This window comes from Erinaceus europaeus, chromosome 3, assembly GCF_950295315.1.
Source record: "Erinaceus europaeus chromosome 3, mEriEur2.1, whole genome shotgun sequence".
NCBI lineage: Eukaryota > Metazoa > Chordata > Mammalia > Eulipotyphla > Erinaceidae > Erinaceus > Erinaceus europaeus.
Window position 1 is genome coordinate 67,180,502 of NC_080164.1, and position 72,089 is coordinate 67,252,590.

At 41.1% G+C, this 72,089-nt stretch overlaps 1 protein-coding gene and 1 pseudogene across 1 annotated transcript; one reads left to right on the forward strand and one right to left on the reverse strand.

Moving 5' to 3' along the window:
- The first annotated feature begins 669 nt into the window (after positions 1–669).
- On the forward strand, positions 670–8,514 carry FOXI3 (forkhead box I3). The gene is made up of 2 exons (XM_007533906.2): positions 670–1,435; positions 6,467–8,514. Exons 1-2 carry the CDS (start codon positions 745–747, stop codon positions 7,081–7,083), a joined length of 1,308 nt encoding a protein of 435 aa, XP_007533968.2. The 5' UTR covers positions 670–744; the 3' UTR covers positions 7,084–8,514.
- A 41,014-nt stretch (positions 8,515–49,528) lies between these two features.
- LOC132537883 (U6 spliceosomal RNA) lies at positions 49,529–49,624 on the reverse strand (annotated as a pseudogene).
- Between the last annotated feature and the right edge of the window lie 22,465 nt (positions 49,625–72,089).

Consider the following 72,089-nt stretch of genomic DNA (forward strand, 5'->3'; position numbering starts at 1 on the left):
TATAGATATCTTTTTTTTTTTTTTTTTGCAAATGAGCACTTCTCGCACAGTTTAAGATCAACACTAATGTCGAATCTAGTACTTAAGTGCCTTTGAAAACGTCCACCCTCCTAATTTTGAAAATAACAAATAACACCCAAAGACGCTTGAATTAACAAATAAATCCTTTACGCTTGTAAACGAATATAGAGCTGTAGGTTAGAGACGTGGTTAGAAAATTTTAAAAACGGGTCTCGGCCCCTTGTATCACAGGATCTTCCAAGAGGACGCCCTTAAATTTATCAATCTGCCCTATTTCACGCCCCGATTGAGTCCTGCAGGTTTGAGAGAGGCAGGTGTTTTTTGTCTTTTGGGTTTTTTTTGCAAACGTCCAAGGTTAACATAGGGTGGGTTTTAAAAAGAATTTTTTTAAACAAGCATTTATACTGTTTGGGTTTCCTTTGTATTCAAAGTAGTCGTTCTTTAGCTCATGAGTGCTTCAGGAATACGCAGGTTGGCGGAATGAGGTGATTCCCAATTGAGCCTGGAGGCGCCGGCCTCCCCGGGTCCTGTCCCAGTAGGAGGGGCCGGGTCCTCCGCCACGAGCAGCAGGTGGGGCGGGGCGGGGCGGGGCGGGAGGAGCGGCGCTGGCAGCTATAAGAGCCGGCCCGCCCGGTGTTCCGTGTGCCTCTTCTCCCTCGGCTGCCGGTGCCTCTCGCTCCCCTTGCGCAGACGGGCGGGGCTGCGGGGTCGGCCTCCAAAGGGATGCTCTCGCCGGACCGGCGACACCAACCCCGCTCGCCCCCCGCCGCCGCCGCGCCGCACCCGCCGACGGCCCCCGACATGGCTCTGTACTGCGGCGACAACTTCGGGGTGTACGCGCAGCCCGGCCTCCCGCCGCCCAACGCCGCCGCCACCCCGGGCGCGCCCCCCGCCGCCAGGGCGTCCTACACGCTGGCCGACTACGCGACGCCGCCCGCCGCCGCCAACCCCTACCTGTGGCTCAACGGGCCCGGGGTGGGCGGCTCGCCTACGGCCGCCGCGTACCTGGGCGCCCCGCCGCCGCCGCCCGGGGGCGCCGCGGGCCCCTTCCTGCAGCCGCCCTCGGCCGCCGGTACCTTCGCCTGCGCGCAGCGCTCCTTCGCGCAGCCCGCGCCCGCCGCGCCGGCCTCGCCCGCCGGCCCCGCCGCCTCCGGGGAGCTGGGCTGGCTGTCCATGGCCAGCCGCGAGGACCTGATGAAGATGGTGCGGCCGCCCTACTCGTACTCCGCGCTCATCGCCATGGCCATCCAGAGCGCGCCCGAGCGCAAGCTCACGCTCAGCCACATCTACCAGTTTGTGGCCGACAGCTTCCCGTTCTACCAGCGCAGCAAGGCCGGCTGGCAGAACTCCATCCGCCACAACCTGTCACTCAACGACTGCTTCAAGAAGGTGCCCCGGGACGAGGACGACCCAGGTGAGCGGCGGCCGGGCAGCCGCTCCCCGGCCCGGCGCGGGCACGGTGCTGTCTGTGACCACCTGTGATCACCCGGCTGGTTCCCACCGCGGGTGGGATCTGGTGGAGGGGCCTCAAACCCCCCCCCCCCAACCTCCTCTGATTGGGACCAGGGGACAAAGAGAAGCATCTGGATATACGCAGGGAGGACCAGGGTTTTTTTTATCTATTATTATTATTATTTTAACCGGAGCACTGATCAGCTCAGGCTTATGGTGGTGCAGGGGATTGAACCTGGGACTTCAAAGCCTCAGGTATGAGAGTATCTTTGCATAACCATTATACTGTCTAACCCTGCCCAGACCAGGGGTTTTTAAAGGCCATTTGGGGGTGGGGGTGAGGGCGAAGGGAGGGGCTGATTAGGAATAGCTCAGGGAGCTCAAAAAATGCCTCTGAATTGATTCAGAAGAGCTGAGAATCGCATCACGTTTCACTGAAGAGGTGGGCCAGCCATTCAGCCTGTGTTTTGTTGCACTTGGTCTGTTTCGTTGCACTTGATTCTGCATCAAGTTAATGAGATCCTGTGCTTAACTTGAAGAAGACGATTTGAGGATAGCTGCACAGGCATGAGGCAGATAGGCCGGGGGAAACTTGAGCTGTTTAGTAGTGTTTTTGTTATCCTGGTAACTGTTTTAGATGTGCAAAAAGAAAGACCCTAAATACCTTTCTGATTTAAGCCCTCGACCGAGGAGTGTTGGGTCGCATTGGAGTTTATTGGCGGCGTCCCTCTTACCTGAAAAGTAGAAGTGGACTAAAGCTCAAAAACCAGAGGAACAGACTTCTATTTGAGGTTTTCAGAAGGAACTCAGGACTAGGGAGGTTCATAGCAGAACTATAGTAGGGAAATGGGGAGAAGTAGAACCGTTTTACCTCAGGAGGTGCACTGCAGTAATGTGAGAGGTTCCAGGTTTAATTCTGGCTCTGTTAAGAGCCAGAACTGAGCAGTGCTCTGGTAAAATAAGTAAGAATAAGAAAAAACGGGGGGAAAGTAGCACTGAAGGTGTCTCAGTGGATAAAACCTTGGACTTAGAAACATAAGGTCCCAAGTTCAATCCCTGGCCACCATAGTGAGGCTCTGGTTCTCTGCCCCACCTCCTAATGTTAATAATAAATGTTACTTATTTTTCAGTTACTACAGAGATCCAGGGTTTTGTGTAAATTACCTAATACTCTCAAGTATAGAATGAACTTCTACCTGGAGTCATTCAAGCAGTGCTTGATTGCAGTCACATTTGATTATCAAAGAGACAGGTGAAATTGTTTTGATTATTTTTATTGACCTCAGGTATTGTTTCAATGCAGAACAAATTTAAAACAATTATGTACTGCTCAGGTGGTGGTTAGACCTTGGATTTTCAGGCTTGAAGTTCTGAGTTTGATCCCCCAGCATCACACACTGTAAGAGACAGTCTTTAAAAAATGAAATAACTACGGGGCTGGATGTTGGTGCACCTGGTTGAATGCACATGTTACAGTGCACAAGGACCTGGCCAGGTCCCCACCTGCAGGGGGAAAGCTTTGCAAGTGGTGAAGCAGTGTTGCAGGTGTCTCTGTCTCTCCCCCTTCCCTCTCAATTTCTGACTGTCTTTATGCAAGAAATAAAGGTAATAAAATTAAAAAAGAATAACTGCTAGTGTGATCAGAGGTAGCTTAGTGGGTAGAGTGTAAGACTTACATGCATGAACCCTTGCCCAGTATATGTCAGCACAATGCTGTGACTCTTCTCTTCCCCTTCTCCTTCTCTCCTTTCCTCCCTTCTTTCCTCTCTCTTCTTCCTCCCTCCATCCCTCCATCCTTCCCTCCTAAAATGAAACATAAAGTCATTGTGTTGCTTGGGAAGTGGCACAATGGCTAGAGCAAAGGACTTGGAAGTGTGAAGGCTCTAGTTCAGTTCCCAGCACAGTATGTACCAGAGTGATACTCTGGTTATCTCTTCCACACTTAATAAGTCCCCCCCCCTTTAAGAAGTAGATGTTAATCTGATTTTTTTTTAAATTTATTTTTATTTATTTGTTCCCTTTTGTTGCCCTTGCTGTTTTATTGTTGTAGTTATTATTGTTGTTGTCATTGTTGGATAGGACAGAGAGAAATGGAGAGAGGAGGGGAAGACAGAGAGGAGGAGAGAAAGATAGACACTTGCAGACCTGCTTCACCACCTGTGAAGCGACTCCCCTGCAGGTGGGGAGCCGGGGTTCGAACCGGGATCCTTATGCCGGTCTTTGTGCTTTGCGCCACCTGCGCTTAACCCGCTGCGCTACAGCCCGACTCCCGCTAATCTGATTTTTAAAAACTTAGTGAGGTATATGATTATTTGAAGGAGGAGGATGCACTAAGTCTTCAAAATCTTACCTGTTTTACACCACATCTCAACTTGGACTAGCCACATTCAAATGACCAGCTGTCATGTGACTACTGATTACTGTTTCGGACAGAGTATGCTATTCTAGAAGATGCATTGTTTTTTTTATTTCCTTTTTGTTGCCCTTGTTTTTATTGTTGTTGTAGTTATTATTGTTGTAATTATTGATGTCGTTGTTGGATAGGACAGAGAAGAATGGAGAGAGGAGAGGAAGATAGAGAGGGGGAGAGAAAGACACCTGCAGACCTGCTTCACCGCCTGTGAAGCGACTCCCCTGCAGATGGAGAGCCCGGAGCTTAAACTGGGATCCTCACTCTAGTCCTTGTTCTTTGCGCCGTGCGCTAAACCTGCTGAGCTACTGCCCGTCTCCCAATGCATTGTTCTAAGTCACTTGTGATTAAAAGTCACTTGTGATTAGAAATCAGGTATCTATAATGAGCATTTTGTTGAAATGTGTGGTGTCAAAGTGGCACAATGTAAAATATTTTGATAGGTATATTATTTAATAGTATTGTTACTATTTGCAGACAATGTGTCAGAGGATATGTGTGGGGGGAAGAGCTTGTTAGTTTATAGAGGTATCATAAACCAGTGGTTGGTTGAAAAAATGTGAATATAGAGCAAGTCCGTTTAAATCATGTCTCTGCTATTGGGAATATGGTAGGTTACCAACCAGTCTCCAACTCATTTCCTCCATCTGAAACGGCTACACTATTGTCTGCCTTGAGAGCTGTGAGGAGTAACTAAAGTTAGCTATCAAAAGCACTTAGTAAGTGCTTTATAGTACTTTCAAACATCAAAGATTGCTTTTTACCAGAAGTGGAAAAAAGCCTCTGGGAAGCAAAATCTCCACGAGGATAGACCTTTCCTACTTTAATTATGGTAGAAGCAACAATCTTTTCCCCTAGTAAAGGAAAAACTTGAAAGAAGCTCAGGGTCCCTCTTGCTCAAGGTGAAAGAGCTTCTTTGTTCCCCAAATAGGTACTATCCAAGTTATCATTTAAAACATTGATTGCTCAGTCATATATATATATATATATATATATATATATATATATATATATATATAATGTTTTGCCATTTTGTTCTACAAGTAAGGATTATTTGCCTACTTCCAGTTGGGTGTTTTTTTGTTTGTTTGTTTTTGCCTCCAAGGTTATTGCTGGGACTTAGTGCCTACACTATGATTCCACTGCCCCTTGCAGTCATTCTTTCCCCCCCATTTTATTGTATAGGACAGAGAGAAATTGAGAGAGGAAGGAGAAATAGAGGGAGACAGAAAGACCTGCATAGATCTGTTTTGCTGCTTGTGAAGCCCCTTCCCCTCCCCCCCCCCCCCCCCCGCAGGTGGGGAACCGGAGACTTGAACCAGGATCTTCTCGCAGGTCCTTGTGCTTAGTACTATGTACTTAACTGGCTGTGCCACTGCTCAGCCCCATTTGTTTTTAAGAGGCAAAGTATCAGCCTTTTAGTGGATATTATTATAATAGATAGTATTTTTTAAAAAAAATTTTTTTTTTTTATGGGCAGAGGGTAGATAGCATGTTTATGCAAACAGACTCTCATGCCTGAGGCTCCAAAGTCCCAGGTTCAATTACCACACCACCATAAGCCAGAGCTGAGCAGTGCTCTGGTTAAAAAAATAAAGTAAATTAAAAAAAATCTTTTATTTCTCTATTGGATAGAGAAGCCAGAAATTGAGTGGAAAGGGGGTGATAGAGTGGAAGAGTGACAAGACATTTGCAGCCCTGCTCCACCCCTTGTGAAGCTTTCCCTCTGCAGGTGGGGAACTGGGGGCTTGAACCCGGGTCCTTGTGCATTATAGTGTGTGCACTTAAGCAGGTGTGCTACCACTCAGCCCCGATACTATTTCTTTATTGCTTGGTGTGTGCCAGCTTCTATGCAGACATACAATTGAACCTTTACAGCTAACCTATAACATAGGTATTATTACTAGTTTTCATAATGAAATGGAGACTCAGGCCAGCAAAATAGCTTACTTGGATAGTGTATTGTTTTGCCTCATGTACAATCCCGGCTTGAACCCAGCCCTCACCACAAAATGGAAACTTCAGTGCTATGGTCTCTTTTCACTGCCTGTCTCTATAAAAAAGGAAGGAAGGTAGGTTGGTTCAAGCTGATGTACCTGAATTGCATGATTCTGCAAGAGGACACAATTTAGGGCAGGGGTAGATAGCATAATGGTTATACAAAGAGACTCTCATGCCTGAGGCTCTGAGGTCCCAGGTTCAGTCCCCTGTACCACCATGAGCCAGAGCTGAGTAGTGCTCTGGTAATAAAATAAAATAAATAATTTTAAAAAAAGAGTACACAATTTAGATCTAGAAAGGAAACTGTTGTGTGACTATAAATGTCTTGAGAATAGAGTTAGGTCATAATTTCAAATAACAAGCTTTGTTAGAGATTAGGTGAAAGTAACCAGAACATCTTTGTTGAAGATTTCTTCTTGATGAACAGTAGTATCTTCCCAAGGAGAATATATTTACATAGTAGAGCAGATGATTTTTGTCAGCTTTAATGAGCCTTCCTTCCAATTCTTCCCAGATCTGAAGCTGAATATGGACATAAACTAGGTTCTTTGCCTAATTTGTCTTCCTTACTCTGCTCCATAGGGAAAGGTAATTACTGGACCCTGGATCCCAACTGTGAGAAAATGTTTGACAATGGCAACTTCCGAAGGAAGCGAAAGCGCCGCTCTGAGGCCAGCAGTAGCTCCACGGTTGCTGCAGGAGCACTGAAATCAGAAGAAGGGATGTCATCCTCAGGATTGGGGTCTGGAGTGGTTGGGAAGCCAGAAGGAAACAGCCCCTCTGCTTTGCTAAGGCCTTCTCAGTCACCAGAGCCTCCAGAGGGCACCAAGAGTACTGCCTCCTCCCCTGGAGGAACCATGCTCAGCTCCACTCCATGTCTCAACACCTTCCTCAGCAGCCTCAGCCCCTTAACCAGCGGAAGCACCCAGCGCACTCTTCCTGGCAGCCGCCACCTAGGAATTCAGGGTGCCCAGCTGTCCTCCAGCAGCACATTCTCCCCTAGCTCCATCTCCGAGACCTCACCAGACACATTACAGCTAAATAACAACTCCAACACCAGCAGTAGCCAGAGAGCTTCATATTATAGCCCGTTTCCTCCCAGCACCAGCGGGGGGCAAAGCAACCCTTTCAGCAACCCTTTCTACAATTTCAGCATGGTCAACAGCCTCGTTTATCCCCGGGAAGGCTCAGAGGTATAGAGTTCTGCTTCTCAGACATGAATAATCCCACCTGAGATTGTATTAAAATGCCTGAATCCAAGACTATAGGTCTGGTTGAGGTTAGGGTCTGCATTGCCCTGGAACATTTTCAGGGTGGTCCTGGGATCACACTGCCTGAGTTCTCCACACTGCCTGTGTGCATGGGTATCCTAGATGACTTTACAACCTGGCAGCTGTTTCAAGTTTCTCTCTATAAAAGGGGTCTCCTTGAAGAGAAACCCACCTTACCCTGTTCCTAGGATAATAGCTGTGAGCCCTGTGGGGCCAGGGACCAAATCTGATTTGTTCATTGTGTGTTACATATCAGGTTTTCAGGCTTAACCATGTGTAGGGGCTGGCCCCAAGACTTAAGTGAATGAAGTTTTGGGTAGGAAAAAAGTAGCAAAAACAGGGAGTGGCTGGCTGGTGGGTCAACCAGCTGTTGTGGGCAGCTAGGTGTCTTCTTACTGGCAACTTTGTTTTTCTAGAAAAGTCAGATATCTGGGTTTTTTAATGTTTTTCTTTATTGAGATAATACCAGTTTACACTTATTAAATGTCTGGACTTGTATAGGACACCTCCATTTTTGTTCTTTGCATCTAAAGTTTTAAAAATAAGTAGTCATGTACGTCATGACATTTTAGCCAACTAGTGACGACTGTGTGTGAAGATGGTCCCAAAAATCCAATTGCCTAGTGATGTCATTCTCATACACTTTCTATACCTTTTTTAAAAATTTTATTTATTTTATTTTATCTCATACAGCTCTTTGATAGCTTCATTTCCCCTGGTACTTGATTTAATCTCATGTTTTGCCCATCATATTCCCCTCACTGAACAGAATCTATTGCTGTTACTTTCCACACTGAAATAACCGAAGAATCCGTTTCCCCTCATTAAATGATATATGGCTGTGCTAGGAAACACTACTAGTTGCCAAACTTTATCTGGCTCATGGCTTCCCTCTGTTCAGTGCTTCGTATAGCATTGTTACTAATTACAATAGAACTGTCTAAGCAAGTCCTGTGTACCAGGCATGGTTGTAGATTCTTGATGTGAATGCTTGCTACCCCTGATTTTCTATATGGTGAAAATGAAACTCTTTAAGATGTCAGATTAACTTTCCCAAAACTGTACAAGGAATTATAGAACCAGGGTTGCATCCAGGCAGTTCTTTGTTGTAGTTCTTGAAAATAGTAGTGAAGATGCCATTATCTAGAGATAGATATGGTATCTATGTGGCATGTAAGACACCAGGTCCTCTTTTTTGACCAAATACTGAAATCTCACTTGATGTTCCCTTGCATGGAAGTGAACACCATCTCTGCCTTACTTTTATTTTTATCCAGAGTACTACTTAGCTTTGGCTTATGGTGGTGCAGAGGATTGAACCTGGCATCTTAGAGCCTCAGGCATGAGAGTCTTATTTCCATAACCACTGTGCAAACCCTGCCTTGTGCTTTCACCAGAGCACTGCTCAGCTCTGGTTTATGGTGGTGCAGGGGATTGAACCTGGGACTTTGGAGCCTCAGGCATGGGAGTCTGTTTGCATAAGCATTATGCTATCTACCCCTGCCCTTGTGCCTTATTTCAGTTGCCGTGTTCCTGAGGTCTGAGGGGGCCATATCCCAGTTAGTCTGATGTTTGCTCTTTTAGTATGTATGTGTCCTGAATTTTTCATCTCTTAAATATATATATATATATAATTATATATATGTATATAATTAGATCTTTCTTATAGGTAGTTCTTAGGTGGAATAATCAATTGTGGTAAAATCTTAAAATACTTAATTTATTTTTAGCATTCCTTTGACTTCAGTATATCTTCATTTGAATAATTTTTTCATCCCCACCCCCATTTGAATAATTATTATGGTCCTCCCAGTGCCCCCTGCAAAGTGCCTGGTACATAGTAAACTCAGTCACTGTAAAAAAAAAAAAAAACCTGTTAAAATTTTTGGACAATTGTTGATTTTATTAGAACTATATCCTGATTGTAAAGTGTTTATTAACTGTTCTCTGTGTATTCCTTTTATGACTCTAGAAGCGCTACTGTTAAGGGTTTTTTTTTTTAATTATACATACAGAAACTTATTAACAGCTTTTTGGTATAAACATCACCATTAAAATATGCAGAATGACAACCAAAGACACTACCTACCCCCAATTGTATGTACAAAAAGAAACCAGTTTCTATGAATATTTTTCTATGTGAAAAACCCATGGACTTTTTTTCTTCATATAAATACTGTTTCTAGCACAGTTTTATATTTGTAAATTAATTTATAAAGTGAACCAGGGCAAAACCTTTTTCATAAGAAAGTATACTGCATGCTGAGAATCACATGAAATAAAACTTACATGGAATGACTTCCAACCACTTGTAGTCATTAATATTTTCTTTGTTTAGGTCCTCTTCCCTAAAGGAATAAGATTTAAATATCTTGGTACTGAAGTCTCTACAGGGACTTTGCTCTGATTTGTTTGTTTGTTTGTTTGTTTTGTTTTAGTGTGCACCTGCCCAACATCTGAAAAGGCTTTTAATGAAATAATTATCCTTTCTGGGAAGGGTCTGTAGGTATATTTTGAACAAGAGTAATGGTTCTGACATTTAGATTAAACTGAATTTCAAAGAACCAGACAAACTGTGTTCCAGAAATATGCTGTAAAGCTCTTGGACTCTACTGCTTTGGCTGTTTTTAAAGGACCCAGAGGCAGCCCATTATTTCAGAGGAAGTAGTTGAGAAATGATGGAGTTGGCCTCATCCAGAAGACAATTTAGACAGGATTTCTCAGTTGGTACTCAGGGATGGGTAATTTGGCATAGAGACGATTTGATTGCAGTTCAGGATACTTGACTCAGGTCTTAGGTTCAGTCCCAGCCACCATCATAAGGCAGAGCTGAGCAGTGCCCTGGTCATTCTCTCACTTAAATTATAAAAAATTTAGATAAAATGGTTTCCCTACACAAAAAAGTCTGAGCATCACTCTGATACATGCTGTACAGGGATCTAACCTTGCAAAAAGAAAACTTTTTTCCTTTTTACCAGAGTACTGCTCAGCTCTGGTTTAAGAGTGGTGGGGGGTGGGGACTGAACCTGGGACTTTGGAGCCTCAGGCAAGAGAGTGTTTGCATAACCATTATGCTGTCTATCCCCATCCTAGACATAGACATGTGAATCTTGATTGAGCTCTATCAGCTAAATTACCCCCCCATTACAGGTTTCTACTATCTTTTTTATTTTATTTATAAAAAGGAAACACTGACAAAACTATAGGATAAGAGGGGTACAACTTCACACAATTCCCACCACCAGAACTCCGAATCCCATCCCCTCCCTTGATAACTTTCCTATTCTTTAGCCCTCTGGAAGTATGGACCCAAGGTCATTGTGGGATGCAGAAGGTGGAAGGTCTGGCTTCTGTAATTGTTTCCCCGCTGAACATGGGCATTGACAGGTCGATCCATATTCCTAGTCTGCCTGTCTCCCTAGTGGGGAGGAGTTCTGGGAAATTGGAGCTCCAGGGCATATTGGTGGGGTTGTCTGTCCAGGAAAGTCTGGTTGGCATCCTGCTGGCATCTGGAACCTGGTGGCTGAAAAGAGAGTTAACATACAAAGCCAAACAAATTGTTGATTAATCATGAACCTAAAGGCTGTAATAGTGCCAATGAAGAGTGTGTGTGTGGGGTGTCTCTGTTTTGTAGATAATAGGCATATTTTAGTTATATTCCAAAGGGCCTGTAACTATACTAGTCTTTTTTTTTTTTTTCCCTGAACCTGAAATCTGATATGCAGGTAGATCCAAGTTATTGTCTGGAGAGATGTCATGGCTAGAAAAAGGACCAGAAAGCTGGATCAGGGAAGAGAGTAGCTCCCAAATATGGAAAAGGTGTACAAATATTGTTGACTGTAAACCCCCCTCAATTTGATGTGATAGGTTTCTACTTTATATATACCAGAAATCCCACCTCCTGGACTTCTACCCAGTGCCATGATTTGCCAATGAAGGAAACTCCTAGGATCCTATACAAGGTCCTAGGTCCTGGTTCCCTCAATGGATTAGACTGTTATAGGACAGTTTCAGTCCTATGAGATGTCCTTTCTCCTGAAGAAAAAAAGCTGTGAGCAATTCCATAATTGAGGGATGTCTAGAACTGAAGTCTAGCTTGTCCTGTCACCTGGAGGATTGTGGTATATTCAGTGGTAGAGAGCCTGCTCTGCTTCTGAGATCATGGACCTGATCACCTTGGGATTCTACCCCCCCAAAGTTAACTTGTATTTGGAAATATTTAGATCTGGGTAGCAGGAATATGCCATTTATGAGAATGAAAGGGAAGAGAAGCTACTGGCCTGAAGAGTAGTAGACTGGCTCAAGCCTTTCTTCCAGGGTAGGGGAAGTTGAATTACAGGCAAATTTCTATTGGGACTGAGTCCTGGGCATCAGATTAAAGGCAAAGGGACAAACGTTCCTGTGCCTGCGATATTTCCAGGTTAAAGTCTGCACCAACACTCTAATTAGTACTGATTTCCTACATTTGGAATATTATCTGTCTAGGAACCAAGCCAGACATCCTGGATCTGAGCAAGATTTAAATTTCTTTCTTTCTCTCTTTCTTCTTTCCTTCCTTCCTTCCTTCCTTCCTTCCTTCCTTCCTTCCTTTCTTTCTTTCCTTCTTTCCTTCTTTCTTTAATTTATTTCCTTTTGTTGCCCTTGTTTTATTGTTGTAGTTATTGTTGTCATTGTTGGGTGGGACAGAGAGGAATGAAGAGAGGTGAGGAAGACAGAGAGGGGGAGAGAAAGATAGACACCTGCAGACCTGCTTCACCACTTGTGAATCGACTCCCCTGCAGGTGGGGAGCCAGGGGCTCAAACCAGGATCCTTATGCCGGTCCTTGCACTTTGTGCCACGTGCGCTTACCCTGCTGCGCTACCGCCTGACTGGCAAGATTTAAATTTCTTTTGCTTGTAACAGTAAGAAAAAGGTTCAGACTTCCCTACATCACATAGTTAGACGCTCTTTCTCTTTGGTTCCCAGGGGACTAGAGATCTTTGTCAAGTTGTTGCCCAGGATAAGACCAAGTGAGCACAGGTACAATTTTTAAAAGCTTAATCAGTCCTAATTTACGTTCAGAATAATAAAGAAGACTTTGAAAAATTATTAAGTAGATTTGGGATTTCCTTCTTGAACTTTCCAGTTCAAGACTTTTTTCCAGCTTCCAGACTATCCAGTCTTGAACTTCCTGGGAGGAAAATAAAACCCAATTGGGGAACACAGAGGCTGGTTAAAAAAAAAAAAAAAATGTGCTCCTTTGGGCAGTGAAATAGCTCACATAGCAAAGCAGCACAGGATCCAAGTTTAAGCCTGGCCGTCCGTCATTGCACTGAAGAAAGTTTTGGTACTATGGAGTCCAACCCTTCCCCACCACCACTCTCTCTCCCCTCTCCTTCCTCTTCTCTCCCCTCCCCCCTCTTCTCTCTCTCCCCTCTCCTTTTTCTCTCTTCTCTTTCCTGGCAGGCAGGGGGTGATGTGTGCCTTTTCACCCCTGCTGCCTCCAAGGCAAATCTAGGCTGAGTTCTGAGCACTGGGAATTGTCACTGAAATTCAGAGGAAAACCTAAATTGTGATTTCCATAAAAGTCTCAGAACTTGGAAAGAGCCTAAATCTTCATGGTCTAGCTGATTTTTATTTTCTCCTTCTCCTTTTTCCTCTGTTATCAAAACAACATTTATGCTTCTTCCTTCAAGGGGAAGGATGCAAGAGGCCAGCCAGACTCAAACCTGAGTTGCATGCATGGCAAAATAAGTATACTAGCCCAGTGAGATATTTGCCAGCCTGGTTTTTACTTCCTTTAGCTGCTCTAGTAGCTAAAACCTTGAGATTTTTAATGAAAAAAGAACCCCCTGGAGATTTTTTGAGGCTTGAATTTGCTGGGTTCTGGGTAGAGACCTGGCAGACTACTCAGCCTGGCCTTTTATCATGGAGAACAGTCAGTGGAAGCATAGGGGTAGTTGGCTAGTGCTGAAGAAATAAAGGAATTCCTCTCGGCTTTTTTATTCATATTGTCTGGGGATCGTCACCAAAACCTTGGGTGACCTGGAGTGCATTGTTTCTCATTAAAAAAAAAAAAGTGCTTTACATTACAACACTAATAACTCACTGAGTGCCAGGCACTCCCCAAAATCACATTAAATTTAAAATATGGTTAACCGGGAGTCGGGCTGTAGCGCAGCGGGTTAAGCGCAGGTGGCGCTAAGCTCAAGGACCGGCGTCAGGATGCCGGTTCGAGGCCCCGGCTCCCCACCTGCAGGCAGGTCCCTTCACAGGCGGTGAAGCAGGTCTGCAGGTGTCTGTCTTTCTCTCCCCCTCTCTGTCTTCCCCTCCTCTCTTCATTTCTCTCTGTCCTATCCAACAACAATGACATCAATAATAACTACAACAATAAAACAACAAGGGCAACAAAAGGGAATAAATAAATAAAATTAAAAAAATATATATATATATATATATTAAAATAATATAAAAAAAATATGGTTAACCTTCCTAAAAATTCTAGGAAATTATTATTCATTGACCATTAAGAATACTGAAACTTGGGAGTTTGTACAAGGGGATCATGGACACAAATAATCTGTGGCTACTGCAGTCAGGTGTAGACCTGAGATTGCAGATCAGCTCATCTGATGTCAGAGCCCACCAGCACTTAACCCACTATATTGCCTTTTCAATTCTGATGATGAGAAAAGAAAAGTCAAGTGATTTGCCCAAGACCACACAGGCTTGTTGGTTGCAGGTTTGGACCTAGAATTCAAGTTCTTGGGCCTCTGTGCCACCTTTAGTGATGTTTCCTTCAGACATTTCCTTGGAATGCTTCCTGGAGCTGATTTTTATATCCAATTTACTTTGGAGTCAAGACAGGAAAGTAAATAGTGGGAAGAGAATACATTGTTCTGGGTAGGGGGTAGATAGCATAATGGTTATGCAAAGAGACTCTCATTCCTAAGGCTACAAAGTCCCAAATTCAACCCCCCTGTACCACCATAAATTAAAGCAGAGCAATGCTCTGGTAAAAAAAAAAAAAAAAAATTGTTCCTTGACAGGTTCTTCTTTGCATGATCAATCAGCATTCAGGTCCAAGGTACAAGTCTATGGCTCTGTGGCTGCAGAGAGAAGCCAGAGGCTGGTTGGAACCTTGGTCTCATAGAAAATGTATTTACTGAATTCAGCATCTCCCCCTTGGGACTCAGGGCTAATGTTGAGCGTTAAGGATACTAAAATGATTAAGACACATGTAAAACCAAACAAGCATGGCTAAATTCAAAATCAGGTAACAACAGATAGAGAGGATCCATGTGATTAGACTGAACTTCTCCCACTCTAGCTGCCAGTCTTGGGTGAGAAAGATAGAATGATTTAATCTGATAAAGCAGGGAGTAGCTCCCCTGCCCTGGGCAGGGGCGGCTGCAGCTCCAGCTGCAAATTCCTTCACTCTATCCCTGACCTCAGGTCAAGTGGAGCTCATTTTAAGGCCTTAGACCTTCAGGTAAGACAAAATCAGCTTCCTCACACCCTTCTTGCCTGGGGTACATTCCAGCCACTCTGATTTGCCACTCCTGACTGAGCTCCTAGTACCTATCCCAGGCCAATCAGGGGACTGACTTATTTGCATTGCCCTTCAAACCAGTTTGAGATTACAAGTGTTTTAGCGTTTTCCTCTCCCCAAATTACCCTCTTGAAGTGTGTTAAACAAACCTGCTCTGAATCATTGGGATTAGAAAACCAGGTACTAAAAAGCATAAGCACAAGTAGGGAAGAGAACATAGTGGTTATGCAAAAGGTTTTCATGCCAGAGGCTACAGATCTCAGGTTCAGTCTTGACACCACCATAAACCAGAGTTGAGAAGGGCTTTGTTGTGAAGAAAAAAAGAAAGAAAAAGATGACAACTGATCGCACTGTAAATTCTCACATCCAATTCCATATACCTGGGTTTACCTGTGAGGGAGCCTTTTGGTAACATTTGTTATTAGCGAACTTCCATGATTTTTGTGGCTCCACATAAACTATCTTGGGTCCACTTGGTTCTAGCCCCCCCCCCAAAGTAAATCCTTTTACAATTTTAACTCATTTACAGTCTTTCTTCCAGGGAAGCTCAATTCCCAGAATCTCCTAGACTTCTGCTTTCCAGATTCTATCCATCAATCTTCCTAAATCACCTTTTTTCTTAGCTTGATGGCTTTCTCCTCCTTCAATATATATTTTTATTATTAATGATAGTGGTTTACAAAATTATAAGATTTTAGGGCTGTGGTTTTATATCCATATGTTTGTGTGTGCAAGTAACCCTCAGATCACTTTTTTTTAAAAAATTTATTTCTTTATTGGGGAATTAATGTTTTATATTCAATAGTACTCAGATCACTTCTTAAAAATTCTTCCTGGTGGAGGTTAGGGGAAGCTTTCAGGTCCTGGTGCATGATGGTAGAGGAGGATCTAGGCTGGGGATGAGAGAGTTTTGCAGAATATTGAGAAATTTTAACTGCTCAGTTCTGGTTTATGGTGGTACAGGGACCTGAACCTGGGACTTTGGAACTTCAGGCATGAGAGTCTCTTTGCATAACCATTATGCTATTTACCCTCCAGAGAAATTTTATGCATGTATCAACAGCTGTATTTCCTATAAACCATTAATCCCTTCAATAAAAAAATGACCAAAAAATTTCTCCTTCCCATTTTAACTGTAGATTTGATTTAAAAGTAAAACAAAAACTTCATTTTTTAGACATTTGTTTTTTTATTTACTACATCAGAGAGAGAGAGTGAGAGACAAGCCAGAGCAATATTCTGATACATGCAGCACCAAGGATCAAACCAGGAAACTCAAGCATGCTTTAAAAAAAAAATTATTAATAAGAAAGATAGGAGGAAAGAGAGAAAAAACCAGACATCACTCTGGTACATGTGCTGCTGGGGATCGAACTCAGGGCTTTTCATATTTGAGAATTCAATGCTTTACCCACTGCGCCATGACATGCTTTATTTGCCAATTAAAATATTTCCCCCAGCAGAAAACACATACAGACACACAAAACCAGTACACATATTTAAATGGGCTAATGTCTGGGGGTGAGGGTGAATGTGATGTGTTCCACTCAGTGTACTCTCCAGTGACCCCATGCCATCTCCTTTTTTTTTTTTAATGTTTATTTATTCCCTTTTATTGTCCTTGTTTTATTGTTGTAGTTATTATTGTCATTGTAATTGATGTCGTCGTTGTTGGATAGGTCAGAGAGAAAATGGAGAGAGGAAGGGAAGACAGAGAGGGGGAAAGAAAGACACCTGCAGAACTGTTTTCACCGCTTGTGAAAAGCAACGCCCTTACAGGTGGGGAGCCGAGGGCTTGAACCATGATCCTTAAGCCGGTTCTTGTGCTTTGCACCACCTGCGCTTAACCTGCTGCGCTACCGCCCGAATCCCTATTTTATTGTTTTTATTATTATTATGTATTTTATTATTATTATTAATTATTTTCCCTTTTGTTGCCCTTGTTGTTTTATTGTTGTAGTTATTGTTGTTGTTGTCATTGTTGGATGGGACAGAGAGAAATGAAGAGAGGTGGGGAAGACAGAGGGGAAGAGAGAGACACCTGCAGACCTGCTTCACCGCTTGTGAAGCGACTCCCCTACACGTGGGGAGCCAGGGACTGGAAACAGGATCCTTAAGCCAGTCCTTGCGCTTAACCCGCTGCGCTACCGCCCGACCCCCTTATTTATTGTTTTTTTTTCCCCCCCTTTAATTGTAAGAAAGCCTAGGTCCAGGTGAAATAATTATCTTACTAATTTTAAGAGAAGGGTTCCTTATTCTCCTTGTTTAGGAAAACTGAGGTACAGAGCACCTACTTCCTCAAGACTTCTATTTATATATTTCACTTTCTCAATTGTGTCAACACTTGCTATATACAGAAGAGAAAAGCCTCTCTCATTCTCTCTCTCCCCCTCTCTCTTTCTCTCTCTTCTCTGTTTTAAACAAGCAAACCCCCAAGAATTTTTGCTATGTTTAGCCTGGATTTAGAACTCAGTTGTCCCCACCTCCCCATATGCCACTTCCCCCTTCCCACTTTTATATCCCCCCCACCCCCCTGCATTCTCAGCCAAACACCTGGAGCCTTTGATCACCGACCCATCAGTTGCCCCCCAGCACTCCTTTTAGTGAGAAGACTTTTAGTGAGAAGACTTTCAAGTCTTTCTCTAGTACTGGGTTTGAAAAAGGCAGAAAACACCCATAGCAGCTGTTGCAATACACCTTTTTTTTTTTTTTTTTTTTTTTGCATATTAATGGTAACAATCAGAGAACTGCTACTTGAGCAAAGACTTTTAAATCCTCTTCCCTGGGATTAACTGCCCAACAGCCAGAGGTGCCTGCCTCACATCATAGCAGTATCAGCCATAGAACCCTCTTTATTCTCTCTCATTCTCTTTCTCTCTCACTCACTTCCCTCTCAATTTCTCTCTGTCCTAGCAAATAAAATAAAGAAAAGATGAAAAAAAAAAAAAAAAAAGATGAACCTACCCCCTTTTCACTGCCCGCTCAGAATGCATGCCAGATGTCTGGCTTTCACCACATTGCTTGATTCAGGAGCTGTATGACAATAATCCTCCTTATATGTTATGATTTCACTAGAGGGACTGTATCACAATTTTTTAAAATTGTCTTTATTTATTATTGGATAGAGACAGCCAGAAATTGAAAGGAAGGGGGAGATAGAGAAGGAGAAAGGCAGAGAGGTACCTGCAGCCCTGCTTCAACACTCATGAAGCTTTCCCCCTGCAGGTAGGGACTGGGGGCTTGAACCCGGGTCCTTGAGCACGGTAACATGTGTGCTCAACCAGGTATGCCACCAACCAGCCCCCCATCAAAATTCATTCGAATGCTTCCAAATTTAGTGTCTTTTCATTTAAAATATTTATTTGATGCAAGCATGGGGGCAGAGATAGCATAATGGTTATATAAAGAGACTCTTAGATCCTCTGCTGCAAAGTTCCAGGTTCAATACTCTGTATGACCATAAATAACCCAGAGATGAACAGTTCCTTGGTAAAAATAAATAAGTAAATAAATATTGTTCATATATATATATATTTATAGGGCAGCAAAGTAGCTCACCTGTACATTGTTGCTGCATTACAACCCAGGTTCAAACCCAGCCCCCACAATAAGGTGAAAACTGGAGAAAAATATCTCTAATCAGAGGAAATGGAAATAACCATTTGAATTTTTATTTATTAATTTTAGAGAAATATTTTTATTATTTATTTATTATTGTATAGAGGCAAGAGAGAAATTGACAGGGGAGGGGGAGACGCAGAGAGACACCTGCAGGTCTGCTTCACCACTCATGAAGCTTTCCCCTTACAGGTGGGGACCAGGGGCTTGAGCACTTTAATGTGTGCACTTAACCAGGTATGCCACTGCCTGGTCCCTATTTATTCATTTTAATGAGAAGTAGAGAAAGGAAAAAAGATTAGAGGGTTGCTCAACTCTGGTTTATTGTGCTATTGGGTATTGAACATGGGAACCCTGGAGCATTATGCAGGCATGTAAGTCCTGTTCTTTAGCAAGTTGCACTATCATTCTCCAGCTAGAGCTTGGCATAAGCTCTGCAAGTACTCTAGGCTTCTGATACGTCAAGCACAATGTATATATTGAAGCAGGGTTGCAGAAATATTCATTGTACACTCTGGGCTTTACTAAAGGGGCCTCTTCCTGCATCTCACCCAAAGATGTCAGACTGTAAGACAAATGCATGCATTATATTGACCCATCAAGTGCAGTGCAGGATGAGCGGTGGGGGATTCAGATACCTGGAATTTGTTATTTTAGAAGGGATTTCTTTTCTTTTTTCTTTTTTTTTTTTTTTTGTAAGAGAAGGGTCATCAACTAATTTTTTTAGAAAGAAACAGAGAGCTTCCTTTAGTGTAGGTTCAAACTTGGTTCCTTTGTATGGCAAAGCAAGCACACAATTGGTAAACGATTTTGATGACTCTGGAAGGGATAGTTATCATGTTCCAGATTATATGACTCTCATAGTATAACAGCCCTATGTTTTTGAAGATGTGTTTCTTCTCCCTGCCTCCCCTCCCCTCTCTCATCCGCACTGCACTGCTCTGGACTATGCTGGGGGGGGGGGGGAACCTCGGACACTCAGGCATGAGAGTCTCTTTGCATAACCATTATGCTATCTCCCTCACCCTCTACCTTTTCATATAAATACAAGGATAGGTAAATAGTTTGTTTTTTTTTCTTTTTCTTTTCATTATTATTATGTCATGAATGGCCAGTACTAGTATGATGTCCTGTGGGATGGTAAAATGATTATGTTACCAGCAGATATAACCCTTTTTTTTTTTTTTAAGAATTTATTTATTTATTTATTCATGAGAAAGATAGGAGGAGAGAAAGAGCCAGCCATCACTCTGGTATATGTGCTGCCGGGGATTGAACTTGGGACCTCATGCTTAAGATCTACTGCCTTAGCCACTGTGCCACCTCCCGGACCACCAGATACAACCTTTATCAGGTTTAACATCTCCAGGTAGGGTTGTAGATATCTATCCCTGCCAGATGAAGCAAGTCACTTCTAACTTTCTGTTAATTGAATGAAAATAACTAATGTCCAAAAAATAGTATCATATCAGATACCAAAGTTTATTTTGTTTCTCTCTAAAAAATAGACCATATTTATAATACTAACTGCTATTAGATTTGTTGCCAGATTCCCTTTATAATAACATACCACTATTATTCAGGCCTTTTCCTTGATTGTGATGATGGTAATAATAATAGTAATAATAATGATGATGATGATGATCACTATTTTTAATCAGAGCACTGCTCAACTCTGACTTATGGTAGTTCAGGAGATTGAACCAGGTTCACTGAGCCTCAAGCATGAATGTCTTTTGCACAACCATTTTGTTATCTGGCTGGGCCTGCCTATTGTCATACTTGCCTAGCGGGAAAATTGAATATGGATATGAGAAACATGATCGCTTTTGTATCTTCCATGTACCAAGGGTTTCTCACATCTCACCATTATTTGTGTGAGTTAGAATGAATCCAATTTTGCATGAGTTTACCTAGTAAGTTATTATAACCTCAACCAGATGCTCAAACACAACTGAATGTAAATTATGTTCTACTCAGAAAAGCCTACAAAACTCCCCATTAAAAGACAGCACCAGTTAGTAAATTTTTACAGACTGAATGCTACTAAGTAATAATAGTTAGATTTAGATGACATGGAAAGACTTCTAGAAACATACCAATTAATTAAACTGATATAGAAGAAATAAACTCTGGGGTGGAGGAGATATCATAAAGATTATCTAAAAGAACTTTCATGCCTGAGGTACCAAAGTTCTTAGGTTCAGTCTCCAGCACTTCCATAAGCCAAAGTTGAGTAGTACTCTGGGAGAAAAAAAAATCATGAACAGATAGTCATAGGGTAAGACAGATATGAGAAACCTCTACCAATGTCTACATAATATATTATCCCAATGTTACTTTTAAACATATACAAGTGTAAGAACATATTAATTTGAAGGTCCTGGGTACTGGAAGACCTGGTAAAGCACACACATTTACCATGCACAAGGATCAGTATTCAAGCCCCAGATTTCCACCTACAGAGGGGAAGTTTCTTAAGTGGTGAAGCAGAATCAGATGTCTGCTTTCTTTCTTTCTTTCTTTCTTTCTTTCTTTCTTTCTTTCTTTCTTTCTTTCTTTCTCCTTTTCTTTCAATTTCTGTCTCTACAAAACAAACAAAACCCAAAACTCACTTATTAATTTGTTCTATGAAGTCAGAAAACAACAAAACGAAAAGCTGGATGACTTAAGAAAACCAAAAAGCTGAAGGTGGTAGAGGTCAGACGGTAGCACAGTGGGTTAAGCTCATGTGGCGCAAAGCCCAAGGACTGGTTCCAGCTGTCCCCCCCCCCCCCCCCCCCCCGTTCCCCACCTGCAAGGGAGTTGCTTCACAGGTGGTGAAGCAGGTCTGCAGGTATTTTTCTCTCCCCCTCTCTGTCTTCCCCTCCTCTCTCCATTTCTTTCTGTCCCATCCAACAACAATGACACCAATAACAACAATAACAATAAGGGCAACAAAAGGGAAAATAAATTAAAAAAAAAAAAAACGTAGGCAACTCTCACTTACAAATGTATGCTAATAGATACAAAAGTGTGTTGAAAGACAGTCTCTTTGGGTCTTGCCTGTGTTTCTGCTTATATTGTGAATAGAAATTATTTTTTTAATTTTTAATTTTATTTATAAAAAGAAAACATTGACAAAGCCATAGGAAAAGAGAGGTACAACTCCACACAATTCCCACCACCAGAACTCTGTATCCCATCCCCTCTCCTGATAACTTTCCTATTCTTTATCCCTCTAGGAGTATCGACCCAAGGTCATTGTAGGATGCAGAAGGTGGAAGGTCTGGCTTCTATAATTGCTTCCCCACTAAACATGGGCATTGACAGGTGGATCCATACTCCCAGCCTGCCTCTCTCTTTCCCTAGTGGGGTGGAGTTCTGGGAAATCAGAGCTCCAGGGCACATTGGTGGGGTTGTCTGTCCAGGGAAGTCTGGTTGGCATCATGCTGACATCTGGAACCTGGTGGCTGAAAAGAGTTAACATACAAAGCCAAACAAATTGTTGATTAATCATGAACCTAAAGGCTGGAACTGCCAATGAAGAGTGTGTGTGTGGGGTGTCTCTGTTTTGTAGATAGCTAGTAGGCATATTTTAGTTATATTCAAAGGGCCTGTGGCTATACTAGTCTTTTTTTTTTTTTTTTTCCCTGAGTCTGAAATCTGATATGCAGGTGGATCCAAGTTATTGTCTGGGGAGATGATGTCGTGGCTGCATAAAGGACCAGATAGCTGGATCAGGGAAGAGCGTAGTTCTCTAATATGGGAAAGGTGTATAAATATTGTTGACTGTACACACCATCGATTTGATGTGATCTGGGGCCCATATTCAGCTTAGGAGCCTATGAGACCTTTGCATCCCTGTAGATCTGAACTCACATTCTGTGGTCATGAGTAGGAACATTCCAAGCTGCCCCAATATCAGGACCCATCTTCCTCAGGTGTAGCATAGAGTATGTTGTCCATCCTCCCTTCGGGAGATGGAATATTCTCTACCGTTGTTGATCCAAGTTGAGGGCAAGGTCCTATAAGGGACCCACAAAGGGGTCTGTTTTGTTGTTCCTGATAGAGATGACCAGTAACAATGGAGAAGAGAATTTATGAATAGAAATTCTAACTGTGAAGAGCTTCTGCACAGCAAAAGAAACCATCACTCAGACAAAGAGACCCTTCACATAATGGGAGAAGATCTTCACATGCCATACATCACACAAGAGACTAAAAACCAAAATATACAAAGAGCTCAGCAAACTTAGCAACAAAAAAAGCAAATGACTCCATCCAAAAATGGGCAGAGGATATGAACAGAACATTTACTATAGAAGATATCCAAAAGGCTAACAAACATGAAAAATTGCTCCAGGTCACTGATTGTCAGAGAAATGCAAATAAATACAACACTGAGATACCACCTCACCCCTGTGAAAATGGCATACATTAAAAAGGACAGCAGCAACAAATGCTGGAGAGAAATGTGGGGACAAAAAAAACCCTTTTGCACTGCTAGTGGGAATGTAAATTGATCCAACCTCTGTGGAGAGCAGTCTGGAAAACTCTCACAAGGCTAGCCATGGACCTTCCATATAACCCAGTAATTCCTCTCCTGGGGAGATACCCCAAGGACTCCATAACACCCAACCAAAACGATATGTGTACACCTATGTTAATAGCAGCACAATTCGTAATAGCTAGAACCTGAAACAACCCAGGTGCCCAACAACAGATGAGTGGCTGAGAAAGCTGTGGTATATATATACAATGGAATACTACACAGCTATTAAGAACAATGAACCCATCTTCTTTGACCCATCTTGGGTGGAGCTAAAAGGAATTATGTTAGGTGAGCTAAGTCAGAAAGACAAAGACTAGTATGGGATGATCCCACTCATGAACAGAAGTTGAAGGGAGTCAGGCAGTGGCTCAGCAGGTTAAGCCCAGGTGGCACAAAGTGCAAACACTGGCTTAAGGATCCCAGTTCAAGCCCCCAGCTCCCCACCTGCAGGGCAGTCGCTTCACAGGTGGTGAAGCAGGTCTGTAGATGTTTATCTTTCTCTCTCCCTCTCTGTCTTCCCCTCCTCTCTCCATTTCTCTCTGTCCTATCCAATAACAACGACATCAATAACTACAACAATAAAAAAGGGGGGAACAGAAAAAAGGGAATAAATAAATATTAAAAAAATAAAAATAAATAAACAGAAGTTGAGAAAGAAAAACAGAAAGGGAAACTCAAAGCAGGATCTGACTGAGATTGGAGTAGGGCACCAAACTAAAAATCTCTGGGTCGAGAGAGGGTGAGGGTGGATGCTCATCTTCACTACAGGTGGGTGGGGGGAGGGGGGAAAGGATGGGATGGGACACAGTCTTTTGGTGGTGGGGATGGTGTTTATGTACACTCCTATTCACTTGTAGTCATATAAATCACTATTTAATTAATATGAGAGGGGAAAAACTGACTGAATGTCTCAAACTTTTCTTTTTTATTTATTTATTTATTTATTCCCTTTTGTTGCCCTTGTTGTTTTATTGTTGTAGTTATTATTGTTGTTGTCGTCATTGTTGGATAGGACAGAGAGAAATGGAGAGAGGAGGGGAAGACAGAGAGGAGGAGAGAAAGATAGACACCTGCAGACCTGCTTCACCGCCTGTGAAGCGACTCCCCTGCAGGTGGGGAGCTGGGGTTCGAACCGGGATCCTTATGCTGGTCCTTGTGCTTTGCGCCACCTGCGCTTAACCCGCTGCGCTACAGCCCAACTCCCTTTCAATGCATAGACCATAGGCAGAGTCTTTGAAATGCTGACTCTCTTAAAAGCTTAGACCAGGAGAACAGAACCAACTAGTGGCGTTACTTTATAAGATACAGATATATATATATAATAACATCAAAGAACAAATTTTGGTGAGATCATGTATGATACAGCAAAACCTAACAATGGGATTTTCAAAGTCAACCCAATTGTCAAATAATTTGATTATAGCAATAACTATCTATTGCCTTCTTAAACCCTAAGACAGCAGGAACCTCCTGCTTCCTCTATAGAGCCCATATTTCCTCCCGTCCTGAAATCTCTAGGGTGAGGCTCACTTTCCTGCATGTTTCTCTCGGTTCATACCAACTGATACTGAATCTGCTGAGCTCTGTTCAATGCAATGAGTACCACCTAGGCATGCTTCACTTTGGAATGTGTCCAGAGACATCAGGCGTGTAATGTCAACCCTTCAGCGTCATTACTCGGGTGAGACCTTTTTCATAGGACTCCTTAATTCCATTTCGGGTGGTCCACTTCCTAACAAAGCCTCAAATCCTAGATATAGACCAGGTCCCATGAGATAGGGCATATGTTCACATGTATCCATAAATGAGGGCAAAATATATACCTTAAAGCAAAAGTGCACAATAGTTTGCAGTGAGTTAATAAATGAAGCAAGCAAGTATAAAGACCTAAAAAGACACCTTAAAGTACCTAATAAAATAGTTCCTACTTAGATCTAGATACCCTCCTCACCTACTTCCCTCAGTCACTCCAAAGCTAACCTTATCAAAGTAAGGACTACAAAAGCTGAATAGGGAAAAGAGACCGGCATACTTTAATAATGACTCTTTAGTCACTAACAGGCCACCCCCATCAACTGGGGCCCTAGTCGGGGAGTCCTGGGATTCCCACACAAACACAATGAGCCTAAACTTTGAATAGATCCCTCTCTCCATTATCACTGGTCATCTCCATCAGGAACAACATAATGGACCCCTTTGGAGGCCCTGATAGGACCTTGCCCTTAATGTGGATCAACAATGGTAGAGAATGTTCCATCCTCTGAAGGGGGGTTGGATAACATACTCTATCTACCACCTGAAGAAGATGGGTCCTGAAATTGGTGCAAATTGGAATGTTCCTACTGATGACCACAGAATGCAAGTTTGGACCTACAGGGATGTAGAGGTTACATAGACTCCTACGCTGAATTTGGGCCCCAGATCAAATCGATGGTGTTTACAGTCAACAATATTTATATACCTTTCCCATATTTGGGAGCTACTCTCTTCCCTGATCCAGCTTTCTAGCCCTTTTTTCAGCCATGACAGCATCTCCCCAGACAATAACCTGGGTCCACCTGCATATCAGACTTCAGACTCAGGCAAAAACTAATAAAGTTCTGGGCCTTTTGCAATATACCTAAAATAGACCTACTATCTATTTCCAAAACAGAGACCCCAAACCTTCACCTGCAATATTTCAGCCTTTAGGTTCATGATTAGCCAACAATTTGTATGGCTTTATATGTTAACTCTTTCTTCAGCCACCAGGTTCTAGATGCTACCATGATGCCAACTGGACTTCCATGGACAGACAACCCCACCAATGTGTCCTAGATCTCTGCTTACTCAGATCCCTGCCCCACTAGGGAAAGAGAGAGACAGGCTGGGAGTATGAATCAACCTGTCAAGGCCCATGTTCAGTGGGGAAACAATTACTGAAGCCAGACCTTCCACCTTCTGTACCCCATAATGACCCTAGGTCCACACTCCCAAAGGGTTAAAGAATAGGAAAGCTATCATGGGAGGGGATGGGATACGGAGCTCTGGTGGTGGGAATTGTAACCTTCTTATCCTATGGTTTTATCGGTGTTTCCATTTTATAAATTAAAAAAAAAAATCTAACTGTTCTTTTGTTCCAGACTGTATTTTCAAAGCTGTTTTTATAGTGAACACCTTTAGAAGACCATGATATAACCTCTGTCTGGAATGGAGTGCAGGTTTGTTTACTGTCTAGTCTAATAAAAAGTATATCTTCCTATAGTAGCTTTACTCTATAAAATATTCAGTTTCCCTTAGCTTGCATCTGTGATGCAAGCCTGTGCATGTATAGCATCTACCCAAGTTTTCCCTGTGGGGTTGGTGATGTAAAAGAAACTAATAGGAACATGATGTTGATGCTGCTACCTATGATGTGAGAAATAAAGTCTTTGTTTCTGATCTGGGAATTTCATATGTTCTGTCACCATATGTGACACTATGGCAGGCTAACTTTTAGATTTCAAGTAAGGAAAAATATCTCAAATCTTTTATAGTTTTCTTTTTTTATTTTATTAGTGATTCAATAGTAATTTACAAAATTACATGTCAGCAGAGGTACGATTCCACACCATTCCCACTACCAGAGTTCTGAATTCCTGATCCCTTCATTGTAGTCCACTGTGGTTCTCCCAAGGTTGCAGACATGGGGTAACCATCATCTTTACAGCTATCTATCTATATTCATACATAATTGCTCCCTTTTTCTTCCAGATCCATTCTTCTCTTTCCCTCCAAGCCACACCTGACCCTATTAATTCATCCAAACACCTCTCCCCTTTCCCTCCTTTCTCTCTGGGACCTGGTGGAGCTGGAGTTCAGAGCCCTCTTATCCCCTTCCTCCTATCATTTCTACCCCACTGGGAGTATGGATCACAGTTGTTTTGGGGAAACAGAAGGTGGAAGGTCTGGCTGCTGTAATTGCTTCTCTGCTGGACATGGGCGTTGGAAGGTTGATCCATACCCCCAGCCTGTTTCTATCTTTCCCTAGTGGGGTAGAGCTCTGGAAAGGTCAGGTTCCAGGACTCATCGGTAAAGTTGTCTGACCAGAGAAGTCAGGATGGAATCATGGTAACATCTGCAATTTGGTGTGTGGAAGGTAGCAGGGCATAAACTGAGACAAAATGGCTAATAAACAGGAACCAAAAAGTAGGAACAGAGCAGATGAGATCAGGAATCCTAGGGTGAAAGAAAGCTAGGATGTCTGCCCTAAGCATGTTTCTAGGGGCCCATGTCTATGGTAGTCCCTGCCTGAGCTGGATAGCTAGCATGAATTTGGATAAAAGCATTGTCTGAGAAAATGGTGTCAGAGTAGAGAAAAGGGCTAGGAAGTTGAATTAGGGCAGAGAGTAGCTCCCATTCTTGAAAATATTCTGTGGGTATAATTAACTATTTACAACAGTGTCTTTAGAAAACTGTTATCACATTGAATTCAGTAATATATTAAGAGATCATATACAATGGCAAAATAAAGTTTTTAAAAATAATATTTCCAGTCAGTAACATAGGCAGAGCTGTGTAGAAAGGTGAAAGATGGGAGATAGCATAATGGTTATGCAAAGACACTCTCATGCCTGAGGATCCCAAATCCCAGGTTCAATCCCCACACCTATAAAAGACAGAGCTGCATGGGAGTCAGGTGGTAGCACAGCGGGTTAAGCGCAGGTGGCACAAAGCACAAGGACCCCCGTAAAAGACAGAGCTGATCAGTGCTGAAGAAGAAGGAGGAGGAGGAGGAGGAGGAGGAGGAGGAGGAGGAGGAGGAGGAGGAGGAGGAGGAGGAGGAGGAGGAGAAGGAGAAGAAGAAGAAGAAGAAGAAGAAGAAGAAGAAGAAGAAGAAGAAGAAGAAGAAGAAGAAGAAGAAGAAGAAGAAGAAGAAGGAGAAAGGAGATGACAGACTAGAAAGAAGAAGATCTTAGACCTACCCAAGAACATTCAGTCTAGGTGAAGTTTCAGGGAGGCAATGAAACCAGTGGAATCCTGAAGGGGAACCACCTTCTCTTTGTGTTTGATGACATCATCAAATACATGAACCAACCTAGGACCTGTACATTACAAACCACAGAGGATACGGCACATCTGAGGCTGGAGGTATGCAGGGTCACCTTGATTATGCTCACCTGCCTATAGTGTGTCATGGAGGCCATGTTCAACCACTTTGCCCAACAGTAGTATACCTGCTCACACACAGGGCCTGAGATACTGTACTCAGGATACAGAGTTGCCTGTTAACAATGGGATACATCAAATTTTTGTTTTCTTTTTTTTTTTTAATAAATATTTTTTTTTTTTTGCGTTTCTACTTCTTCTTCTTCTTTTTTTTTTTTACATGCATAACATTCCCCAGATTCCCATTTAACAATACAACCCCCACTATGTCATTCATCATTTTTCATGGACCTGTATTCTCAGAGTCTTTTACTTTGGTGTAATACTCCAATTCCATTTCAGGTTCGACTTGTGTTTTCTTTTCTAATCTTGTTTTTCAACTTTGGCCTGAGAGTGAGATCATCCCGTATTCATCCTTCTGTTTCTGACTTATTTCACTCAACATGATTTTTTCAAGGTCCATCCAAGATAGGCTGAAAACGGTGAAGTCACCATTTTTTACAGCTGAGTAGTATTCCATTGTGTATATATACCACAACTTGCTCAGCCACTCATCTGTTGTTGGACACCTGGGTTGCTTCCAGGTTTTGGCTATTACAAATTGTGCTGCCAAGAACATATGTGTACACAGATCTTTTTGGATGGATGTGTTGGGTTCCTTAGGATATATCCCCAGGAGAGGAATTGCAGGGTCATAGGGTAGGTCCATTTCTAGCCTTCTGAGAGTTCTCCAGACTGTTCTCCACAGAGGTTGGACCAATTGACATTCCCAGCAGCAGTGCAGGAGGGTTCCTTTGACCCCACACCCTCTCCAGCATTTGCTGCTGAGTAAATTCCAAGTGGATCAAGGACTTGGATGTTAGACCAGAAACTATCAGATACTTAGAGGAAAATATTGGCAGAACTTTTTTCCGCATAAATTTTAAAGACATTTTCAATGAAACGAATCCAATTACAAGGAAGACTAAGGCAAGTATAAACCTATGGGACTACATCAAATTAAAAAGCTTCTTCACAGCAAAAGAAACCACTACCCAAATCAAGAGACCCCTCACAGAATGGGAGAAGATCTTTACATGCCATACATCAGATAAGAGTTTAATAACCAACATATATAAAGAGCTTGCCAGACTCAACAACAAGACAACAAATAACCCCATCCAAAAATGGGGGGAGGACTTGCACAGAATATTCACCACAGAAGAGATCCAAAAGGCTGAGAAACACATGAAAAAATGCTCCAAGTCTCTGATTGTCAGAGAAATGCAAATCAAGACAACAATGAGATATCACTTCACTCCTGTGAGAATGTCACACATCAGAAAAGGTAACAGCAGCAAATGCTGGAAATTTTTGTTTTCTTAATGAAGTTGTAAGCTTAGAAAAAATAACCTATAGTCATGCTGAATGTCTCTTTATCTCTCTCTCTCTCACACACACACACACACTATGGTCTTGAGATTGGGAAGGACATTATGTAAAGATGTCATAGCTTACTCCCAATAATTAATAAACAACTGTAATACCAATTAAGGTTTAAAATTTTTTTTCTTTATTTATTTATTGGATAGAGACAGCCAGAAATTGAGAGGGAAGGGGGTGGTAGAGAAGGGAAAGAGACAGAGGGACACCTGCAGCCCTGTTTCACCACTTGCAAAGCTCTCCCCCTGCAGGTGGGGACCGGGGGCTCAAACCTGGGTCCTCGAGCATTGTAACATGTGCGCTCAACCAGATGTACCACTGCTCAGCCCCACCAATTAAAGTTTTAAAGGAACTTTTTTTTAGTGTAACAATGAATTCCATTGTTTCCTAGAGAAGGAAATATATGAGACAATTTGAAAAAAGAGCTACTGTCTATCTATCTCATCATCTTCATCTCTTTAACTTTATTATTATTTTTTAAAATTTATTTATTTTTTTTTTATTAGATAGAGACAGAGAGAAATTGAAGGAAAGGGGCGATAGAGATGGAGAGAGACTGAGAGACACCTGCAGCCCTGCTTAACCACACGTGAAGCTTTCCCCCTGCAGGTGGGGACCAGTGGCTTGAACCCGGTTCCTTGCGCACTGTAGTGTGTGCGCTTAACCAGGTGCACCACCACCTGGCCCCCTATTATTTGTTTGTTATCACCAAGGTTATCACTGGACCTTGGTGCCAGCACAAAGAACTCTCCCCCCAAGAAGCCATTCTCCTTCTCCTCCTCCTTCTTTTTGGATAGAGACAGAGAAATAGAGAGGGGATGGAGAATAGAAACAGCTTTATTGTTTGTAAACTTCTTCCCTGCAGGTGGGAGACCAGTGGCTTAAACCCAGGTATTTATGTATGGTGGTGTCCCTATTGGGTGTGCCACCTCCTAGCCTCCTTCTCTTTTACACATTATGTATCATACTGGAGAGATAACAGAATGGTTATGCAAAAAAGACTAATGCCTGAGGCACCAAAGTTCCCAGATACAGTCCCCAGCACCACCATAAGCCTGAGCTGAGCAGTACTCTGGTTAAAAAAAAAGGAATAACAAAATAGACCCCTTTGTGGGCCCTCCATAGGACCTTGCCCTCAACTTGGATCAACAACAGTAGAGAATGTTCCATCCGCTGAAGGGAGGATGGAAAACATACTCTATGCTACACCTGAAGAAGATGGGTCCTGATTGGAACGTTCCTACTCATGACCACAGAATGTGAGCTCAGATCTACAGGGATGCAGCGGTCATATAGGCTCCTAAGCTGAATATGGGCCCCAGATCATATCAAATCGATGGGGTGTACAGTCAACAATATTTATATACCTTTCCCATATTAGGGAGCTACTCTCTTCCCTGATCCAACTATCTGGTCCTTTATGCAGCCACAACATCATCTCCCCAGATAATAACTTGGATCCACCTGCATATCAGATTTCAGGCTCAGGGAAAAAAAAAAAAGAAAAAAGAAAAAGACTAGTATAACCACAGGCCCTTTGGAATATAACCAAAATATGCCTACTAGCTATCTACAAAATGGAGACACCCCCACCCACTCTTCATTGGCACTATTCCAGCCTTTAGGTTCATGATTAATCAACAATTTGTTTGGCTTTGTATGTTAACTCTTTTCAGCCACCAGGTTCCAGATACTAGCATGATGCCAACCAGACTTCCCTGGACAGACAACCCCACCAATGTGCCCTGGAAATCTGATTTCCCAGAAGTCCACCCCACTAGGGAAAGAGAGAGGCAGACTGGGAGTATGGATCCACTTGTCAATGCCCATGTTCAGTGGGGAAGCAATTACAGAAGCCAGACCTTCCACCTTCTGCATCCCACAATGACCTTGGGTCCATCCATACTCCCATAGGGTTAAAGAATAGGAAAGCTCTCAGGGGAGGGGATGGGATACGGAGTTCTGGTAGTGGAAATTGTGTGGAGTTGCACCCTCTCTTATCCTATGGTTTTGTCAGTGTTTCCTTTTTATAAATAAATTTTAAAAAAGTTTTTTCCTAAAAAAAATTTTTTTTTTAAAAAGAGGTAAGGGAGGGGAGGGGAGGTAGAACACTATGTGTCAATGCAGGAAAATACCAGTACTGATGGAGATACCACAAAGGAGTACATTTACATATTGAAATTTAGAATATCATCTAAAATGTTATTTTAAATCAGTGAGGGAAACACTCAAAACAAAGAACATAATTGGAATCCATAAAGAAAACAAAAATTTAGTTCCCTCACACCACCAAAAGCCAGAGCTGATTAGTATACTGGAAAAAAAAAAAAAAAGAAAGAAAGAAAGGAAGAAAGGAAAGAAAGAAAGAAAAGGAAGCAAATTTAGAGGGCCAGGTAGTGGAGTACCATGTTAAGCTTACCTGTTACCCTGCACAAGGATCCAGGTTCAAGCTCCAGGTCCCCACCTGCAGGGGCCAGAAGGAGTGCTTCACAAGCAGTGAAACAGGGCTGTAGGTGTCTCTCTTTCTCCCTTTTTACTTCTCTCTTCCCTCTCAATTTCTCTGTACTATCAAATAAGAAAGAAAAACTGTTACCGGGGCCAGTGGATTTGTTGTTCAGGCAGAGCCCCAGCAATAACCTTGGTAGGAGTAAAATAAAATAAAATCAGATAAAATAAAATAATAAGATAAAAATGGAAACTCCTATGACACATATAAAAAATAGAACAGATAAACCTGAACTACAAACACAAAACTATTCATTTGTTGTAAGAATATGTATATATTTCTGCATACGACAGGTAAATGTTTACTCTGTGTTTTCTGCTATAAATAAATGTAGAACTGTCTATTCACAGAAGAAATGCAACACAATCTTTTTTTGTCTCTGGGGTTATCACTGGGATTCGAGGCCTGCACTACTGGAGGCTATTCTTTCCCTTTTGTTGCCCTTGTTGTTTATCGTTGTTGTTATTATTGTTGTTGTTGTTATTGCTGTTGTTGCTGGATAGAAGAGAGAAACTGAGAGAGGAGGGGAAGACAGAGAGGGGGAGAGAAAGACACCTGCAGACCTGCTTCACTGCTTGTGACGCGACCTCCCTCTCCCTGAAGGTGGGGAGCTGGATTCTTATGCCAGTTCGTGCACTTTGTGCCATGTGTGCTTAACCCACTGCGCTACCGCCTGGCCCCCAACACAATCCTTTTTTTAATGTATTTACTATTGGGTACAGAAAGAGAGAAATTGAGAGGGGAAGGAGAGATAGAGAGGAAGAGAGACAGAGCAGCTCTACTTCACTCATGAAGCGTTCCCCCTGAAGGTGGGGATCTGGGGTTTGAACCTGGGTCCTTGTGCACTTTAGTATGTCCACTTAACCAGGTGTGCCACCACCTGCCTCCCACAGAAGAAATACAATAAGACAACATCTGCATGAAATTACTCAGTCCTATTAGTAGTCAGGGAAGCACAAGGGAAAAATGATTTTTCACTCTTATGTTAACAAACTTGAAAAGTTAATTTTCAAGGCGGGCAGTGATGCATTTTTTAAGTCATTTCTTTTTTAGTTGTGACTATAGTGATTTACAAGACTGCAAGATTACAGGCTTATAGTTCCATACTGCATGCACCACAGTGGTGCATCCTTATATATTATTGGTACAAGTGTGAATTATTTCAATAGTTTAGCAGTTCCGATACCTTTTATATCAATTTTTTAATGTAGTTATTTAATTTATTTATTTATTTATTTTTTTAGACTTAAAAAAAAATTATTTATTTTCCCTTTTGTTGCCCTTGTCGTTTTTTTTATATTTATTTTATTTATTTATTCCCTTTTGTTGCCCTTGTTGTGCCCTTGTCATTTTATTGTTATAGTTATTATTGTTGTTGTTATTGTTGTTGGATAGGACAGAGAGAAATGGAGAGAGGAGGGGAAGACAAAGACACCTGCAGACATGCTTCACCGCCTGTGAAACGACTCCCCTGCAGGTGGGGAGCCAGGGGCTCGAACCGGGATCCTTACTCCCATCCTTGCACTTTGTGCCACCTGCGCTTAACCCACTGCGCTACCTACGGACTCCCTTAAATGTAGTTATTTTTATCCATATAGATTTTAACTTAAATTTTTTTTATTATCTTTATTTATTTATTAGATAGAGACAGTCAGAAATTAAGAGGGAAGGGAGAGATAGAGAGAAAGAGAGATACCTGCAGCCCTGCTTCACCACTTGCAAAGCTTCCCCCATGCAGTTGGGGAATGGGGGCTTGAACCTGGGTCCTTGTCCATTATAACATGTGTGTTCAACCAGGTGTGTCACCACTGGGCCCCTATATCAAATTTTAAATCACAATTATTTTTGGTCCAGGAATTTCACTTCTAGAAAACTGAGTCAATCTAAAATATGCAAAAATATCTCCTGCCATTCCTATACAACTGTATTAGCACGGTATGTGTTTACCTGTCTTCTAAAGTATAATCTATTTTTCTCTCCCTTTTGGAGGGGCGGGGGGCTGTTGGGCTTACACATGCACAATATCACTGCTCCAGGTCACTTTTTCATTCAGAGAGACACAGAGAAGGAGAGACACCACATCATTAGAACTTCCTCTAATGCCATGTGTTGCAAGTGTTCAAACTTGGACAGTTCACATGGCAAGGCAAGGCACACACCCTATCTGGTGAGTTAGCTCTCTGACCCTAAAGTGTAATTACTTAAAGTCAGTTGCTTTTAGTTGTGTTCCACACAGCATATTGTTGGATTCTGGATTTGAGGCATTCTGCAAATATTGCTTTTCATGGGTAAATTTATCACACCCAGATATATTTCCACATGCATAGGTTTACTGTAACTTCTGTAATGTATTAAATTATTTTTCTTAATTTTATTTTTTAAATTATTGGACAGAGGCAGAGAGAAATTGAGAGAGAAAGGAAAGATAGGGAGGGAGAGAAACAGAGAGACACCTGTAGCCCTACTTCACCTGTGAAGCTTTCCCTCTGCAGGTGAGGACCAGGGGCTTGAACCCAAGCCCTTGCATACTGTAATGTGTGCACTAAACCAGGTGTGCCACCACCTGGCCCCTTAAATTATTTTTCTTCTTTTCTTTTTGTTTAATTTTTACGTTTTACTACAGGGATCATACTCCCATTCCTTCTTTCCTTCTCTTATAGATGGTAGTTCAGTCCTGCTATTTGAATTCTAGGTCCTAGCTTCATCTCCTGCAAAATAAAAAGCATTCTTATTAGCTAGTCCATGTTGCTTCATCTTTGTTTCCTGAAAATGTTTTAGAAACCATATGAGGCTAGATAGATTCTTTCTCAGCTCCAGTTCCTCCAGTCTTCTAGGGAGAGAGGACCCTTTTTCCACTAGGATTCTGCCTGCTGTTGGTAGTTGGTAGTTACTATAGTGAACTCCTACCCATGATTTGTTGTCAGATTTTTCCAAGGATAAAGGACTTACTTTTGAGAATCTTAGCATTTTCTGCTATTGAACCAACTAGACAACACCCAATCAACCAGTCAAACAAAATGCCCTAATTTCTGGCCAAAAACGAGAAGAAGGACTGGTAAACTCAACACAGGAACCTGGGTTTTGCTTCTTAACTCTTAAGTCTTACCCCCCTGGGCCAATAATTCAATTCATTCTATGAAGTATAGGACCTTCTCTTGTATTTCTGCTGCCACTCTTTTTTTTTTTTTAATTTTATTTATTTATTTATTTTCCCTTTTGTTGCCCTTGCTTTTTTATTGTTGTTGTTACTGTTGTTGTTGTTGTTGTTGTTGATGTCATTGTTAGATAGAACAGAGAGAAATGGAGAAAGAAGAGGAAGACAGAGGGGGAGAGAAAGACAGACACCTGCAGACCTGTTTCACTGCCTGTTTAGCGACTCCCTTGCAGGTGGGGAGCCGGGGGCTCTGCTGCCACTCTTATCCAGTCTAGACTAGAGTCACAAGTGTCCTGGTCTGCAGATAAACAGGGATCATAGCTGTGGCTGCATATTAAGAGCAGGTATTTTGAAAATTTGGAAGTGACTCCCAATAAATTCGTTCTCCTTTTGGTTAGGAGAATGGGAGACTGCCAAAATAGATATTGACCTATTACTCCCAAAGAAACCTAAAGCAAGCTTTGATACCACCTATGAGAAATTCCAGATAAACCAGGCAAAGGGCCTTCTTTCCTCAATTCTCTTGGTTAAGAGAAAAAAGCTCTTTTTTACTCTGACCTACTCTCTCTGAGCCCTTTTTCCAGCAAGCATGTCCTAAGCCTGTGTGAAGTGCAGATGGCAATGCTACATGTAGAGCTGTCAGTGACCTGTTGTGAGGCCTGAAAGTCATTTCAACATCACTATTTAATTTTTATTTAAATTTTCTAAACATCTGGATTTTAAAATTTTGATTTATTTGTATATTTATTTTGGATAGAGACAGAGAGAAATTGAGAGGGAAGAATGAGACAAAGAGAGAGAGAGAGAGAGAGAGAGAGAGAGCTTCATCATTGCTTTACCACTTGGGAAGATTCTCCCACGCAGGTGGGAGACCAAGGGCTTAAACCTCAGTACTTCTGTACTTTAATGTGTCCACTCTACCAGGTGTGCCGCTGCCTGGCCCTCAAATATCTCGATTTTAAAGGTGCTCAATAAGCTACCCTCATAAGTGTGTGTCCTACTATGTTTTATCTGTGCTTAAGAGCACTAATCATTAGTGGAAGGAGAATCTTATCAAAAGGGTTCAAGTGACATTGGAAAGGGGTATCTGATTGTCAGAGGATCTGGGTTCCAGCACAAATCACCACACAGGGCCCCTCTCCCAAACCTAGGGAGCCCCCATCTTCCTCAATATAAAAGGGTCTCTTTAGAAGAAATTTAAGAGGACAGGGTAGATCTAGATCGACTGTGAGCAAATTAAGACCACCAGATCAAAAGGATTATTGCTTTTTTTTTTTTCAGTTGTTGACAAAAGTCATAAAAACATTCTTTCATGATACATGAAATTTGTATGGAGTTCAAATTTCAGTGCAAATTAAATTTTATTGGAACACAACCTCTTCTCTCATTTGCAGGCTACCTATAGCTGCCTTGGAGTCTGCTGCAGAGCTGACTGCTGGACTCAGACTATGTCACCTACCAAGCCTAAAAATGTTCACTCTGTCTGCCAATTTCCAGGACAAGTATGCTGACTGACATTAATCATTATTATAGATGAAACGAAGTCCTTGATTTGGCAGTCCTGAAGCTAAATAAGTTTTGCAAATTCAATATTTTTACTGTTATTTTGGAGATGATACTTGTAAGATGACTGAAACAGCCAACCATGATTAAGGATAGTCTTTGCTTTTGCACATTTAAAATTTTTCTTTCTTTTTTTTTTTTTTTTACCAGAGCACTGCTCATCTCTGGTTTGTGGTGGAACAGGGGATTGAACCTGGGATTTTGGAGCCTTAGGCATGGGAGTCTTTGCATAACCATTATGCTATCTACCCCTGCCCAAATTTTTCTTTTTTTAATTAAAAAATGTTTTGTTATTTTTTTCTTTATTGGTAGGAGATTAATGGTTTATATTGATAGTAAAATACAGTGGTTGGTACATGTGTAACATTTCTCAGTTTTCCATATAGCAATCTCCACCCCCCCCTAACCCCGGTCCTCTTCTGCCATCATGTTCCAGGACTTGAACACTGCCCCCTACTCCAGAGTCTTTTTTTTTTTTTTTTTTTAAACCAGAGCACTGTTCAGCTCTGGCTTGTGGTGGTGCAGGGGATTGAACCTGGGTCTTTGGAGCCTCAGACATGAGAGTCTGTTTGCATAACCATTATGCCATCTACCCTCTGCCCTTAAATAGCTTTGTTTTATTTATTTAATTAATTTAAGTTTTTATTTTTGCCTCCAGGGTTGTTGTTGGGGCTTGGTGCCAGCACTACAAATCCAGTGCTCCTGGAGGCTATTTTTCCCACTTTATTGGATAGGACAGAGAGAAATGGAGAGAGGAGGGGAAGACAGAGATGGAGAGAGAAAGACAGACACCTGCAGACCTGCTTCACTGCTTGTGAAGTGACCTCCCTGCAGGTGGGGAGCCGGGGGCTCGAACCAGGATCCTTACGCTGGTCCTTGTGCTTAGTACTATGAACATTTAACCTGCTGCGCTACCGCCAGGCCCCCTCAGAGTCTTTTAATTTGGTGCAATACAGCAAAAATTCTCTCTTATATGTTTTTATTTTTATATTTTATTTATTTATTCATTCATTTTTCATTCATTCATTTTATTTATTTATACATTCATTTTACCAGAGTACTGCTCAGCTCTGGCTTATGATGCTGTCTGTGAGTGATTGAACCTGGGACCTTGGGGCCCTCAGGCATGAGAGTCTCTTTGCATAAACATTCTGCTCTCTGCCCTGCACTCTCTTATGTGTTTTAAGTATGTTCTTAGTTAGTTTTAAAAGAAAATGTGAAACTCATAAAACACTGGCATTAGGCAGCATTCAGGGACTCAGTTTCTCTTGCAGCCACCAGTGCCATCTAATTGCTCACTCCATACAAAAGGTGGATCAGAGAAAAATTGTGTCTTTATTCTTCCCCTTTACATCATCTCCCCCACACCTGGGGAGTCTGGGTACACGGAGACCAAGTACAACATGCATCTGATGATGGGTTACACCAAAGCACACCAAGACCTAAATCCTACCCAGATTTATGAAGATTTTCTGTAGCTTAACTAGATTTCTAATTGTCCTGCCACCTGTACTGAAATGTACAATATGTGTTAATCTCAAATTCTTTTCTGTTTCCATAATCTTGGTAAAGTTTCCTGCTCTCAAAGACTAAATCCAATTTGGTTCGGGGGTTATTCAGATACAGCTGAATTCATACTTACTCTTACCAGTAGAAAGTCTACTTTAGCAAGTATAAGGCCAGCATAATTTCTCTTTCCTGTGATCCCTGTGCTATGCCTTCCAAACTGAAAGCATGACTTCATGTGTCTGTTGTTTCACTACAAGATTTCTTTTCTTTTTCTATATCTTTTAGTTTCACTTTTTAAATATAATTTTTATTTGTAAAATGGAAACATTGACAAGACCATAGGATAAGAGGGGTACAATTCTGTATCCTCTCCCCTCCCCTGATAGCTTTCCTATTCTTTAACCCTTTGGGAGTATGGACCCAGGATCATTATGGAGTATAGAAGGTGGGAGGTCTGGCTTAGTTTCTTTTTAAAAATTACCCTTATTTATTTGATAGAGGCAGACAGAAGTTGAGAATAAGGGAAATACAGAGAGGGAGAGAGACAGAGAGACTCCTGCAGCCCTGCTTCACCACTCGTGAAACTTTCCTCCGGCAGGTGGGAACTAGGGACTTGAACCTGGATCCTTGCGCATTGTAACATAAGCACTCAACCAGGTGCATCACCACCCAGCCCCCTCACTACAAGATTTCTACTGTTTTATAGAAGTTTAGAAAGAAACAGGTAAGAGCTCTCATATGTTCAGCACTCCAGCAATTCTATTCTTCCCTAAACTGTTCATTTACAAATGGCAACTTACTAGTTTCCTTGTTTATATCCTGGTGACACTGAGATCACAGAAGGAAAAAAATTAGATTCGGTACCTTTTTACATAATAATTTCTCTGGATATGTTTAAGGCAACTGTTTGAGCTTACCATATGAATTTAGAAAAATAGGTTTGAAAATAGTTTAAACAGGCTGAGATTATGGACTGGCCTGACAATGCCCATGTCCGGTACAGAAGCCAGACCTCCCACCTTCTGCACCCTATAATCATCCTAGGTCTCCCAGATGGATAAGGAATAGGAAATCTTCCAATGGAGGGGATGAAATACAGAACTCTGGTGGGGATTGTACCACCCCTCTTTTTTTTTTTTTCCTAGTAAATACAGTAGTTTGTACATGCATAATATTTCTCAGTTTTCCACACAACAATACAACCCCCACTAGGTCCTCTGCCATCCTGTTCCAAGACCTGAACTCTCCCCCACCCACCCCAGAGTCTTTTACTTAGTGCAATACACCAGCTCTAGTCCAGGTTCTGCTTAGTGTTTCCTCTTCTTCTTTTTTTTTAAATTTCCTTATTGAGGGATTAATATTTTATAGTCGACAGTAAATACAATGGTTTGTACATGCAGAATATTTCTTAGTTTTCCACATAACAATAAAATCCCCACTAGGTCCTCTGTCATCCTTTTCCAGGACCTGTACTCTCCCCACCACCCACCCCAGAGTCTTTTACTTTGGTGTAATATACCAACTCCAGTTCAGGTTCTACTTGTGTTTTCTCTTCTGATTTTGTTTTTCAACTTCTGCCTGAGAGTGAGATCATCCCATATTCATCCTTCTGTTTCTGACTTATTTCACTTAATATGATTTTTTCAAGCTCCATCCAAGATGGGCTGAAAACAGTGAAGTCACCATTTTTAATAGCTGAGTAGTATTCCATTGTATATGTATATACCACAACTTGCTCAGCCATTCATCTGCTGTTGGACACCTGGGTTGCTTCCAGGTTTTGGGTATTACAAATTGTGTTGCTAAGAACATAGGTATACCCAAATCTTTTTGGATGGGTGTGTTGTGTTCCTGGATATATCCCGAGGAGAGGAATTGCAGGATCATAGGGTAGGTCCATTTCTAGCCTTCTGAGAGTTCTCCAGACTGTTCTCCATAGTGGCTGGACCAATTGACATTCCCACCAGCAGTGCAGGAGGGTTCTTTTGACCCCACAACCTCTCCAGCATTTGTTACTGTTACCTTTTCTGACATATGACATTTTCACAGGAGTGAAGTGGTATCTCATTGTTGTCTTTATTTGCATTTCTCTGACAATCAGAGACTTGGAGCATTTTTTCATGTGTTTCTCGGCCTTTTGGATCTCTTCTGTGGTGAATATTCTGTCCATGTCCTCTCCCCATATTTGGATGGTGTAATTTGTTTTCTTGTTGTTGAGTTTGACAAGCTCTTTATATATTTTGGTTATTAAACTCTTATCTGATGTATGGCATGTAAAGATCTTCTTCCATTCTGTGAGGGGTCTCTTTGGGTGTTGGTTTCTTTTGCTGTGCAGAAACTTTTTAATTTGATGTAGTCTCATAGGTTTATACTTGCCTTAGTCTTCTTTGTAATTGGACTTGTTTCATTGAAGATGTCTTTAAAATTTAGGCAAAAAAGAGTTCTGCCAATATTTTCCTCTAAGTATCTGATAGTTTCTGGTCTAAAATCCAAGTCCTTGACCACTGGAGTATGGACCCAGGATCATTATGGGTTACAGAAGGTAGAAGGTATAATATATTTTAGAAGCTCAAACACATCAGGTTTAAGATTAATGATAGGTGAGCGTCAGCCGGTAGCTCAGCGGGTTAAGCGCACATGGCGCCAAGAGCAAGTACCAGTGGAAGGATCTGGGTTGGAGCCCCTGGCTCCCTACCTGCAGGGGAGTAGCTTCACAGGCGGTGAAGCAGGTCTGCAGGTATCTGTCTTTCTCTCCCCCTCTCTATCTTCCTCTCCTCTCTCCATTTCTCTCTGTCCTATCCAACAGTGACGATATAAATAACTACAACAGTAAAACCACAAGGGCAACAAAAGAGAATAAACAAATATTAAAAAAAAGAAATAAAAAAAAAGATTAACGATAGGTAAAAGTTCTTTTGTACTATAGCCATTATATAAATTTGGGCTTTTCAGTTATTATTTGGTACTATCATGTAGCACCATAACAAATAACAATAGGGACCTGGCCCAGGAGGTGTTGCAATGCATAAAGAGTTAGACCCTTCAACATGAGGTCTTGACCTAGATCCCAAGCATCTCATGTGCTAGTGTGTTGCTCTGACTCTTTCTCTCTTCCTCCTCCTCCTTCTCTCTCTCTCATAAGTAAATAGATAAATATTTAAAAATAAATGATACTTTTAATATGAACTTTAAAAAAATTATATTTTATTTTCCCTTTTGTTGCCTTTGTTGTTTCTTATTGTTGTTGTAGTTATTATTGTTGTTGTTATTGATGTCATCGTGGTTGGATAGGACAGAGAGAAATGGAGAGAGGAGGGGAAGACAGAGAGGGGGAGAGAAAGACACCTGCAGACCTGCTTCACTGCTTGTGAAGCAACCCACCTACAGGTGGGGAGCCGGGCCTTGAACAGGGATCCTTAAGTCAATCTAGCACCCTTAACCACTGCGCTACTGCCTGACCCCCTTGAATATGAACTCTTACTAGACCACTATTTTCACTTATTTTATTTTTCTTTTTATACTTTACAATTATGATTTTTTTTTTTTTTTTAACCAGAACACTGCTCAGCTCTGGCTGATGGTGGTGCAGGGGATTGAACCTGGGACTTTGGAGCCTCAGGCATGAGAGTCTGTTTGCATAACCATTATGCTATATACCCCTGCCCCTTTTTATACTTTACATGGGGTTAATGATTTACCATTAAGTCTTTGACACATGGGCATAATTTCATTATGTGTCGGGACTCCAAGGTTCTCTACAATTCCTCCCTCTCCAGACACTATTTTTTAAAAACTCTTTCTCAAGTTCATGTCATTTAATTATTATTATTATTTTCTTACCAGAGCACTATTCAGCTCTTGCTTATGGTGGTGCAGGGGATTGAACCTGGGACTTTAAAGCCTCACGCATGAGAATCTGTTTGCATAACCATTATGCTATCTACCCTCCACCTTCATTTAATTTTCTTAACAAACCAGTGAGGTAGATGTTGTTCTTCAGATCTCATTGGTGAAAGGAATACAAGTTCAATAAGTGTGTTGCTCAAGGTCTCACAGAAAGTTGTTAGCTAGCCTAGTAAGTGAACAGAGACCTTATGATTTGGTGCCCACTGTTAGAAGATTGCCCCTGGAAAAGTACCAAGCTGTGACAGACAGTCTTGGTATCCCCACAGGAAGCTTCTTTGGTACTGGGAAGGCAGGTTATGTAGTATTAAGTATGAGTGGTCAGACATTTAACAGCTCTAAATTATGTGCCAGTCTGTACGGGAGAGGAATGCATGATACCGCCACTTTTAACTGCTGTAAACACCTTGAGACTGAACACGAAAGTTCAGTCGTGCATTGCTTACTGAGCTAGGTGATTTTGTGGTTGTGCAAACATCATAGAACTAAATGCACTAACCTAGGTTACAGCCTACTCTATACCTACAGTGTATATAAGGACCATTCTCACATAGGCAATCTATTGTTGTCGGAAATGCTGATGGCACATGATTATTTTGTTTCTGACAGTATCCTTGGGTGGTAGTTGCATTTTTTTCCCTTTTTTTTTTTCCTTTTTTGTAACAAGTGTGCTCAACCAGGTTCGCCACCAGCCAGCCCCTCTTCTTTTCCTTTTTTGCCTCCAGGGTTATCACTGGGGCTCAGTGCCAGCACCACAAATCCATTGCTCCTGGCAGCCATCTCTCCCCCCCATTGTTGTTGTTGGATAGGACAGAGAGAAATTGAGAGAGGGGGAGACAAGACAAAGAGGGGGAGAGAAAGACCCCTGCAGACCTGCTTCACCACTTGTGAAGCGACCCCCTTACAGGTGGGGGGGCCAGGTGATTCCAGCCAGGATCATTGTGCTGCTCTCCACGCTTTGCATTATGTGCTTTTAGCCTAGTGCGCCTGGCCCTCCCATAGTTGTAATTTTTATCCTTATTTTACATATAGGAAAGCTGAGATGCTGAAAAGGTAGGTAGTTTGTCCAAATTCACAAAATGTAGAAGTTGAAATGCTAGGATGTAAACGCAAGTAATCCAGTTCTATAACTCCTACTCAGATAAAAGATCTTTATTTGCTACTTTGTGGAGCTTTAGTCAAATCGAGCCTTAGGGTGGGAAACCTGCAGTCCTGTGCTTTCATCTTCCCCCTTTATTGCTGGAGTGTTCCCTAGAGGAGTGTAGTTGGCAGAACTTGGGAAATATTTAAAGATTGCCTTACCCCTCCTTAATAACTTAACTCTCCCAATGCTCAGGCTGGTAGAAATCTCACTAGTGGTACTTCTGGGATTATGATGGTTGTTCACAAATGAGGATTTCTAGTTTTAAAAAAAAAAATTCAGCTTCTCTATTTTGAAGACTCATTCTGTGCTCTGGACTGGGGTCCCAGAAACTTATGATTGGAAAGGTCTATAGATAACTTCTTTTCATTACTTAAACTTACAAAACAATGACTGCAGATTGTGTTTTGCCAGAAGTGCTTTAAGCATATATTACTGGTGGTGGAATAAGCATCTCATAGAAAGACAGAAGAAGAATGGATTTGAAAGCAAACAGTCTTTGTTTCTAATTCTGTATTTTCGAGTTTTGAATTTAGAGGCCTTTAGTGTCAATTTTCTCATTATTAAATATGAGGGAATAATAAGGATGGGATGTGAAGATCACAGATCAGTATTAATGTTATAGAAAGTATAGTTAGTACTTTGTACATTGTTAATGTATCATCTAATGCAACATAGACAGGATCAAATAATTAACCAAGTGACCACTTGGGGTGGTGGTGAGTCAGGTCTTGGAGGATTTCAGTGATATGACCAATTTTGATTAAATGGAGGAAAAATTCCAGACATGGGGAGACAGGGTGGAAAATTAGGGGCAGGTGGAAATTCATCCCATGGGAAAGCAGTCCTAACAAGAATTGCCTATTAAAAAGTTACTTCTTTGTGCAATGCCAGAGATCAAAATCAGGGTCTCATAAATGTGCTCTCCTGTTGAATCACCTCCTTGGCCCAGTGTTTAATTTAGTTTAAATTTCTTTTTTTTTTTTTTTATGAGTGAGTATGAGATAGAGATATAATAGATATGGGGTGGTGTGGGGAGAAAGAGAGAGAGGGAGAGGGTTCCTTTCAAGTACTGCCTCACCATCTGTGGAACTCTATTCCTTTTCTTTATAATTCTCATGTGGTTCCAGGGATCCAACCCAGCACCTCATCCATGGCTGAGCCACCTCCCTGACCCAACTTGCCTCATTAAAAGCCAACAGTGGTCAGCTGAAGAGTTAATGATAAATAACCACTAATTTACTGCCACCATGACAATATATACTTGAACAGAGTAATTTTGGAAGTAATACAATATTTGCCCTCAAAGATGCACCTTTTTGCAAGCCTGCTATTGACAGATATAATTCTATTTCTTTTCAGAATAGAGAGACCTAATCTCTTGCCTCCAGTGCTGAGGTTCTATTCTTTTAGGTCTTGATAAGATACAGCAACAAAATTTCAAGGTTTTAGGGTAGCAATTAAACAGAGAATAATTTCCTCATGCATCCCTCTTAGTCATATCTGATTCTACACAAATATAGCAGAGATCTCTATGTAGATCTAGGAAGCAGAATTTATGGAAATAAGCAAGTCAGTACTTTCATAGAGGCAATTTAGATCTTTACTGTTGTTGACTTTTGCCTCAGGTAAGCATAACAGAGGTTCTATACTAGTTGGAACTATTTATATTTTTTATTTGCTTTTTCCCCCTTTTGTTGCCTTTCTTGTTTTATTGTTGTTGTAGTTATTATTGTTGTTGTTATTGATGTTGTCATTGTTGGATAGAACAGAGAGAAATGGAGAGAGGAGAGGAAGACGGAGAGGAAGAGAGGAAAGATAGACACCTGCAGACCTGCCTCACTGCCTGTGAAGCGACTCCCCTGCAGGTGGGGGGCCGGGGACTTGAACAGGGATCGTTACACCTGTCCTTGCGCTTCACGCCACATGCGCTTACCTGCTGCCCTACCGCCCAACCCCCTATTTCTATTTTTTAACTTGTATGTTATTATTTAAAGCAAAATTAATAAGGACTGGGTTAGGGAAAATTGTGAGTCCCCAAGTTTTGAAGTATCTATGTGTTATACTTAAGGAGGTACCATTCATTTGGAATATGAAATGAATGATTTTATTCATTTGTTTCTTTCTTTCTTTATTTTTGCCTCCATGGTTGTCATTGGGGCTTGGTGCCTGCATTAAGAATCCACTGCTCCTGTGGCCATTTTTTCTTTATTTCTTTTTTTTTTTTTTTGGGTAGGACAGAGAGAAGTTGAGAGAAAAGGGGAAGATAGAGAGGGGGAGAGAACTGCAGACATGCTTAGCTGCTTGTGAGGTACCCTCCACTGCAGGTGGGGATCTGGGGGCTCCAACAAGGATTCTTCCCCAGGTCTTTGCACTTGTACTATGTGCGCTTAACCTGGCGCACCACCACCCAGCCCCCTATTTGTTTATTTATTATTATTATTTTAGATTATTAGATATATAATTTTCAGGACGTTACAATTTTTAAGTAATTTAATACATTTGAAATTCATGCTCTAGGATTTGGAAAAGAAAGTAGTTGAGAATTTGGAATCTTAATAATTTAGTTTTAATATTTGATTGGTGACCATCTAAAATTATAGAATTAACCAGCATTTCCTTGGAGGAGTTTTTTTGTTTGTTTGTTTTGTCTTTTACTTTATGGAATACCCCAGCAAAAGGACTGTTGAAATTATATTTGCTAACAAACCAGACCTTTACTTTTCGGGTGAATGCCACGAATTCTGAAAAGCAGGATAGATAACTTATTGTCGCTTTAACAGTTTGCACTGACAATTAAAACAGAGGGAAAATCTATTCAAGGAAGCTACCATGTGATTTTAAAGAACATTTAGAATTACCTTTTGTGCGTGAGTACAGTTTTAGAGGAACCAGAATAAAGCACAAGCTGAAAACTGAAATGTACCTTCAGAAAACTCTCATTTTTTGTTTCGTGGGTTCCTCTGATGTTACAGATGTCTCCAGCGCTAGCCGTCCTGGCACTCCCGTTTTCTCCCGTCCTCATATTATAGTTTCACTCTCGGCGCTTTGGGGCAGGTCGTCGGGCAGATGGAGCCAGGTGTTTTCAAGAACAGTCAAATGATGACAGAACCCCATAAAACAGTAGTGCTAGTTCTTTGGTGAAAGCACACTAGGTTTGTCTGCGAAAAATAACTTGGTGCGCTTTAGACAATTGATAGAAGACTGTGGTTTTCTCATCGCTTATGACCAAGTGAGATCGAAGCAAGTTTCCCTGTCATGGAAGCAGCTGTGCTGAGTGCTCTCAGTTCCCCATGTCTTCTGGGTAATGATTATCTGCTGTGTGTTCCCTGGGTTTTTGTCCAGGCGATTTGTACTCAGCAAGGTCAAGATAAGTTTTATCTCTTTACATTACTTCTGAAACTTTGAGTAGAAGAGCAGCCATATTTGTTGATCCAGAGTTTTCAGCAAAGGTTTATTTGGTTTTATTTTTTCCCCCATAATCTTGGAATTTCTTTCTTTTTTTTTTTTACCAGAGCACTGATCAGCTCTGGTTTATGGTGGTGTGGGGGGATTGAATCCTATTTATTATTTTTTAACCAGAGCACTGCTCAGCTCTAGTTTATGGTGTGGGGGATTGTACCTGGGACTTTGGAACCCCAGTCATGAGAGTCTCTTTGCCTAACCATTATACTATACCCCCCTATGAAATGAATAATTGTCACATCTGGCAGCTGGGGAATGGGATAAAGCCTGAACGTTCACCAAGTACCAACCTTTCAACAGAATGCTTTTGGAAGTAGACTTGCCTGAGAACTTAATATGTGATGGAAAGTTCTGAGCAGGAAGTCTTTAGATTTAGCATTTACTTTTTTATTTTAAACTATTTAATAATTTATTTATGGATAGAGACAGAAATTGAGAGGTTGATAGATAGGCAGAGAGACACCTGCAGCACTACTTCACAACTCACAAAGCTTTTTCCCTGCAATCCAGGACCAGGAGTTTGAACCCTGGTCTTTGTGCATTATAATATGCATGCTCAACTGGGTGAGCCACTGCCCAGCACTTAGATTTAGCATTAAAAAAAAAAAAAACCCAAACAAACAAAAAAAAAACTTCCCCCAGTGATTTTGATGCAGAATGGAATTTAGAGGATCATTATTCTAGTGGATTTCATTACTTTGTGCAAAAGATATTGGGAGCACCAGGACCTATAGCTGGGTCAGCTTCTTCTAAATCTCCACCTTCTTTAAATTCTATGCTAGATCATATTACAAATTACCCACTCTCTATTACAAATCCTGTCCATCCTCAGGTAGCTAGCTCCTTTGCTGGGCCAGATTCCATGCTTGGCAGATGAGCCAACCTTTTTTCCTAAAGTCCCTGCCTCACTAGAAGTTTTACCTGAACTGTGATGTTGAGTTTGTGTGTGACTGATGATGATCATGATGATAATGATGGTACAAGAGTACTGCTCAGCTCTGGCTAATGGTGGTGCAAGGAATTGAACCAGGGATCTGAGAGCCTCAAACATGAATGTCTTTTTGCATAATCACCATTTTATTTCCCAAGGTTTCCTTTAAGTTTTTTTAAAGATTTTATTTATTTATTAATGAAAAAGATAGGAGGAGAGAGAGAGAAAGAACCAGACATCACTCTGGCACATGTGCTGCCGAGGATAGAATTCAGGACCTCATGCTTGAGAGTCCAAAGTCTTATCACTACGCCACCTACCGGACCACTGAGGTTTTTTTGTTTGTTTGTTTTAAGATTTTTAAATATTTATTTATTTATTCCTTTTTGTTGCCCTTGTTGTCCTTCGAGTTTTATCACTGCATATGGGAGTCCTAATAGGCACCCAGCAAAGTCCCCACATTCCCGATAGTGCTTCTGACCTCCAGTATGTAGACATAGTATGATTTTCTCTTTGAGAGTTTGTATCAATTACTCTCAACAATACAGAGACCCCTTAATTTGTTAATTTGGTAGAGTAAGGAATCAAAGTGGCCAGGTAGTAATCTGGAATCCCTTCTCCATCCCCTGTGGGAGTGTCCTTCATCCTAAAATCTCTCAGCTAGTAGGACCTAAAGTTGTGGACTTGGAAAGTAAAATGCTGACTGTGGCTTTCCATAATAGTGAGAGGAATACTCCCATCTCCACACACCTGATTCCCTGCTATGAGTCCTGGCTATGGAGAAACCTCAGCACACATGGGTAACACATTATCCCAACTCTGATGAGTGTTGTTGACCTCCAAAAAGTCATCAACTGTTCTAGTCATCCCTGTTTAGGATAATAAGGAACATGAGGGGCCAAGTGGTGGCGTCCTTTGTTAAGCACACACACTGCAGTGCTCAAGGATGAAGGTTGAAGTCCCTGGTCCCCACCTGCAGGGAGAAAGCTTCACAAGCAGTGAAGCAGGGCTGCAGGTATCTCTCTCTCTCTCTTTATTTCCCCCTCCCCTCTCAATTTCTGTCAGTCTCTATCCAATAATAAATACATGAATAAATAATAGGGAACACGATAGGATGTGAAGTCTAGGATTAGAAACCCATAAACTCCTTTGCTGTAAAATAAGTTCCTTGGTTAAAAGCAATGCTAACCTGCAGGGGGAAAGCTTTTTGAGTGGTGAAACAGTGCTGCAGGTGTCTCTCTGTCTCTCTCTATTTATCTCCCCATTCCTCTTAATTTCTGACTGTCTCTATTCAATAAATTTTTTTTTTTGTCTCCAGGGTTATCACTGTGACTTAGCGCCTGCACCATGAATCCACTGCTCCTGGATGCAGTGGATTTTTCCATTTTTTTGTTGTTATTGTTGTTGTTGGATAACAACAAAATAGAAATAGAGAGAAAAGGGGAAGACAGAGGGGGGGAGAGAAAGATAGACACCTGCAGACACTTTTCGCTGCTTGTGAAGTGATCCCCTTGCAGGTGGGGAGCCCAGGGCTCCAACTGGGATCCTTATATGACTCTTGTGCTTCGAGCCATGTACACTTATCCTGCTGCGCTACTGCCCAGCCCCCAATAATTTCTTTTTAAAGCAATGCTGTGTGAATAAAGGGGGATAAAGATAAAGCATTTATTAAAGTCCACAGATAATGATTTATAGGCCAAGGCTCTTTTTTTCATCTATGAATATCCAATTATCTCAATACTAATTATTATAAAGACTATCCTTTCTCCATCAAATTGCTTTTGCAGCTCTGTCAGAAGTCATCTGGCAAATCTTTGTGAGGCTTTGTTTTTAAATTTTCTATTTTATTCTGTGATTTAATGTCTACTTGTTTCCCAGCACTTCACTATCTTAAATACATTAGATAAATATAAGTCTCAAAATCAGGCTATGTGATTTTATCATTTTATTTATTATTTTGTAGAGGTGAAAAATATGAGACGCAAGTCTGCATGTCATCCTTGCACAGAGATCATGCTGGTCTTCTCTGTATCATCACAATTTTAGTCTAGTGCTGTCAAAGCGAAGACTTCCATTTTTATTAGTTTCTGAAATTGTTTTGGTTCTTCTAGCTATTTTTGTTTCTTGTATAAATTCCAAAATCAATTTGCTACAAAAAATCCTGAGGGGCCAGGCAGTGGTACACCTGTTAAAGTATACATATTGCCATGCATGAGGACGTAGGCCCCCACCTTCAGAAGGAAAGCTACATAAGCAGTGTAGCAGTGCTTAAGAGGTCTCTCTTTCTCTTCCCCTTTTTATCTATCACCTGCTTCTCAATTTCTCTCTGTCACTATCCAAAAAAGAAAGAAAGTCATTGGGTAGTGGCACACCTGGTTGAGCGTACTGGTTACCATGTTCAAGGCTCTGGGTTCGAGTCTCTGCTCCCTACCTGCAAGGGTTAACGTTCACAATTGGTGAAGCAGGTAGGCAGGTGTCTTGTCTTTCTCTGTCTCTCCCAATATCACACACCTCTATCAGCTTCTTGGTCCTATCAAATAAAAACAAAAAAAAAAAAAAAGGAAAAAGGTGGTTGCTGGGAGTGGTGAATTCAAAATGCTACCACTGAGCCACATGGATAACACTAATGGAAAAGAAAGAGGGAAAGAGAAAGAGAGGCCACTGGGAGTGGTGAATCTGTTGTGCAGGCACCCAGACTTAGCACTAACTCTAGTATCACTTAAAAAAGTATTCTGGGGAGTCGGGCTGTAGTGCAGCGGGTTAAGCTCAGGTGGCGCAAAGCACAAGGACCGGCATAAGGATCCCGGTTTGAACCCCGGCTCCCCACCTGCAGGGGAGTCGCTTCACAGGCGGTGAAGCAGGTCTGCAGGTGTCTATCTTTCTCTCCTCCTGTCTTCCCCTCCTCTCTCCATTTCTCTCTGTCCTATCCAACAACGACAACAACAATAATAACTACAATAATAAAACAACAAGGGCTACAAAAGGGAATAAAAAAAAAGTATTCTGCTGGGATTTTGATAAATAATTGATTAGTTTAGAAATAACTGATATCTTTGCTATATTGGTCTCAATGAACATGGTATGCCTCTTCACTTAGTCTTTATCTTCACATTTTTATTAGCATTTTGTAGATTTTAGCATTTAGATCCTGTATGTAAACATGCTATATTAATATATAGTATTTCCTCCTTTTTTGAACAATTATAAATAGTACTGTTCCTTTAGTTTATGTTTCTGATTGTTCATTAAGGCATTAGTAATGAACATGATTGCTTTTCGTGTGTTGGCTTTAAATCTTGAGAATTTGCTAAATTCACTTATTAGTTCTGAAAATTTTCTAGCATTTGTTGTTTTGGCAGATTCTGAGAAATTTTCTAGACAATTTGTGTCCTCTGCAAATTAGGAAATAAGTTGTTTCCTTCTTTCTGTATGCCTTTAATTTCCCTTTCATTCATTTCAGTATACCCCAACCTACTAATCTGTTCTCTTTTTGATGGAGAAGTAGTTCTTATTTCATACCAAACACCTCTTCAGCACAAATTCAAACTCTGTCCAGAGCTCCAGGGAATAGTGTTTTGGAATTTTGAATTGTAGAAAGGAAATTCATTGTACTTACGACTTCATACCAGTCCCACTGGGATAAGGAACAACAGATTCATTAATCACATACACTACTTTTTTGCAGATAAATAAATGAATATTTCACACTGGGTGAGATAAATAATGGAGAAAATAGCATAATGGTTATGCAAAGAGACTTTCATGCTTGAGGGTCCAAGCCCCCACACCACAAGCCAGAGCTGAGCAGTACTGGGGGGGGGAGTAGTCTCATATAAGTTGTGGTCAGGTTTTATTGCAGGTGAATTTGTATCAAATTCAAAAAAGAAATAGTTTTCAGAAATGCTTAGAATTGTAAATTATAGATAGGAGAACATGAATATATTTTGATGTGGAGTCGTTTTGTTGTTTTTGTTGTTGTTTTTAGATTTGTTATTCCTCAACTATAAGTTTGTCTGAGTGTGTTTAGAGCTTCTCCTTCCAATCATCTGTTTCTTTCTTTCTTTCTGTTTTATGAGAATTTGTCATAATTTCTGGTCTACTCAGAGCACCTGTTCCATTTGCTGTGATGAACTTACTCTTGAGTCACTTTTCTGTCATTTTCAAGGATTTGGGGGTATAGAGTTTAAATGTGTGTTTTCATCTGCTAACTTCTTCAGTCTTCTTCCTTTCCATATTCATGACACAAGTACATGCACACACACATTTTATTTATTTTGGTCTTCACTGCTCCAGGTTTACTTATTCAGATAGAAAGAGTGGAAGATAGACAGAAATAGAGGGAAAGACAGCAAATACAGAAGCATTTCAGCACAGTGGAGGTGAGGCTCAAACCTGACTTGTGCACCTGACGTAGCAAGTGAATTATTCCTCTGGCCCCACACTTTTGTTTTATGTTATTAATAATAACCATATGCTACTGCTATAGTCAGTAAATAAACATAGTCTTGAACCAGGTATAATCAAGATTCCCCTCTCTTCCAAAAGAAAAAATGGTTAGTACAACCTTTTTGGCCACTTAACTTTGAAAAGAACCAGGTAACAGAGTAAATGACCTTATTCAACAAAGCTGGGACTTTTTTCTGTTGCTTTTTTAAAAAATATTTTATTTATTTATTAATGAGAAAGTTAGGAGGAGAGAAAGAAAGAACCAGATATCACTCTGGTAGATGTGTTGCCAGGGATTGAACTCAGGACCTCATGCTTGAGAGTCTAGTGCCTTAGCCACTGTGCCACCTCCCGGACCACTTTTTTCTGTTTCTTTTCTTTTTTTTTTTTTACTGTTGTTATTATTTTTTTAATTAGATTTACAAAATTATAAGACAACAAGTATAATTCCTCATCTTTCCCACCACCAGAATTCCATGTCCCCATTCCCTCCATTGGAAACTATAGTAGTTCTCCCAAGGTCACAAATATAGGTTGACTATTACTTCTATAACTATACGTGTGTGTGTATGTGTGTGTGTGTATATCCCATTTTTTTTAAATTTATTTCTTTATTGGGGAATTAATGTTTTACACTCAACAGTAAATACAATAGTTTGTACATGCATAACATTTCCCAGTTTCCCATTTAACAATACAACCCCCACTAGGTCATTTATCATCCTTCATGGACCTGTATTCTCCCCACCCACCCACCTCAGAGTCTTTTACTTGGGTGCAATATGCCAATTCCATTTCAGGTTCTACTTGTGTTTTCTTTTCTGATCTTGTTTTTCAACTTCTGCCTGAGAGTGAGATCATCCATATTCATCCTTCTGTTTCTGACTTATTTCACTCAACATGATTTTTTCAAGGTCCATCCAAGATCGGCTGAAAACGGTGAAGTCACCATTTTTTACAGCTCAGTAGTATTCCATTGTGTATATATACCACAACTTGCTCAGCCACTCATCTGTTGTTGGACACCTGGGTTATTTCCAGGTTTTGGCTATTACAAATTGTGCTTCCAAGAACATATGTGTACACAAATCTTTTTGGATGGATGTGTTGAGTTCCTTAGGATATATCCCCAGGAGAGGAATTGCAGGGTCATAGGGTAGGTCCATTTCTAGCCTTCTGAGAGTTCTCCAGACTGTTCTCCACAGAGGCTGGACTAATTGACATTCCCACCAGCAGTGCAGGAGGGTTCCTTAGACCCCACAGCCTCTCCAGCATTTGCTGCTGTTACCTTTTCTGATGTATGACATTCTCACAGGAGTGAAGTGATATCTCATTGTTGTCTTTATTTGCATTTCTCTGACAATCAGAGACTTGGAGCATTTTTTCATGTGTTTCTCAGCCTTTTGGATCTCTTCTGTGGTGAATATTCTGTCCAAGTCCTTCCCCCATTTTTGGATGGGGTTATTTGTTTTCTTGTTGTTGAGTCTGGCAAGCTCTTTATATATTTTGGTTATTAAACTCTTATCTGATGTATGACATGTAAAGATCTTCTCCCATTCTGTGAGGGGTTTGGGTAGTGGTTTCTTTTGCTGTGAGGAAGCTTTTTAATTTGATATAGTCCCATAGGTTTATACTTGCCTTAGTCTTCTTTGTAATTGGATTCGTTTCATTGAAAATGTCTTTAAAATTTATGCAGAAAAGAGTTCTGCCAATATTTTCCTCTAAGTATTTGATAGTTTCTGGTCTAACATCCAAGTCCTTGATCCACTTGGAATTTACTTTTGTATTTGGTGAAATACAGTGATTCAGTTTCATTCTTCTGCATGTTTCAAACCATTGTTTCCAACACCATTTGTTGAAGAGACTCTGCTTTCCCCATGTAATAGTCTGGGCCCCTTACTCAAAGATTAGATGTCCATAAGTGTGGGGCCTCGCCTTCTTTTCCTTTCTAAGTCACTCTTACATCTCTTACTACTTCCAAGTGTTCTTCCTTTTATTCCCTGCCTTTTCCTTAAGGTCCTCATGGAATTGGAGTTCAAAGCCCTCTAGTCATCTCTAACATTCTCTGCCCCCACTCCTGACCCAAGTATGGACCAAAATTATTTTCAGGGTGCAGAAGGTGGAAGGTTTGGTTTCTGTAATTGCTTCTCCACTGGACATGAACATTGGCAGGTCGATCCATACCCCCCAACCTGGAGAGGTGAGTTTCTAGACACATTAGCTAGGTTGTTTGCCCAGGGAGTTCAGGATGGAATCATAGTAGCATCTACAAGTTCATGGCTGAAAGGCAGTAAGGTATAAAGCAGGACAAAATATTCAATAAAAAAGAACCAAAAAGTAAGAATGAGAATATGGATCTTAGGGTGGAAAGAAGCTAGGAAGTCTATTTTATGTATGTCTCAAGGGGTCCATGACTTTTGTAATTTTTGCAGGAGCTTGATAGCTAGCATGAGGGTGAACTAAACATTTTGTCTGGGAAGATGGTGCCAGAGTTGAGAATGGAACTTGAAAACTAGATAAGGGCAGAGAGTCACTCCTAAACTTGAAGAAAATATATAAGTACAGTTATTGTTTACCACATCAGTCTACCCATATCTATTCATTTTTAGCACAGGAGCCTGTGCAACCTCTGAGTCCCTGTCAGTCTGAGCTTGTAGTCCCCAATCACAGGGAAACATTCTAGGCTGCACTCATTTCAGGACTTGTCTTTCTCGAGTGGCAGGGTAGGAGTTTTCTAAACTCTTAGCATTTTACAAGAATGTGGAACTCCAGGAATCAGAAAACAGACTAGATGGAAATGTGCAAGATGTGTGCAGTGAGGTTGAAGAGACAACACAGTGGTTCTACAAAAGACTTTCCTGCTTGAGATTCTGATTGATTCCCAAATTTAATCCCCAGTACCACCGTAAGCCAGAGCTGAGCAGTACTCTGGTCTTTCTCTTTGTGTACCTTTCTCTCTGTCTCTCTTTCATTAAATCTAAAACAAACAAACATTGAAAGCATTTCTAAAGATTTTATTTATTAATGAAAAAGATAGGAGGAAAGAGAAAAATAACTAGACATTACTCAGGTACATGTATGTGCTGGGGGGATTGAACTCAGCACCTCATGCTTGAGGATCCAATGCTTTATCCACTGTGCCACCTCCCAGAATACAAAAGCACAAAAGTACCTATATTTCCCAGAACCTCATCTCTCCAGAGTCCTACCCCACTAGGGAAAGAAATAGGCTGGGGGTATGGATTGACCTGCCAAAATCCATGTCCAGCAGAGAAACAATTACCTTCTACCTTCTGCACCTCATAAAGAATTTTGGCTCATACTCCCAGAAAAGGATAAAGAATAGGGAAGTTTCCAATGAAGGAAATGGGACACTGAACTTTGGTAGTGAAAACTGTGGAAATGTACCCCTGTTGTCTTACAGTCTTGTTAATCAGTATTAAATCATAAATTAAAAAAATGTATGTAAAGTGGTTATTTATGGTTGCTCAGATTATGAGAAGTATTTACTGTTTTCTTCTTTTCCAAATTTTCTGCAGTGACTATGTAAACTTTTAATTTTCTAAAATTATTTATTTATTTACCCTTTTATTTATTGTTGTAGTTATTGATGTCATCGTTGTTGGATAGGACAGAGAGAAATGGAGAGAGGAGGGGAAGACAGAGTGGGGGAGAGAAAGACAGACACCTGCAGACCTGCTTCACCACTTGTGAAGTGACTCCCCTGCAGGTGGAGAGCTCGAACAGGGATCTTTAGGCTGGTCCATGCATTTTGCACCACCTGCGCTTAACCTGCTGAACTACCGCCCGACTCCCTGACTTTTAATTTTTTATATTAAAAAAAATTTATCTGGTGACCTGGGAGGTGGTATAGTGGGTAGACATCTGACCTACGAATATGAGGTGACAAATTCATTCCCTGGCATCACATGCACTAGAGTGATGCTCTCATTCTCTCACTCATTTAATAAACATTTTAAAAATCTTTATGATCTGCTCAAGAATATTCTTTCATCTATTTTTGCATCTGATGTTGTACTTTATTTTATTCCTGAATTAAATAAAAACTTTTTCATCACTTTTTGTAACTATATAGTTTTGAACTTTTCTAACTATATAGTTCGAAAGGAAGGGTCTTCTAGACATCACAGAAAGAAGGTGTACCTTTCATACTTACAACATAGTGACCATACAGACTTCTACAATAAAATACACTTGTGTTTTCTTTTTCCAAAAAAGGAGATATTGATAAGTAGTTGTAGATTATAATTTTGTATCTTTTGCAAAGATGAAGTCACTTTGTCTTTATCAATATAATGGGAATAACCATTATCTGAAATTCTCTGACAATCACAATAGGTCTGCGCTTAGCAACTACCATGAACAGAATTCTTTCACAGAAGCTCTTTGAACCTGAAATTGAGTAGTACTCGGTGACCATGGGTCCTCAGACTTAGGAAGTCTTAATCAGCCTTGGTCAGGAAGGCAGAACCGATACAGGAGTTTGTAGGGTCTGCCCCTAGCCCTCAATTAAGGAGCAGTTTATGCAACATACCTCCTTTTTGAGTCAAACCCAGGGTCATTGTTGGGCTGAGGTAACATTAATTATTTTTCCGCTTGTCGGATTTCATGAAAAAGATGCGAAAATGGCCTGTGTGTGAAAGAGTGCAGGCAGAGGCTGTGAGCTGATTATGTCAAAGCTAGTCAAAGCATCCTTGGTGTGGGAGATTGTAATCAACAAAGCATGGAGACATCTGTGCCCATTACAGGGGGAGCCCATCCAGCATGGCTCCCCAGCAGAGACAAGAAACCAGCTTTAACCCCTGCTGGACTAGATTGCATTGGCTGTATGAGGCAGAGAAATTTGACCATCACTCATATAGGAAGCCAAATGGCAAAGGAAGTAATTGTTCTTATCTTGAGAGGTAGGGTGCAGGGAAGGCATTGATTTGTCCCTTTGACACAGCAGCATCTATTCTTCCTGTGATTTGGCAGCCACAGAGCTAGGTCAAGGCTCAGATCTGCAAAGCTTGGAGAGATGAAAAAATAAAAGAGAAAAGTGTCAGTAATCATTAGTCAGGTGCTCAGCAAACGCTAGAAGAAGAAGTCAGGTGCTCTAGACATTCTACACAGAGGGGGATTTGAAACTGTGTTCTGACTGAAGATGTGTCCCAAATTGACAACAGATTTGATGCCAGGTTGAGAACTCTTCAATTTGGCCTTATCTCTTTTCAAGAGAACTGCTTGAGGTAGTTGATGCTGTGGGCCCTGCACCCAACACAGCTCTGATCTTGACCTTGGAAATCATTTGATCCAATGGACAGCAAACCTAATTTTTTAAAGTCCAAAACATTATGCTTCCTTTCATTTTCTCAAATGAAAAACTTCAATTATAAACCCCACTTACATACATGACAATGAAGTAATCATATAATCATGGCTGAAGAGTTGAGTCAGTGATAGAATACAAGACTTCCACGAATGTGCATATGCCAGAGTGCTACTCTGCTTCTCTCTCTCTCTTTATTTCTATTTATTTTTTGGACAGAGACAGCCAGAAATCAAGAGGGAAGGGGAAGGGAGATAGGGAGAAACAGAGTTACCTGCAGCACTGCTTCACCACTTTCAAAGCTTTCCCTCTGCAGGTGGGGACCAGGGGCTCAAACCTGGGTCCTTACACATTGTATCATGTGCACTCAACTAGGTGTGCCACCACCAGCCCCTCCTCTTCCACTTTCTCCTTCTCTTCCTCTTCCTCCATTTTCTTCTTCTTCTTCTTCTTCTTCTTCTTCTTCTTCTTCTTCTTCTTCTTCTTCTTCTTCTTCTTCTCCTTCTCCTTCTCCTTCTCCTTCTCCTTCTCCTTCTCCTTCTCCTTCTTCTCCTCCTCCTCCTCCTCCTCCTCCTCCTCCTCCTCCTCCTCCTCCTTCTCCTTCTCCTCCTTCTCCTTCTCCTTCTCCTTCTCCTTCTCCTTCTCCTTCTTCTTCTTCTTCTTCTTCTTCTTCTTCTTCTTCTTCTTCTTCTTCTTCTTCTTCCTTTCTCTCTCTCCCTTGACAACCACATATGTGTTTTAAATGTTATATTATTTAAACTATATGAGAAAGAGTCTTGAGAGAGAGAGAGGGAGAGAAGTCAGAGCCCTTCTTGGGAACATGTGACACCAAAAATTGAACTGGGAGCCTCAGCTATTTAAGTTCAGCAGTTGCCAGTTGAGATATTTCCTTGGCCACTTAGAAAAAAGATCATGTAGCAGGGCAGTGGTGCATCTGGTTGAGTGCGCAGGTTACAATGGACAAGGACCAGGGTTCAAGCCCTCAGCTGTCACCTATGGGGGAGACTTCATGATAAAGACTAACCACAGTTTGAAATACTACAGCAATGAGCAAAACTTTCTCTAGTCTGCCATAAATAACAATGTCTGTCAGCTTCTACATATTTCAGAAACACCTGTGTACCCTCTCAGTCCTCTTTATGCCACCATGATTTTGTTACTATTCTCTTTTAAAAGATATGTTTAGGGAATCAGGCGGTAGCACAGCTGGTTAAGTGCACATGGTGCCAAGCGCAAGAATGCAAATACTGGTGTAAGGATCCCTGTTCAAGTCCCTGGCTCCCCACCTGCAGGGGAGTCGCTTCACAAGCAGTGAAGCAGGTCTGCAGGTGTTTTTCTCTCCCCCTCTCTGTCTTCCCTCCTCTCTCTATTTCTCTCTGTCCTAGTCAACAAAAATGACATCAACAACAACAACAATAAGTACAATAATAAAACAACAAGGGCAACAGAAAGGGAATAAATAAAAATAAATAAATATTTAAAAAATATATATATTTATATATTGATGAGAGAGGGAGAGGTGAGAGAGAGAAGCAGAGCATCATTCTGACACATCCAATTCCAGGGATTAAACTTGAGACCTCATTCTTTTTTTTTTAATTATTTTTTATTTCTTTATTGGGGAATTAATGTTTTACATTCAACAGTAAATACAATAGTTTGTACATGGATAACATTCCCCAGTTTCCCATATAACAATACAACCCCCATTAGGTCCTCTGTCATCCTTCTTGGACCTGTATTCTCCCCACCCACCCACCCCAGAGTCTTTTACTTTGGTGCTATATGCCAATTCCATTTCAGGTTCTACTTGTGTTTTTTTCTTTTTTTTTTCTGATCTTGTTTTTCAACTTCTGCCTGAGAGTGAGATCATCCCATATTCATCCTTCTGTTTCTGACTTATATCACTTAACATGAATTTTTCAAGGTCCATCCAAGATCTGCTGAAAACGGTGAAGTCACCATTATTTATTTATTTATTTTATTTTATTTTTAAATAATTTATTTCTTTATTGGGGAATTAATGTTTTACATTCAACAGTAAATACAATAGTTTGTACATGTATAACATTCCCCAGATTCCCATTTAACAATACAACCCCCACTATGTCATTCATCATCTTTCATGGACCTGTATTCTCCCCAGCCACCCACCCACCCCAGAGTCTTTTACTTTGGTGTAATACTCCAATTCCATTTCAGGTTCGACTTGTGTTTTCTTTTCTGATCTTGTTTTTCAACTTCGGCCTGAGAGTGAGATCATCCCATATTCATCCTTCTGTTTCTGACTTATTTCACTCAACATGATTTTTTCAAGGTCCAAGATCGGCTGAAAACGGTGAAGTCACCATTTTTAATAGCTGAGTAGTATTCCATTGTGTATATATACCACAACTTGCTCAGCCACTCATCTGTTGTTGGACACCTGGGTTATTTCCAGGTTTTGGCTATTACAAATTGTGCTGCCAAGAACATATGTGTACACAGATCTTTTTGGATGGATGTGTTGGGTTCCTTAGGATATATCCCCAGGAGAGGAATTGCAGGGTCATAGGGTAGGTCCATTTCTAGCCTTCTGAGAGTTCTCCAGACTGTTCTCCACAGAGGTTGGACCAATTGACATTCCCACCAGCAGTGCAGGAGGGTTCCTTTGACCCCACAGCCTCTCCAGCATTTGCTGCTGTCACCTTTTCTGATGTATGACATTCTCACAGGAGTGAAGTGATATCTCATTGTTGTCTTTATTAGCATTTCTCTGACAATCAGAGACTTGGAGCATTTTTTCATGTGTTTCTCAGCCTTTTGGATCTCTTCTGTGGTGAATATTCTGTCCAAGTCCTTCCACCATTTTTGGATGGGGTTATTTGTTGTCTTGTTGTTGAGTCTGGCAAGCTCTTTATATATGTTGGTTATTAAACTCTTATCTGATGTATGGCATGTAAATATCTTCTCCCATTCTGTGAGGGGTCTCTTGATTTGGGTAGTGGTTTCTTTTGCTGTGAAGAAGCTTTTTAATTTGATGTAGTCCCATAGGTTTATACTTGCCTTAGTCTTCCTTGTAATTGGATTCGTTTCATTGAAAATGTCTTTAAAATTTATGCGGAAAAAAGTTCTGCCAATATTTTCCTCTAAGTATTTGATAGTTTCTGGTCTAACATCCAAGTCCTTGATCCACTTGGAATTTACTTTTGTATTTGGTGAAATACAGTGGTTCAGTTTCATTCTTCTGTATGTGTCAACCCATTGTTTCCAACACCATTTGTTGAAGAGACTCTGCTTTCCCCATGTAATAGTCTGGGCCCCTTTGTCAAAGATTAGATGTCCATACGTGTGAGGCTTCATTTCCAGGCTCTCAATTCTATTCCACTGGTCAGTGTGTCTGTTCAAGTTCCAGTACCAAGCAGTTTTGATGAAAATGGCCCTATAATACAGTTTGAGATCTGGGAGTGTGATGCCTATGGTTCTGTTCTTTTTTCTCAGGATTGTTTTGGCAATTCTAGGTCTTTTCTGGTTCCAGATAAACATTGGTAGCATTTTTTCTATTCTCCTAAAAAATGTGCTTGGGATCTTGATGGGGATAGCATTAAATCTGTAGATGGCTCTGGGTAATATATTCATTTTGATGATGTTAATTCTTCCAACCCATGAACATGGAATATCTTTCCACTTCTTTGTGTCTTTTTCAATTTCTTTGAGTAGTGACTCATAGTTTTCAGTATACAAGTCTTTCACTTCTTTGGTTATGTTTACTCCTAGATATTTTATTGTTTTTGTTGCTATAGAACAAGGAACTGATTTCTGGATTTCAATTTCTTCTAACTTAGTGTTTGCATAGAGGAATGCCACTGACTTTTGAATGTTAATTTTATAGCCTGACACCTTACTGTATTGCCTGATGATTTCCAAAAGCTTCTTGCTGGATTCCTTAGGTTTTTCCATGTATACTATCATGTCATCTGCAAATAAGGAGAGTTTGACTTCTTCTCTTCCAATCTGTATGCCTTTAATTCCTTGCTCCTGCCTGATTGCTATGGCAAGAACTTCCAACACTATGTTGAATAGTAATGGTGATAGTGGGCAGCTCTGTCTAGTACCTGATCTGAGTGGAAATGCTTCCAGTTTTTCACCATTGAGTATGATGTTGGCTGTAGGTTTGCTATATATAGACTCCATTATATTCAGGAATTTTCCATCTATTCCCATTTTTTGTAGTGTTTTGATCATAAAGGGATGTTGTATTTTGTCAAAGACTTTCTCTGCATCTATTGATATGACCATGTGGTTTTTGGTCTTGCTTTTGTTGATGTGGTGGATCACATTGATTGATTTACGTATATTAAACCAACCTTGCATGCCTGGGATAAACCCCACTTGGTCATGATGAACAATCTTTTTGATATACTGCTGTATCCGGTTGGCTAGAATTTTGTTCAATATTTTCGCATCTATGTTCATCAGAGATATTGGTCTGTAGTTTTCTTTTTTGGTTGTGTCCCTGTCTGCTTTTGGTATCAGGGTGATGTTGGCTTCATAGAAGCTGGCAGGGAGTATTCCAGTGTCTTCAATCTTCTGGAAGACTTTTAAAAGTAGAGGTATTAGTTCTTCTTTGAAAGTTTTGTAGAATTCATTTGTAAAACCATCTGGTCCAGGACTTTTATTTTTGGGAAGATTTTGGATAACTGTTTCAATTTCATTGGCTGTGATGGGCCTGTTCATGTTATCCACTTCCTCTTTACTTAGTTTTGGAAGTTGGTAGGTATCTAGGAAATCATTCATTTCTTCCAGGTTCTCTAGCTTGGTGGCATATAGTTGTTCATAGAAGCCTCGCATGATATGTTGAATTTCTGCAGTGTCTGTTGTGATTTCTCCTCTTTCATTTACTATCCGATTTATTTGGGTCTTCTTCCTTTTTTGTTTTGATGGTCTGGCTAAACGTTTGTCGATTTTGTTTACTCTTTCGAAGAACCAACATTTGCTTTTGTTCATCTTTTGTATGGTTTTCCTATTCTCAATGTTATTTATTTCTGCCCTAACTTTAGTGATTTCTGTCCTTCTGGTTGCTTTAGGGTTCCTTTGTTGTTCTTCTTCTAGGTCTTTAAGATGTGCAATCAGGCTGTTTATTTGTGCCTTTTCTTGTTTCCTAATGTGTGCTTGTATAGCTATGAACTTCCCTCTTAGGACTGCTTTAGCTGTGTCCCAAATATTTTGATAGTTTGTGTCTTCGTTTTCATTGAACTCTCGAAACATTTTGATTTCTTCCTTGATTTCCTCTTTGACCCAGAAGTTGTTAAGAAGTGTACTGTTGAGCATCCACATTTTGGCACTGTTACTAATCTTTTGTTGATTGTTAAGTGTTAGTTTAATTCCACTGTGGTCTGAGAAGATGCTTGGGATGATTTCAATGCTCTTGAATTGGCTGATGCTTGTCTTTGTGGCCTGATTGTCTTTGTGGCCTAACATATGGTCTATCCTTGAGAATGACCCATGTGGATTTTGGTAAAATGTGTATTCCAGTTTCTTGGGATGAATGACTCTGAAAATGTCCAATAGTTCTAGTTTATCTATCTCTTCATTTAGCTCCCTTATGTCTTTACTGATTTTCTGCCTGGATGATCTGTCAAGTTGAGAGAGTGGGGTGTTGAAGTCCCCTACTATGATTGTGTTACTGTTAATATATTGCTGTAGCTCTTTCAGTAGAAGTTTGATGTATTTAGATGGCTTCTCATTGGGTGCATAGATATTAATACTTGTTAAGTCCTCTTGATTGACTGATCCTCTGAGCATTAAATAGTGTCCATTCCTATCTTTTTTAATCTTATCTATTTTAAAGTCTTTCATGTCAGATATGAGAATAGCTGTTCCTGCCCTTATTTGTGGGCCATTGGCTTGTATGATAGTTTTCCATTCTTTCACTTTAAGTCTGTGTTTGTCTTGTTGAGTTAGGTGAGTTTCCTGTAGACAACATATTGTTGGGTTGTGTTTTCTGATCCATCTTCCTACTCTGTGTCTTTTAATAGGTGAATTCAGGACATTGACATTTATTGATATCAAAGATTGAAGATATTTTAACACCATTCTTGTAGATTTTTAGAGTGTTTTGATTTATGTCCTATTTGTGGTGGTCTGGTTGTTTATAGGAGACCTTTCAGAACTTCTTTCAGGGCAGGCTTGGTGATGGTTGCTTCCTTCAACTGTTGCTTGTCTGAGAAGGTTTTGATGCTTCCATCTAGTCTGAATGACAGTCTAGCAGGATATAGTATTCTTGGCTGAAAGCCTTTCTCATTGAGCACTCAATAGATATCTTGCCATTCTCTTCTGGCCTGTAGTGTTTGTATGGAGAAGTCTGCTGCTAATCTTATGGGTTTTCCTTTGTAGGTGACTCTTTGTTTTTCTCTTACAGCCTTCAGGATCCTTTCTTTATCCTTATTCCTTTCCAATCTAAGTATGACATGTCTTGGTGTCTTTAGGTCTGGGTTAATTCTCTTTGGGACCCTCTGGGCTTCTTGAATCTTTATGTCTTTGGTGTTGTCTAGACTAGAGAAATTTTCAGCTATTATGGCCTAGAGAATGCTTTCTTCCTCTCCTTCTCTTTCTTCCTTTGGTAAGCCAATAATGTGTATATTGTTTCTTTTGAAGTCATCCCATAGGATTCTGTTGTTGTTTTCAGCATCTCTTAATCTCTTTTTGAGATCTCTTACTTCTTTTTTAGTTGTCTCTAATTCATCCTCAATTTTGCTAATTCTGTCTTCAGCCTCATAGATTCCATTCTCTCTGCCCTCTACTGATTTCTGGAGTTCATCTATTTTGTTGCCCTGCTCTGATACTGTTTTAGCTTGTTCAGCTAGTTGCCTTCTTAGCTCAGCAATTTCAGCTTTCAGCTCTCTAATAACCATGAGATTATTAGAATTTTCTTCCATATTCTCATTTGTTGTTCCTGCATTTCTGATTACAATTTTTTCAAATTCTTACTCACTCCTGTTATTATTTCCTTAGCTAATGTTTGGATGTTGAACTCGTTTTGTGCTTCACCCTCTGGAGGACTTTTGCTGTACTCTTGTCCTGGTTCGAGTCTCCAATATTTTTTCTTGTTGTTTTAACCATTTTATATATTATGTTATGAGTTCCCTTTATCAGTACTTTTCAAATTATTGATCACTATTGCCTGGATTGACTTGTGTCTAAGTAATTTAATTAAAGGGTTTACCGTGGTGGAAGTTAACAGTTTTTTCAATCCCTGAGTTGGAACTCAGTGGTGTAAAAGCCTCTTTTTTTTTCTTCCCTGTAGGCTATGGGAGCCTGAGGGCTTTTAAACTATCAATAGGCTTCTTAGCTTAATCACTGACTCCTGACCAAGAGATAAAACAGGGTGTGGCAGAGATAATCCAGTGATTATGCAAAGAGATTTTCACAGCCCCTCAGCTATGCCATGGAGGTATAGGTCTTCTCCTGAGTTTTCTGGTTAAACCTCTGTCCCCTGGTGTCCCTCCCTGTTGCTGCTCCAGATTCTGAGGGTAGTAGCAATGGAGACTCAGAGTTGCACTTGGTGAGTCTCTGGGGAGTCCTTTCCTCCCTTCAGCTGTTCCCTTGTTGTGGAGCAGACTGGAGGTGGTGTTTCCACTGATAAACTGTTGAACCGTTAGCAGTCACTTAATCTCTTTAGGCCCCTCTCTCCTCTCTGTCACCAGCCACGCGTGTTTGTACTCACAGATGATTTACTGGGTTCCTGTGGTCATTCTAGTCCTGTCTTGTTTCGGTCCAGGTGGTCTCCTTTGGTATTCCTAGTTGATCTGGGAGAGGAGAGGAGAGGAGAGAAAGTGATCTGCTGCTCGTAGCTCCGCCTCCGGAAGTCGAATCCCCAGAGTCTTTTACTTTGGTGTAATACTCCAATTCCATTTCAGGTTCGTCTTGTGTTTTCTTTTCTAATCATGTTTTTCAACTTCGGCCTGAGAGTGAGATCATCCCATATTCATCCTTCTGTTTCTGACTTATTTCACTCAACATGATTTTTTCAAGGTCCATCCAAGATCGGCTGAAAACGGTGAAGTCACCATTTTTTATAGCTGAGTAGTATTCCATTGTGTATATATACCACAACTTGCTCAGCCCCTCATCTGTTGTTGGACACCTGGGTTGCTTCCAGAGACCTCATTCTTGAGAGTCCAACACCTTATTCTCTTTGTGTCAACTCCTGGGTCCATGCTTTTACTTTCTCTTGGCTTTTTCTGTCTTATTGTCTCGTCAACTGATATAGATACAGTGGAAATACCAACAACACATTTTACCTCCTTACCTATCAGACTTCTCAGTCTCATCTTTCTCTTTAAAATTTCATTTGTTGATACCCAAGGACCTGAGTTCAAGCCTCCAGTCTCCACCTGCAGGGTGGAAGCTTCATGAGTGGTGAAGCAGTGCTGCTGGTGTCTATTTTCCCTCCCCCTCTCAAATTTTTGAAATGTTAGTCATATAATCTTTTTTAGTTTTTAAAATATATTTTATTTTATTTATTTATTAGAGACATAAGGAAATTAAGAGGGATGGGGGAGATAAAGAGGGTGAGAGAGAGACAATTTACCCAAGCGTTAACAGCTGTACTGTAAACCACTAACCCTTCAATAGAAGTAAAGATAATACTTCATACATTTATTGTTTCTCCTATCTTAGATTCTAAAAGTCAGACATTTATCAGGCAAAGTAAAGAAAATAATATATTTCAGGTTGGCTGATAATAGTATAACAGAGATGAGAACTGGAGACAATTGGCAAGCGATACCCATCTTTAGTATTGAATTCATATAAACAAATATTCTTGGGCTCAACAAAAACATATCAGTGGTCCCACTTTGGCCTTTGGCCACCAGGCTGTGCCCTCTGCTTCTCTTAGAAATTACTAAAATGCCAGCAGGGGCTTAACACAAATGAGGAAGAAGAAACAGGTCAGGTGTGAGAAACAGTTCAGTTGCCTTTTCATACTGCTAAAAAAAAAAAAAAAAAAGTAGCTGAAGTCCAGTGAAAACATTCTCAGTGACAGTAGAGCAGACAGGCAACTTCAGCCCACTAGAGAAGGCAGTTTGCTTTCTTCTTTCCCCTTTGTGTTTATCTTTTGTTACTGACACTTAAATATACACATAAAGCAGAGAGGTTAGTAAAATCAAGCCCCTTGAGTCCATTAACCAGCTCATTTATCCTAGACAGTTAAGAGGGTCCTTGTCTATTCTGGAACTTTGTGAGTGAGAGCAAAGCTATTCCCCTTCACCTAAGAATGATGTGCCAGTACCCAGGTCCATCACTGCCCAATTTTTTAAACAAACTTAACATTTTGTTATTTTTTTTCTTTCTTTCTTTCTTTCTTTCTTTCTTTCTTTCTTTCTTTCACTTTTTTATTGCCTCCAGGGTTATAGCTGGGACTCTGCCTACAGGCTGCTCTCTGAGCAGCCATTTCTTTTATCTTCTTTTCCTTTCTTTCTTTCTTCCTCTTCATTTATTCCTTTCTTCTCATTTTTTCTCTTTTATTTGATAAGACTAAGAGAAATGGAGAGGGATGTCAAATATATATCTATATCTATCTATCTATCTATCTATCGAGGCAGAGACAGAGAGACACCTGCAACCCTGCTTCACCTTTCATGAAACTTCCCCCCCCAACAGTTGGGAACTTGGAGATTGAACCCAGGTCCTTAAACCCTACTGCTCTTCCCCTAGACATTTTTATTTTAAACCTTTTGAGTTTTATCTATAGGCAATTACTTTAAAAGTTTTTAGTACACTGTAGAGGTCAAGATAGTGCTGTCAGCTATTGATTTTAGTTAACATATGTTGTCAGACTTTGGCATTCCTCAGCTGCAAATTCCATACTCAATGCATTTCAACCAGGAAAAACACTTCAGCACTGGACACTTGCTTGGCTCTTCTCTGTCTCCTGGTTGCAGCACCTGTTGAGGCTGAAGGACTCCCCCATAGGAGGCTGTGGTAGCGGTGGCACAGTATCTGGAAATCCAGATGGAGCTGGGCAAGGCACTGAGATACTAAGAGCTGGAGCAGGACCACTCCTACCAGGTTCACATTCACTGCTTCCAGAGCAACATCCAAGAGACAGCAGTCTCCTAGGGCAAATCTGTTCACTGCTCTGCTACAGACGAGAGATCAGCTCTCTGGTGTCCTCTAGGCTGCTGAGATCAACAGGAAGACGGGCTGGGCTGTCTCACACCTCCTGGCCCAGCAGTGTGGGAAGCAGGAGGAGCCACAACTGATCTGCACTTCTTTTTTCTTTGTGATTTTTTTATTAGTGATTCAATATTGATTTTCAAAATTACAAGATAACAGCAGTACAATTCCACACCATTTCCACCACCAGAGTTCGCATCCCCATTCCCTCCATTAGAAACTGCAGTGGTTCTCCTAAGCTTACAGATATTATTTCTCCATCCATCCATCCATCCATCCATCCATCCATCCATCCATCCATCTACCTACCTATCATCTATCATCTATCTGTCTGTCTACCACATATCTACACTTTTGCCCATTTTTTTTCCTATGGTCCTGCTTTCTCTTCTTTCTAAGTCACATTTGCACCTATTACTTACTCCCGAATGCCTTTCCTTTTTCCCTCTTCTCTCTCTGGGTCCTGATGGAACTGGAATTCAGAGCCCTTTAGTTATCTTTTCCTAACATTTCTCTCCCTCTGGGAATATGGATCAAAATTATTTTTGTGGTACAGAAGGTAGGAGTTCTGGTTTCTGGAATTGTTATTCTTTTTTTTTTTTTTAAAAAAAAGATTTTATTTATTTATTTATTATTGGATAGAGACAGAGAAATTGAGAGGGGAGAGGAGAGAGAGAGGGAGCGAGACAGAGAGGGAGAGAGACAGAGAGATACTTGCAGCCCTGCTTCACCACTTGTGAAGCTTTCCTCTTGCAGGTGGAGACCAGAGGCTTGAACCTGGGTCCTTTCACACTGTAATATGAGCTCTTAATCAGGTGTGCCACCACCTGGCCCCTATGGCTTCTGTAATTGCTTCTTTGCTGGACATGGGTGTTTGCAGGTCAATCCATACCTCCTTTTTAAAAAAAATTTATTTATTTATTTATTTTAAATTTGACACCTATATTTTATTTTATTTATTTTTTATTTAATTTATTTTTTTTATAATTTATTTCTTTATTGGGGAATTAATGTTTTACATTCAACAGTAAATACAATAGTTTGTACATGCATAACATTCCCCAGTTTCCCATTTAACAATACATCCCCCACTATATCACTTATCATCCTTCATGGACCTGTATTCTCCCCACCCACCCACCCCAGAGTGTTTTACTTTGGTGCAATACGCCAATTCCATTTCAGGTTCTACTTGTGTTTTCTTTTCTGATCTTGTTTTTCAACTTCTGCCTGGGAGTGAGATCTTCTTATATTCATCCTTCTGTTTCTGGCTTATTTCACTCAACATGATTTTTTCAAGGTCCATCATACCTCCTTTCTATGTTTCTATGTTATCCTAGTGGGTAGAGCTCTGGAGAGGTGAGGCTCTGGGACACATTGGTGAGGTTGTCTGCCCAGGAAAGTCAGTATGGCATCACAGTAGCATATGCGACTTGGTGTCTGAAAGGTAGTTAAGATATGAAACAGGACAAAATGTTTAATAAACAGGAATCAGAAAGTAGGAATGGAGCAGGTAAGAATAGGGATTTTCAGGTGGGAAGAAGCTTGAAAGTCTATTTTAGGTATGTCCCTAGGGGCCGATGACCTTAGTAATTTTTCCTTGAGCTTGACAGTTAACATTGAGGTAGACTGAAAATATTGTTTGGGAGGATGAAATCAGGGTTGAGAATAGGGCTAGAATGCTGGATTAGGGCAAAGACTAGCTCCCAAACTTGAAGAGAAAATATAAGTACAGTTAATTTTATCACATCAATCTGTCCCAGGTTCCATGTCTATTCATATTTCGTACAGGAGTCTGTGTAACCGCTGAGTCCCACAGTCCATGGTCACAGCTGGGAACACTCTAGGCTGCACTCATTTCAGGACCAGTCTTCCTTAAGTGGCAGAGTAGGCTGACCCAGCCTCCCTTCAGAGAGTGGGGAAGTCCTTATCATTGCTGCTTTATAGTGAGGACATGCAGACCTGCCACTTCTACACTAAGGTTTGTGACTTCAACAAAGCCATCTGTCTGTGCAAGTTATGCCCATCACCCTGGAGGAGTGTGCCTGGTACCCATTGCCCAGCTGTTCTCTCCAGAAAGGGTCCCTGAGCAAGTGGTGGCTGAACTGCTGCAATAGCCTTGTGGGGTGGCTCCACTTTCAAAGAATACATGCGTGTTCTGCATAGAGACAGTGTTCCCACCACATCTCACGAGAAGGCTCCACATGTGATTTTTTTTAAATTAAAAAAAAAAATTTAAGTACAGTCACCTCCCCAGTGTTTTATTTTATTTTATTTATTTATCCCCTTTTGTTGCCCTTGTTTTATTGTTGTAGTTATCATTGCTGTCATTGTTGTTGGATAGAACAGAGAGAAATGGAGAGAGGAGGGGAAGACAGAGAGGGGGAGAGAAAGATAGACACCTGCAGACCTGCCTTACTGCTTGTGAAGCGACTCCCCTGCAGGTGGGGAGTTGGGGCTCGAACCGGGATCCTTATGCCAGTGCTTATGCTTTGCTCCACCTGCGCTTAACCTGCTGCGCTACAGCCCAACTCCCTCCACATGTGATTTTTCCAGGTGTTAACACCTGGCATTTCCTGCAGCATCTGTCATAGGGGAAAGGACCTAGTCAAGTCTTGCTTGACATCAGGTTTGTGGTGGTGCACAGTGAGCAGCACTGCATGCCACAGTCAGGTTTGTCTTGTAAGAATCTAATGGTAGGGGGACTGGGCGGTAAAACAGTGGGTTAAGCACACATGGAACCCCCGGCTCCCCACCTGCAGGAGAGGGGGGGAAGGAGCAGGTGGAGGGAGGAGGAGGGAGGGGGCGCTTCACAAGTGGTGAAGCAGGTCTTCAGGTGTCTATCTTTCTCTCTGTCTCACCCTCCTCTCTCGATTTCTCTCTGTCCTATCTAACAACAAGGACAGCAATAACAACACCATTAATAACAACAGAGCAACGATAAACAACAAGGGCAACAAAAAGGGAAAAATAGCCTCCAGGAGCAGTGGACTTGTGGTGCAGGTACCAAGCCCCAACAATAACTCTGGAGGTAAAAAAAAAAAAAATCTAAGTGCTCTACTCCATCCAGTAAGAAAACCACCAGTTCAGATACTGATTCCTGCTTAACTGCCCTGAGGACATGATAGAGGCCAGTCACTGCTTCTATGAGTGATCAAACAGACAGAGTGGTGAGGCCTCTCTGCCATTGGCTACTTGGGACCTGCTGTCCACAGGCCAGCCATTTCTCCCAGGCTCTGGAGCTGGCCCTCATCTGGAAGTCCTTCCTCTTCCTCCTCCTCCAATCACATCGTGAACTCCTCAGCACAAATAAAGCAAAGTTAAATTTTATTCTACCTAGTTATTATTTAAAGATTTTATATCAGGAAACAACCCCATCAATTTGTAGTTTGCAGGTTATTTCAATTTTCATTACTCCCTATGGAAAAAATGTGTTCCGTACTCTTTCTTCTCATTGACTTGTGGTCTCTATAACCAACTAGTAACAAGTGACATGGTGCCACTGTGGTTGGGAAAAATGCTGGCAGTGGGAGGAGAAAACACAGTCAAATACTAGCAGATTTAGGGCCTCAAGTATCCTGGTATGCTTTTGAACATGTTATCCTTTTGGAAGGTTAACAATTTGACCTGCATGTTCCTGAGGCAATTAGAACTTCTATATGGAGGTGAAACTGAATTACTATCTCCGAATTTTTTTTTTTTTTTTGCATCTTTTTTTCCACCTGCAGGGGGAAAGCTTTGTAAGTGGTGCAACAGTGTTGCAGGTATCTTTCTGTCTTTTTCCCTCTCTACCAACCCCTTCCCTCTTGATTTCTGGCTGTCTCTATCTAATAAATAAATAAAGATAATTTTAAAAAAAGATAGGATAGGGCTCATGCCTTACTGTGGACACAATCAAAGTTTCAGCTCCGATACCACAGGTAAGTGCTATGACACCAGTGGCCTCTCTCTCTGAATGAGAAAGTGACTGAGTGGTGAAAATGCACAACTCTGTAAAATAAAAACAAACTAGTTTCTTATTTTCTTTAAGTCCAACTTAACTGTTTTTTGTTACTTGTGCCTTGGAGTTCATATCAGAGGAGTTATTGCCTATTCAATGAAGGTTTGTGCCTGTGTCACCTCCTTCCCCTCCTTATCCTCCTCCTCCTCCTTCACCCTTCTCTTCCTCTTCCCCCCTCTTATTCTTCCCCCTCCTCTCTTCCTTCCCCTTTCCTCCCCTCCTCTCCCTCCTTCTTCTCCTTCCCCACCTCCCCCTCCTTCCCCTTCCCTCTTCCTTTTCCTCTTTATTTTTCCTCTTCTTTTTCATTGCCACTAGGGCTACTGCTGGGGCTCAGTGCCTGCACAACAAATCCACTACTCCCTAAGTTCTTTCTTTCTCTCTTTCTCTCTCTCTCTTTCTTTCTCTCTCTCTCTCTCTCTTTCTTTCTTTCTTTCTTTCTTTGGCAGACTGAGAGAAATTGAGAAGGAGGGAGGAGACAGAAAGGGAAAGAGAGGGAGTTGGGCAGTAGTAGCACAGCCGGTTAAGCGCATGTGGCACAAAGCACAAGGACCTGCTTAAGGATCCTTTTCCCCTCCCTCCCTTTCTTCCTTCTT

Coding starts and splice junctions, on each gene's coding strand:
- FOXI3 (XM_007533906.2), top strand. CDS start 745: ATGCTCTCGCCGGACCGGCGACACCAACCCCGCTCGCCCCCCGCCGCC. Junction 1,436..6,466: donor CCGGGACGAGGACGACCCAG/GTGAGCGGCGGC, acceptor TCTGCTCCATAG/GGAAAGGTAATTACTGGACC.